Source organism: Ixodes scapularis, unplaced genomic scaffold (assembly GCF_016920785.2).
Source record: "Ixodes scapularis isolate PalLabHiFi unplaced genomic scaffold, ASM1692078v2 PGA_scaffold6__148_contigs__length_123643588, whole genome shotgun sequence".
Taxonomy (NCBI): Eukaryota; Metazoa; Arthropoda; class Arachnida; order Ixodida; family Ixodidae; genus Ixodes; species Ixodes scapularis.
Window position 1 is genome coordinate 14,664,571 of NW_024609881.1, and position 72,089 is coordinate 14,736,659.

The following is a 72,089-nucleotide window of genomic DNA, read 5'->3' on the forward strand; positions in this document are numbered from 1 at the left end:
GACACAAACGGAGGAGGTAACTCCTCAGGAATACTTTCAGCCTTTCCACTCTGGTGAAGAAGGAAGACCAGAAAAGCTGTACTATGGTGTGAATGAAGTAATGGCCGGCCGCGTGTGAGCAAGCCAGAGTGGAAAGGCTGGAGGGGTTGCCGCCATCCATGCGCAACGGTGGCAACGAGACAACGAGCAAGCCGGTTGTCTGGTTGCCGTCGTCATTTATAGATGGCGGTAGCTCTCCAGAGTTTGGTGCCATCATTTGTTTGCTGACGGACACGACACTGGGGAAACTAGCCTTTAACAGCACCGCTGTATAAAGAAGTGCGTCTCTGTGTTTGGGGGTGAGAGGGGGAGTTTTAAAAACATACTGTGTTCTAAAGGTTCCTCTTCCCTGCATCTTTGGCTCAGACCAAAAAACGTGGCCCCCGGAAACTACTTTGTTTGCAAAAACGCTCTTGCCAAAAAGCACGTTTTTGTCGTGCCAGACGCTCGCGCTGTTCCTCACAACGATGCACTAAGGATAATAATACGTGCCTTTCAAATACTAGGCTTTCACTGAGCTTGAACCTCCTGCAGCGTGCCTTTTGCACCGTCGAATTCGATTTTTTCAGCAAGAAGAAAACAGAATGACCACCAGCCTACAGTGTGATGACATCACATGCATACTATGCTAACTAGTCCAGCGTTCTGGTGAAATGTGGTATTCGGAACGCTAGCAATAGGTGTCCTAATTGTAAAGTTGTGCAGTATTTATAGCAGTCTCGCGACGAGATATGGCAGCCTAAAGAAATGTTAGAGCGCATGGCTATTCTAGCATAGTGGTGTAAAGTGAGGGCCCGAAACAAGTGCAGGTAAAACCGAATATAACATTAGCCTCCCGAGGCAGTATTTCGCGAAGTTTCGAGCTCATGCAAGCTGATGAAATGTAATTTTTACTAAGATTTTAAGAATCTTTGTCTGTCCTTCGCGCTATTTATGTAAAATCATGAATTCCATTGCGTGCATCTTTACTTATCTCTTTTTGCAGTATGGTGTTCTGCAAGGGATTATTTGAAAAAAAAATACTAATTATCTCTTTCTTTTTGAACCTTTCGTGTATTTGACTTCCAATTCATCATGTGAGCACAGAGTCCTTTTTAGCGTGCCCTGCAACCCGATGTTTCACACTGCCAATCAGAAAACAGAAAAACACTTTTAAGCATACTCCACAGCTCGCATAGTTTCGAGTATCGTCCTTCTGCGTCGGTCTGAAGCGGTTATGTGAACTTTATAAAGTAAAATTAATTGATCAATATAAATATATATTTATTAACTAACTGAATATTTGACAACATAGAGGGCCGACCACCCTAAAGCAATGCCCCCCAAATTATTTTAAAGGTGTTCTGCCAATATTTTCCGGCGTTTTTATCCTCGACAGGCACGTTGTTAAGTAGTACATACATTTCTGATTTTGAAGATAATTTAATTAACTATGTATTTTGTGTTTCTCACACATATAACTTCTCAAACATAGAAGTCTGTTATTGCCTCTTTTATGTGGTGAACATTACTTTTATGTGTCTGCGGGCTGGACAAAAACAAAGCAAACAGGGGCGCACGGCGAAACTATGACGATTACGTACGCAAACCACCAGAAAGTGTCTAATTAAGTAGCTGCCATGTCGAGTAGAAAGTGAAATACTACTTCGTCCTACTTAACAAAAAAAAAAATCTTGAAGAACGCTTAAGCTTCACCTTTAAAAGTGGAACGCGATAGCGTCAACGGGCCTTGTTTGCATCGCATTCTCATTTGCCGCGCAAGCGTGCCTCGCCTGGCCTATTGAAAAGCGTCTGACTCGCAAGCAAAGGGTCGTGGGCTCGAATCCCGTCTGAAATTCCTAATTTGTTTTTTCTTTAAGGCAAATGAATTATTTTCAAAAGTGAAATCATTTGAGATATGCGGCAAGCTTTAACTCGCATTACATGTCATGTTTTAATCACTCTCATTCCACGCGTGATGTCACGTTTCACGTAAGCCTTTTGGGTTGTTTGAAATTCTTGAGTGAGGGTATGCAGCTCTGACGTCATGAACCTACCGACCAATCAGGATTTTCCAGCCACGCCACCAACATCGGCTTTCCTGCGACATAAGCTCCTTAAAACTATCGTGTTAAAATCATCGATTAACAAGGGTGATGCTCATTTGCAAATTAAATTGTCCGGCATCTTGTCCAGAACAAACCTCAACAGCCAGGCTATGCCAGCTTATTCTGTATAAAAAAAATGTTCACTTGGGCAAGCGCTATTTTGGGCAACATTCGATCTGAGTGCGAAGGTGCGTATATATTAGAATAGGGTGAACAATTGCGATTACTTCTTGCTGCATGATTAGTCGCATGCGTGCGGTGCTGAGTGTAAACAATGTTTGGTTAGAACAACAGGCATTTGGATTGCCGCTCGGTGTTTCTATAAAAATAGACTGAAAGGAATTATCCTAAAAATTTTGTTACATTTTGAAAATTTCATTGCTTTTAGCTCAGTTGGGTCGTCATCATATACATATATATGGTGAAGTGTATTTCGTGAACCTTATTTCATGATATATATGGCCACGAGGAGCGCATTTTATAATTTTATGTGATGTAATTAATTCCTTAGTTCAAGAACACGATTTCACTTTTAGTACTGCGACACAAAGTTGTACCAATCACGGGTATTTTAGACGACCCACAACACTTCGCGACATTTTATACCGTGTAAATAGATCAGCTTGAACTTTATAATTTTACTTCAACACGAAGAAAGGGCAAGAAAATACAGTACAGTTCTAAATTTGAAGCTGATCTATTTACAGGTATCATCGTCATCATCATCATCATTTATTATCCTTGAAGGCCCTTACAGGCATTATAGAAGGGAGTGGTACATTTGTTATTATTTTTCTTAATCGAACACTTCCGCACTCAATTTTAACACAATAGAAGAGGGAACTAGTCGGATAATGAAGAGATGAAAGTGGTTACAGAGGCGGCAAATTTATGTGTCAGTTATGATAACAATGTCATTTGGTAGTATGTTCCAATCGTTTATTGCCAAAGGTAAAGTTGAATTACTCTATGAAGTAGTTGACGAAAAAATGGGCCGCAACTTGCAGGAGTGGTCAAAGCGGGGTAAAATCTGCTACGGGGTTAAAAGCAGAGATTCACGAAGAGACATGTTATGGTGAAAGATTCGGTGAAGGAGAGAGACACTCGGTGAAGGAGAGAGACACCTCAATGAAAGCGTGTGAAGGTTAGCTGCTTCGCGCAGTCCAGATATGCTCGTGAATGGTGAGTAATCAAAAAAAATTAAACGAAGAGCCCTGTTTTGGATTGATTCAACTTTGTTAGATAGGTAAGATTGCCAAGGGCACCACACAGAAGAAGCGAACTCAAGCTTAGACCGAACCAAAGTTGAGTATGCTAATTGTTTTATCTCTGGTGTTGCGGGTTTCAGGTTTCGGCGCAAAGAACCGAGGGTACGGTTTGCGCTAGCTACTATATTACTGATGTGAGACGTCCATGAAAGGTCAGATGTTAAATGAATACCGAGATATTTATATGTACTGCAAACGGTGATGGGGGACTCGTCAAAATGGTAAGAAAAAGGTTGAAGAGCACGACGAGAAAAGGAAAGGGATTTACATTTGTCGAAATTGAGAGTCATCTGCCATTTATTGCACCATTGAATGACTTATGAAATATCTGTTTACAAGGTATGGTGATCGTCGAGCGAGATAATGGGCCTGTAAATTACGCAGTTGTCTGCAAATAACCGAACTGATGAGAAGATGCGCTCATGAATATCATTGATGTAGATTAAAAAGAGTAAGGGCCCGAGTACACTACCCTGAGGGACGCCTGAGGTTACCGGGCACGAGGGTTATTTAGAGTTATTAATGGTGGTGTACTGGGTGCGGCTAGTCAAGAATTCGGATATCCAATTTACGATAGTGGGATGGATCTTATATTCGTTAAGTTTTATATTAAGACGTTTATGAGGGACCCTATTAAACGCTTTAGAAAGGTCGAGAAAAATGGCGTCAGTCTGAATGTTGGTATTAAAACCTGCGTGAATGTCATGAAGAAACGCCGTTAGTTGGGTTTAAAAAGAGTACGCTTTCCGAAAACCATGTTGGTGATTAAAAACTTGGGCGATTCAGAGAGTTTATAAAGCCCTTATGACTTTAGCACTGAACATACGCTTATAAAGCCCCTACGGCATTAAGAGGTGTCTTGATAAGTCTAACCTAATTCGAATGTTTTGGGGTATAGTATTGTACCGGTTTCTTGCAGGGTTCACAGCAGCTACCGTTCGCTGCGGACCATCCTCAGATGCATCAGCCAGGTGCTCTCTCCCTGTCGGACGACAACGAAGGCGTGCAGGTGAGCCTGCGACAATTTCGAGGCCTGGACGTACTTCAGCGAGTGACCACAGTGGATAACTTAGGCAATTCCAAAGACTCGAGCATACAGAATCCCTACGACGTTGATATATTTTAAAATACCATTTGCCTTTTGCTTATAAACCTAAATTGCTTAGACCTCGAAGTTAGGGAAAATATTGGTTCTTCTCCGATTACCGGATGAAAAAATGAAAGCCGTTTACAACTCCCTGTAACGCCGGATTAAAGCACAGCTCTTGAGGAGAAGGATGGAAGGGTACTGAGGGATAGGATGGTAGGGTACTGAGGGATAGGTGACTCCCTGAGGTCACGTGACCTCGGCGGGGGAGGGGTCACGTGAAATCAGGGGGTCACGTGACCTCAGGGGGGTCACGTGACCTCAGCGGAGGGTCACGCGACCTCAGGGGGTAACCCTCATGACCCTCGTGAGGGTAACCCTCGTGACCATCGTGAGGGTAACTCTCATAGCCCTAGTAACCCTTGTGAGGGTAACCCTCGTGACCCTCGTGAGGGTAACCCTCGTAACCCTCATGAGAGTACCCTCGTAGCCCTCGTGTGGGTTACGAGGGTTACTCTCACGTGAGGGTAACTCTTATAACCCTAGTAACCCTTGTGAGGGTAACCCTCGTGACCCTCGTGAGGGTAACTCTCATAACCCTCGTGACCCTCGTGAGGGTAACCCTCGTAACTCTCGTGAGAGTAACCCTCGTAACCCTCGTGAGGGTTACGAGGGTTACGAGGGTTGCTACCCTCACGAGGATCACGAGGGTTACCCTCGTAACCCTCGCGAGAGTAACCCTCGTAACCCTCACGAGGGTTACAAGGGTTACGCGCGGTTACGCCGACGGCGACGGCGACGCCGACGCCGTTCAAGCCGGAAACGGGCGCCTAAGAGCTGCGCTCTAAAAGGAGTTTGTCATCTTCTAAATTATTGACTATATTAGAGTAAAGTACATGTTCCATGAGCTTAGATGATACGCTAGTTAGGGAGATGGGCCGATAGTTTGTAATTAGGTGGCGGTCACCAGATTTGAACACAGGGGTTACGTTTCCAGTTTTCCAATCCCTCGGAATTTCTGAAAGTTTAATTAACTGGGAAAATATGTCACAAAGAAAAGTTGCGGAAATGTGTTTCGTGTTTATTAGAACCTTCGAATTGATTTGGTCATCCCCTGAGCTGGAAGACAGCTTCAAGTTCTCAATTTCTTTCAGGACGCCGGCATAGTCAAAAGTGATGGGCCCCATAGGAGTGTGCAATGACTGGCGTGGGACAGGAATATTACTCAGGTTTTCTTCTGCAAAGACAGAACTAAGTAAGTTATTAAGTGAAAGAGCACTTTGGTGACCATGCCCGCTGTTTTCAGTGAATTGCAAGGGATACGACGTAGAAGGATTAATAATCTTCCAAAATTTCTTTGCCTTGTTAATCGAAATATTGGAGAGGTCCCGAGTAGAAAATTTAGTTTTCGCTTCATTTAGAGCTGTTTTGTATCCCGTTGCACAATCGTGGTATTTGTTCCAGGCTTCCTGTGTGTCGCAACACTTAGCCTGTCTATAAAGCCTCTTCTTTTTGTTGGAGTGCTTATGAATGGTTTTGTTATACCACGGATTGTTGTTATCAGAGATGACACGAGTGAGTGGCATGAAAGACTCAATAAGTTGAATTAGTTTATCTCTGTACAGCGTCCAGTTAGCGTTGACAGATCTTTCCTCAAAACCGTGAGAGAACGTGTCGTGGAAGTGTTCCAGTTGCGAGTTGATAGAGCTATAGTCGGCACCCGCGTAATTCCGAATGAATTTAGTATAGCCCGATTTGTGAGGAGTGGTAAGTGAGAGTGTGAACTCGATAACAAGATGGTCACTAATGCCGGGTAAGTATGAAACATTACTGATAAGGTCTGGCTCTTGCGTTAGGCACAAGTCCAGCACATTGCTGCAGATTTTGGTAGTTCTGGTTGGTTGAGTGATAACGTTGGAAAAATTAAAGTCAAGGCAAAGGTCTACGAAAGCATCGGAAAAAGCACGGCCGGAGGAGGGGGCAGTCCAATCAATGTCTGGGCAATTAAAGTTTCCAAGAACTTGAGCTTATGTACCAATAAGCTCAACTCTTTACTCTTGTACTTAAACACTTTGATTCAGGTAATGTAGGTTTTCTTCTACTCTTGCGTCGAAATTAAATAACGGAATTTCATATTTTTGGCACCTAAAACTAAAGTACATTGCACGGACGATCAAAGAAACTATGTAGTTAATCGTTTCACGGCGTAAATAGTGTATATTGCCAGAACAACGTGGAAAATATATTCTCAATTTAGCGGTTCAAACCGGTTCAAACCGGTTCGAACCTGTTTGAACCGTTATTTTTTGCTCCCCGGAACTGAACCGGAACCGAACCGAAAGCCGTGAACCCGAACCGGAACCGAACCGATAAGAATTTTGGTTCGACACCCTGGTCCTTGCCCTCAAAGCCGGTGCTGACGTTGACGGGCCCAGAAGACGTCGACAACGTGAAGGAAGGCATGAGTCGAGTGTATATTGCCGCGCGCAGGGTCACGGACTTGTAGAAAGTTCTTGGTGGGGCCTGTACGTAGACGATGGACGTCGGTGGCGTTCCGCCTGGCTGCGACGTGGTGCTCATCATCGGCTTCGACAGCTTTTTGTCCTGTCCGGCAGTGGTCCAAGTTCCGGGGGTAGGCCGAGGTTGCGGCGACTTGATCGGGTCTCGGTCCTCTCTTCGTTGGGTCCTCGGAGACTTGGGGTTGGACTTGCACTGCGGGCCCTCGTTGGGGTGCGCTGAACGGACATGCGTACCCCGCACCTCCACCAAAAATGTCACGGGTGGTGACCAAAAAACAATAGATAAACAGGAAGAAATAAACGTTTAATGGGGCAGACTTGTGCCAAAAATAAAAGAGTACAAAAGATAATAACAGAGCGTCGCGGGCGTCGAAGTCGGCGAAACCGCAGGATCGAGCGCTGGGGCGAGGAAGAGGCCGCCCGCGACTCGACAAGGTCGCGGGCGGCCTCTTATCTAGAGCGAGTCACTATCTCGAAGATTCGGCGGAGAAGGTTCGAGCGCAGCGCACTCGGGGCGAGAATGAACAAGCACTTTCTAGAACAACAAAAGCAGGGATGAACGATAGTTATGTCCGCAGCAAGAATGAATGAGAACTTTCTACAAGTCCGTGACCCTGCGCGCGGCAATATGCACTTAGCCCTTGCGATGGCGAGAAAAAAGCTTCAAGCTTCATCCTTTTGTTGTTTTTTTTTTGTTTTTTTTTGCTTAGTTGCAAGGAAAATATGCTTTTTATATTTGAAACTTTTCTGGTTTTGATAAATGCAAAATTTAAGTCCGATTTATTGAGTGTAAGCGGTATTATATACGCGATGTTCCATTGCTTTACAATTGTAATTATACATTATTTTCAATTACATTTTGTATTAAATTTATGGCAGAATAGAGTCACCACCGAGACAAGATACAGGCCACAGAAACTGCGCACTACTTTCAAGTTATCTTCTCCCTTGTATAGCTGTCAGAGGAGCTTCAAACACGCAATTAAGTTGATTTTGGTTTGAGATGAAGGAAGCAGGTCTTTATTTTTTCTAAACAGAGTTCTGAAGCAATTCAATAAATTTGTGTCACTAGAACGGCATCCCTAATTCACCGTTTGCTCAAACGAACACCGCAATTTGCTAAAGTGTCGTTCAATGAAACATAATGGGCGGGGATTCGCTCGCTAAAATGTCGTTCGATCAAGTCAGTGTTTTCTGGTCGTACCCAACTCAACATTCATAACGGCACAAGGTAATGTGTTAATACTTCAAGATTTCGAGTTTCTACCATTTTGACGAAACGAATATAAAAGTACCTGTAATAAATAACTTTACATAGTTACTCGGTATCTGTATCTTAGGTACAATGTACCTAAGATACAGATACCGAGAAATGAAAGTACTCACTTTCATACCAATACTTGTAGAGGCCCGGAAAGGGGGGGGGGGGGGGGGGGGGCGGGGGGTAGACAGCGAGAGAAGCGGTGGCCATCGGTCTCACAAAACAATAGAAGATCACACCACTTTTATGCTCTCTCTCTCTGCCAGCACTCCTTAGATGGCCTAACACACACCCCCCCCCCCCCCCCCTTTATGTTGCCAGTTGACTGTAAAGAGAGTGGACTCGATCAGCCTGCCCAGACAAGGAAACCGAAAGAAGTAACGTCTGTACCCTCAAAGCTGATGCTCTTAGCCTCGCGCCGGGCGCTTTTCAGCCGTGCCTTGGGAGCCTGCTAGAATACAGTAGCGCACATCAAAGACAGAGAATTCGACATCCCCGCGCAAGGCTACATGGTCGATTACGCGAGTTGTGAACCCGCGAACCGACGGGGTACGGACCAGTGCTTGATGTCTGTGCAGGTGGCGCGAGACGTCGAAGAAGTTGAAAGAGGTAAAACGGTGTAAAACACAAACAAAATAAGCACGAAGAGCTTTCCCTTTTCCGGAAAGAGGAGAAAAGCACGGTGGGAGGCGACGGAGAGCACACGGTGTTGTCTTACTTGATTTTTCCCTTTTCTAAATTTCTACATGCCTTGCCCGTTTTTCTAGTGGTTCTAGTTGCCGGTCACAGAAAAAATCGTGTTTTCTTTTCGATTATTACCCCCTTCTTGATGTTTTCTATTTTGTTGAACTTGCTCTCTTTATGCTGCTGAATGTTCTGCTCGTCTTGCTCCAGTTACTGTATTATGTTCATATTTTTAAAAAAGTAACGAGTAATTAAAGTAATCCTTTACCAATATTTTGTAACAAAATTGCATTACAAATTACTTTATAAAAAAGTAAAGTGGCAATCACAATATTGCTTGTAAAAGTAACGGATTACAAGCAATCAGTTACTTGTAATCCGTTACGTTACTGCACGTAGGTCAGCCTAGGAAGACTCGGCGAGGTACGCTGCGTTGAGGGGCAGTGCGGTGCGGTGGAGGAAACCGATACTAACATTTTGGTCGACAAATGTTTTTCATAATGCACCTGAGTCGCCAGTGGCGCCTCGGTTTTGCACATTGTCCATTACCGATGCACCAAGAAATGTGTGGGATTGTAGTTACCCTATTGGAAAACCCCAATATAAACAGCGTATTATGGATATTGGTAAACAATATATTTTTATTGTATTGCAATACAATATAGACAGTGTATTGGAAAACATTACATTTATTGTATTGTATTACAATAAGGATTTGTTATGGGATTCCAATATCCATAATACGCTGAAAATATTGGAATCCAATACCGTATAAACCCTTATTGGATCCCCATGTGTCGTATGGGGATCCAATAAGGGTTTACGATTCCAATATACTCAGCGTATTATGGATATTGGAATCCAATATATTATATCGGCTACCAATAAAACTATATGCGAGTTGGAATATCACGTTCAGCACGACATTTCTTTGCAACGCAGTCTCTTCTTGTGTGTATTTCTGAGTGATAAAAGAAAAAGTGTTGTTGTTGTCAAATTATGAATAAAGAAGCAAAACACTGGGCTTATCCATACCAAATATATTTAACATATTCCTGAACTGGAGGATCTGGAATTTACTGCAAAAGAAAGTTAATTGTTTAGGACCCTCATTCAAAAACTTGCTGTTTGAAAACAGAATGTGAAATCCTCACCTTTTAATGAAAGCAGCTGCTAGCTGTAGCCATATAGAAACTGCAAAATAAAAATTTGTGATTAGTTCGCAACAAGTAGCAATCCTTCACTAAGCCGGATAGATTCAAAATTATGTCTGCGTTTGATTGTGGAAAAATAAGCTTCCATTCCACTGCCACGGATCATTCTGAGCTCCGTCAATTAAATAAACCTATCGGCTCGTCTGGCTTTACAGTTCCTGCTTTGCACCTAACCACGGTGAAAGATACACTCTTTAGGTGAGGACACACCGGGGCTGAACGCGCGGCGCGAGGAATCAAATAGTGTTCGTTCGACGGGCATCCGAAAGACTGCATCATTCGACTGCCACCGTGCCCGCGACTGACAGTGTCACCGGCGGCCAAACGGCGGAACTGTGTGACAGCAAAAAATCATTATCTCGTTGTCATGACACCCCGGTACACCATGGTCTTTCTGCACGTGTGACAACCTCGCTGGAGCTCTGCGCGTGTGGTACATAAGGCGGCACGAGCCGTCTTGAACGTACCCACGGGTCGACGAGTCACCTGCTCGCGTTGCTTGAAACCAAAGTGAGAGAGTGTGAAGGGCGAACTTCATCGGGCCGTGGCCAAGAGCGCGCTGTCCTCACCTGAAGAGTATTATCTTACACCGTGCACCTAATTAAAGTACCTGGAATGCTCACCTTTGAGGAAAAACGAACTGGTGCTTGCTTGCTTGTAGGCCGTGGAAACTGGGACAAACTGGGAGAGAGATTTGCGATTAGTTGCGTTCAAGTAGCAATTACATTGAGTAGCCCCGTAAAGTACACTAAGTCGATAGGATGGAAGCTTGGGCGAGTTGGTGAACCATACTTGGCGGTGACAGCGCAGCAAAATTAATCTCACACCAGACACTCAGGAAGACAAGCACACGCGCTGAACTTACAACTCTTGTGTATTCGACTGCTTCATTTTTCTCTTCAACGTCTGGGTTGACTTTTGTAGAAGAAGTAGCACGAAATACAAAGGAAAATTCTAAAGAGAAGGCAAAAGAACAGTAAAAGAGAAGACAAATGAAGAAACGGAAAAAATATCTAAACGAAACACTTTTCCAAATTGTCCCTCTCCCTAATCGCTATCATTTAGATAGAAATTGGAGCTCTTTGGTCGACAGCGCTATAGAAGGACTACTTACAGACTTGTCCTCCAGCTGTGCTATCCTTTCCGCTTCCATTATTTCTCTAGTCAATGCGTCTCTACTCCTACCTGTTACAGAACAATTTTCAAAATGTGCTATACAGCCACAATCGCGACAATGGATTCCCAAGTGTCCAGCTACGACTCGGTGGGTGTTATAAAAATGCTCTCTTAAACGATCATTCAAACACCTTCCAGTCTAGCGTACATACTCTCTACCACATGAGAGTGGGACAGAATATACGACTCCTTCAGTATAATTTACAAAGCTCTTTTGGTGCTTTTTCAAACAACCAACTTCCCGGTGTGCCGTCATTTACCTTCCTGCACAGGCTTAGAAGCTTATTTGGTGCTGAAAAAGCAACATTAATGTTAATGCAGTTACCTATCTTTTTTAGACCGTGCTAAACTTTATGTATATATGGAACAATGGCCATTTTTTTCTTTTCTGTATTGCGTTTAGGTCGTTCACCCCATCTTATTCTCTTTAATAAATCCTCTGCAACGGCTGTAAGTAATGCACTAGGATATCCTGTTGACTTTAACCTGGCGATTTGAGCATCAAAGCTAACCTTAAAGGGACACTGACACCCCCCAAAAAAATTTTTTAATTTTTTGCCAGGCGCTTCATTATGGTGTCGGAGGACTACCCAATTAATATTTTGCAACACAGTAGCGTATTTTTTTAATAAAGCCAAAAGACGCAACTGCTCGAAACCGAAACCGAAACCCGACGGAGGTCGGAGAGGTGGAGAGAAGAGAGTGAGTGGCGGAAGTCACGTGGCTACACGCGACCGTGTGTTTTTTTTTTTTTTTTTCTCTCCTTCCCGTAGCAGACGACATGCGGCATACCGGAACTGTTCACCGAGCGATTCTTTTGCAGTTATGTATGTTCCGCTCGTTGTTCTGTACTCCAAGATGAGTTGTTTTGTACAGTGAGGAGTTGGAGATGAGTAGTGAGTGCCCGTGGGGAATTTTGATCGGCTCCGAAAAGAATACACCCAAGATGTTGCGTGAAGAGCTGGCTCACATGCCCTGCGTCCGAAACAGAAGTGGCATTGTGCGACAGAGTTTCCGAAAGATCAAAGGGATCGGGACCAATGGCTGGCTGCAATTCCTGTAGACCATTTACGGGCACCTCGCAAAGCGGACGCTACCTGATTTATATGCTCCTTGCATTTTGTGGAAAGTGATTACATTGAGTTCGCAGGTGTCAAAAAGGAAATCCCGTACCATTTAATTCAGCGACGTGTCGTCCACAACATTTGTTTCTTATTTTTTGTTTCTTCAGTGATAATTGTTTAAAAAGAAAAAAAATGTAGACATCAAAAAATAAAAAAAAAAAAATAAAAAGAAAATGGTTTCACGGGGGATCGAACCCGGTCCTACCGCATGTGAAGCGGACGTCTTTCCCACTGAGCTACTGGGGTATACCGAAACTGGGGAATCTCTTTCCTTAGTAATAATTCAGCCGATAAACTGTAAATTGGAAAGTTTGCTGCCGATTTTCCTCTAGCAAAAGCACTCCCGGGTCGAAGTCGGGATGCACCGCGCATTGGCGACATTCTCACGTAGTAAAGAAATCGTACGCGTGCATACTCAACTCGAAGTAGACACGTCGTGCTTGACGTTTGCGCGAGCGATGTCTTCAGCCACGAGAAGGGAGCGACGGCTCGGCGACGTCTTCGTGCAAATCGGCTTGGTGATCGGGCGTGTCGTACGGGATGAATACCAATTCTTTTGATCAGTCCCAAATTTCTCTTTTAAAGGCAGACAAAATTCGCCAGTACCGCGAATGACAGTTCTGAAATAGAGGTCCCACGCCCGTCGTCCGCTGCCATCGCCGTCCATGCGAGTCCCACGATACGCGAAACGACGCACGCACAGATTGCTTCCGGTTGTCTGTGGAACTTTTTTTTTTTTCAATCGACGTATTTGCAACTTTTTAGAAGCAACAAAAAATGGGTTTCATATTTTTTTTCTATTTTTAATATTGAGTGTGTGCCTTCAGTGACCCACGACTTTGATTAAATTTGGTGGTCGCATCGATACCTTAGAAAACGGCCCGTGACCGCGGAAAAGAGAGTGAGCGAGACTCGAACCGGCCAGTTCTTGATCGGCGGTTTTCGGGCGGAAAGAAACCGAATTTCGAGCCGCAAATTCTGTTCTGGGTAGTTGAGCTCTCATATGTCACGTACAACTAAAATCCTCGGCGAGCATAAATACCCTGTCAGTGTCCCTTTAAGGCAAGACACTGGTTCTAAAATCGAGTTTTTTTGTTTATTAATGGATTATAATGCAAATTAGTGTGTATATGTGTTTTGGCTTCCTCTTTTCAAATATACAATTAGTTCTGCAATATCTCAATTACTTTTTGAGTTACGAAGAAACTAATGAAGCCTAATTAGGTCATTTCTTACGACTCATTAAGGAACTTTCTAATACGAATTTTTTTGCATAAGTGATATGGATTTGTAGCTAAAGACCTGTCATGCAAGATGATGCTATTTATATTTTTGTAAAGATAGATCATTGTATAAAACTAGTCTAATTAGGTCAAGTACTCTATTTACAAAGCTTAACGAGGTCACATTATCACTAATAATAAAATTTCGGTCCCATACTGTCATATAAAAATAGCATCACCCCGCAGTTCACTTCTTTCTGAATTCAACGGTATAAAGTTTATAGAAATCCTCGAAGAATAATCTCATGAAAACAACCGTAAGGCTAGGCATGTAGACAAAAAATGCGAAGCTGAGAAAATTGCAGTTGAAGTTTTGACACTCATTGCATAAAATTGAGTAAGATATCCCATGCAATAATGTTCAGCAATATGAAGCATAGTTCTATCTGAACAAATTGAGATGAAAAATTCTGCAATCCGTTCACAAGAACCTTTAGAAATAATATAAAACTGAGAAATAATGTCTGCAATGTAAAATAACGTTATAAAAGAATGAGTAGACTCTATAAGGGACAACGGGAGGAAGCACCAAGGGTTGCACGTTCCGAAAGCAGATTTTGTTTGGCCCTGAAAAGGGCCTTTGTTCATGTAGCACTTGAAAGGGGAGCCCCTCACAGCTGTCCAGGACTGTAGTCCCCAGCTGTTCCAGTTTGGTGTTGCCTGGAGAACCTCTGCTTTGCATTGCTGCTGCTCTGGTGGGCAGTGTTGGCCTTACGCGGATTGTCCTTCTCCATGCTTTGAGAGCTTTCATGTCCACTACAATGAACTGTGTCCCAGCGTCGCGCCACGCGATTCGCGTGCTTCCTTCTGAACCACTAACTGTTCTAAATAAACATAAAAAAGAAACTGCACTTCGTCCACGTGGTAATCAAGGTTATTTTAGTCATTTTCTTTGAATTTTGCATACAAGTAAACCGCGCGCGTGCATACAGTGCGTCTGCCTACGTTCCCATGATTTTTATTCAGGCTTGGGTAATTTGGAGAAAAGTCTAGAGACGATTGCAAGTGGGCAATCTGACCGCCGCCATGTCTCCGTTTGTGCGGGCAAGTGCGTGCAAGTTCAAGCTTGCCAAAGCTACGTTCACGCGCACGCTCCACATGCTCGCACAGATGGGGCACCAGTGAGGCTACATGCTTGCAGTTATCAATAGTGAAGAAAAAACACTGCAATGAACTCCGTAAGTGATGACGTCAGAACATGGCACTGTGTTCTAAACAAACCGTTGCTCCGACCGTTGTTGTGAGTTCTGCAGAAATGCCCTAAAACTTATTTGGAAATACAAATACTGGAATGCATGGCAAAGACGCCTAAAATACTGATACTACAACACATTTATGGAAAGGTATCGCAATACGTAACAGAACCACACTTGCAACATAAAAAAGTGTTTGAAAATAGAAATACCAGAATAAATACATTTTGTCAAAAATATACTTTTGAATGTCCTCATAATCCATTGGACCCGTTGGTGCACCCGCTGGTGTATACGAGGAACAAAAAAAGAACCATAATATAGATTAATTTTGGGATTTTTGTTAACGAACAAACGAGTACTCATTATACTATAGAGTTTTCAAACTTCGCGTTTTGGCGCACGGATAAATAAGTGACTCATTGAAGGATGTAACAAGATAACCCGTTCCTGACACTATCGTGATACCCGGAATGCACCCAAAATAGTATATTGATACAGAAATATGAAATACAGTTGAAACAATGTATCGCGATACAAAAGTGTCTAAAATACAATCGCGATACCTTTTTATAGCGACGCTGCCCATCCCCGGGAACAAATGCAGAGGGGCTCGGTGTGAGGCCAGAAAATATCCGATCAAAAAAGCTAATACGTTTTGCAAGCATTGTGTATTCTCAATGTCTTTATTTATTTGTTTGTGTTGCGGATATTATACGCTAAGGGGCAGAGAAAAAGCCATGGTGCATGAGAGTGCCTCTGCCCTCCGAATTCAGTCAAACAGCTTAAGAATACATACACAGCATAAATAGAAGAGAACAATACAACAGACAGAAAAACTATAACAGCCTTTGCAGCAGCATCAATAATTGAAAGTACACACCCAGTCAAATACACGGAACTATATTTATAACGCAATATTTATTTTTAAGAAAGTATACATGTTTATGAACAGCCCATTTTAAACATATGGTGACACTGTAGATAGACAAAGGGAAGGCAAAAAAAGACTCCAGTTCCTACAAAAAAAAATATTGAACCAAAACTAAAATGCGATATCACTGCAATCAAGAGATCATCTACAGTTTTGTTTTAACCTCGAAAACGGGGTACTGCAATCAATATCGATACCTGGGCGATTTAATACCTTAGTAATATGATAACTTAATGTTTTCATGTTAGCTAACTTAATGTTTAGTTCGGAAGTTTGGAATTCTGCGTTTCGGCTATCTTAATGCTTATGAACTGGAAAGCTCCTTGAAAACCGTGTGAGTATATCTTGTTTTGGTGTATCCGTTGAAATAATTTGAACTGATATATTTAGTGTGAATTTAAAGTATTATATTTATTGAAGAGTGTTGCGGGCGTTCAATTGTGTATATCGTTTGTATAATTTTTCTAAATACGAATGATTTTATTGTGAATGTTAATTAGCTAGTTATAGTTTGACGTAGTTGTTGTACCCCACACTAGTATACCATAACTGATCTAAGAATAAACAAGGGAATAATATAACGTCAATTTTAATAAAATGTCTACACAATTTCGGATTTTATATATTATACCAGAATTTCTAGAAAGGTCAAACTTTAGTTCATTGACATGGCATAGACCACGAAAGTTCTTCACTAAACTAGACGCATAGAATTATTTTTTTGCCCACTTGTTCGAGAATTGTTACTTCAAATTTGATGTTAATAGAGCTTTTCTCTCACTTACTGATTGGCTTCAAGATTATATAATTAGTTTTACATGTATTTAGTTTCAATCAATTTAGTCGTAACCAATTTGATGACATCAGGAGAAAGGCCTTTGCAGCAATTTCTCGGCACTCTTGGTAACTTCCGTTAAAAGATACATTTGTATAATCTGCGTACATTATCAGCTCGAGGCAATCTGACATCGTCGTAATATCATTCACGTAATCTAGAAATAACGAAGGACCTAGATAAGATAATCATGTCATATAACACCTGGGACTGTGGTGGAAGAAATTGGAAGCTTTTTAACAATAGGAACTGGCACAGAAAGGGATGTCTAAAATTCAGCTAGCTGGTTTATTTCTCGACCAGTTCATGTTTACAAACAAACCGGAACGCCCCTAGCGGACGCCACCGGCGCCGCGCAAGCGCGATGGGGGTGTGGGCAAGAAGCTCGCTGTCGCCCATAAAGAAACCATTGGAATGCGATGTTTGCGGCGTTGGTGTGAGTCCCGCTCACAGGAGAAAAGCTCACCGGAGATAAGCTCACCGGGGAAAAGCTCACCGGAGAAAAGCTCACTGCAAATCTGACAGATGCAAAGAAATTTCTCACCGGCCTTTGAGCGGATGCGGAGAAAAGCTCACCGATTTTTTTTTTAACTTAGCGGATTCTGCGTCAAGCGTGGTAATTTAAAACAATTCACATTCGTCGCTTCATTAAAAATATGTCATCTTTTTTGTAATATTTTTGAAGTTCCTTGGGCATATTTACTAATTCTTCAAAAGTTAGTAATCACCAATTTTTTATATTAATGAAGCCGCAAGGGTATAAAATCAGAACATCGTACACCGGTAAAATAGACAACAATTTATTGACAGCTGACAGTGCGCCGTCGGTAGCTCTGTCAAATAAATAAGTTAGTTCTTTACGAACTAATATGAATAGCGGTGTGTGAAGTTTGATCCGTTTCAGCTCCAAATATTGTGAAGTGCCTAATAGATAAGTAGGTGTTTTTTGACGTAAGCAGTGTCGGCTACGCTGTTTTCTTTCTGTTAATTTCACTAACAAAACTTTAGTTGTGAGAATAGCTTCGTCCTGTCGTGTTTGGTGTCTTCACTCCATCGTCGTCCTTTGAGCGTTCTTGATCATCTATAACGTTTACCAACTTGCCCAATTCGCTAACTTACAGAAGACTACTATAGTTCTTATATACGTCACGAGTAACAACGGTGACAGTGTGCAGCTCTGAAGGTCATGAGTGGCTCACCGTAGAAGGGGCACTATCACACAAAAGCAACGACCGGAAACACCAGCACGAACGGCTAGAAAACGTGCATGTCCGTGGAAGAAAGAAGCCTCGGTATCCTACTGACTGTTCTATCCCGTTTTCAAAGGTTAACAGAAGCTTCAAAGAGAATTTCAGGCACTACGTTGTTGCGCATGCACTTTCGGATTTTCGGCATTTACAGTTTTGATTTTTAGGTTGTAGGCAGATATTATTAAGTTTTAGAACCTTCCCCTGTTCTTTAAGTTAATAAAGTTTTCAGTTAGGCTTTCGTTGCTATAGATAGTAAGCCATAGAAAACATACGCTCGCAATTATTAATTTGGGAGCAATATACCTAGGGTTCCGCGTTTTCGGTTTCTATTTTTTTTTAAATTTGGCGTACTTTTACGAAGTTTATTTTTAAATTCAATTTTCGATTTATTTCGGCGTATATTTATGCCAACAAAAGTTTATCGGCTTTTTTCGGTGAATATCAAATAAACACCAACGGACACCGGATCGGATAATCCTTGTAGCTCTGATATTTGTGATAACTCAAAGAATTACGGCACAAATACATGGAAAAAAATCGACACTTTATTTGGCAAATGTGGGCAACTGTAAAACAAACAAGAAAAACACAGAACTACAAGCAAGTCAGATATAAAGCCTAGGCCCAAAAAACATGGAACTTCACCTTCTGTACATACATCAGGATTACGTGATCTTATTATATTACACTCATATGTACTTTCCCAAGCTCTCCTCGTTGATCCGCACTCTTTCTTCCCTGATAATATGACCCCGAGCTTCGAGAATGCCCTCTCAAAGCTAACGCTGGACAGTGGCAGGCTGAGGAGATGAAGCGCTGCCCGAGCCAAAATCAGCTAATCAACTAATTGTGACCGCCAAAAGAGACACGGTGCGACGTTTTGGAGCACAACACAATATGCAGAGCTTGCATCAAGTCAGTCTTCCTTACAACGATTGTAAACATAGAAATAAAAACAGCGCAAACGAACACAAGGACAAGTAGAAGAAGGGACACAGACACAGCGCTACTCACGACTTACTTTCTTTCTCATCTTTTTAAAACATATCAAGATAAGAAAACCAGAAATAAAAAATAAAAGAAGAAGAATCCAGCATATAGGACATCTTCTCTGTCATATGCCCTCTGAGGAATTTTTTACACAAACTTTACATTATATACCATTACAAAAGAAAACCAAATTAAAAAAAGCCAAAAACCACAGCGCGAGCCCTAATGCTCTGTGCGTACCTGTCTTGCACGCGGTCTCTTGGTATGTCGGAACCCTTTTCTGGCTGCATGTAGGCACGCGCCTGTGGTTATAGGATAACTCCCATGGAAGCAGAAAGAAAGTATTAAAGAAACGTGCCCAAACTCCGAAGAAACTCGAACTCTTCACTGTGTAACGTCACTGACTCTGAACTGACGCATAGATCGGGACCGTGTTGTTGAATGTAAAACGCTTCATGAATTTCCCTTGTCATTTTTTTGTGAATGTTTAGCCAACATTTCAATGTCACTTAACCGAGGGGAAGAACCACACCTATCACAATGATTGGCTAGGTGACCCGAAGGTGAAGACCTCAAAGACAGATAATGCTCCCGAGCTCGAACATTAATACATCTGCCCGTCTGCCCAATATACACTTTACCACACGAAAAGGGTATTTTATAAACGACCCCCACAGCACAAGCTACATATTTGATGCGATGGTTTATTCTACACCCTACACGCTGAAGTCCTGCTCTCTCAATGGACGCACACAAACGGGATAGCTTGGAAGGTGCTGAAAAGACTATGGGAACTCCGTATTTAAGATGTCCTATATGCTGGATTCTTCTTCTTTTATTTTTTATTTCTGGTTTTCTTATGTTGATATGTTTTAAAAAGATGAGAAAGAAAGTAAGTCGTGAGTAGCGCTGTGTCTGTGTCCCTTCTTCTACTTGTCCTTGTGTTCGTTTGCGCTGTTTTTATTTCTATGTTTACAATGCATCACCGACTAGCCCACCTCCAAACATTACTGCAGTTCCTTACAACGAGTTTGAAAACACGCTCGTATATGGAGAAGTCCTGGGACATTTCGTATTTCACGTTCCCATCGATAATGCGCACTTTAAACGAAAACGTCGTGATGGCATCCGTGTATCCCATACGTTCGGACACGTTTCGATAGACACTGCTCCACTTTTTCGCCACGGCTCTGCGGTACGACTGGAAGTTCAAAGTGACCTTTACCGGTTGAAGCTATATTTTAGAAAATATATTCGAAGTACTTTTATCAGTTTTTATCAATTTAAATTGATATTGCCGAACCTAAAAACTGACCTTTTTCGGTTAAAACCGAATTTCCGAAAATGGATTCGGCATACTTTTACCGGTTTTTATCGGCTTAAACCGAAAAACTTTTACCGGTTTTTATCGGTTTAAACCGAAAACTCTGAACCCTAAATAGACCCAATAAGCTTGAAAAAAAAACATTACAAAAAGGACATTTTCTTTTTTACAAAGCTGACAAATTTAATTGATAATAAATTGATATATGTTACGCATGATTTAACAGCCTCCATATAAAAAGAAGAAAAAATCGGTGAGCTTTTCTCTGCATATGCTCAATGGCCGGTGAGCCTTTCTCCGCATTTGCCGGTTTTGTGGTGAGCTTATCTCCGGTGAGCTTTTCTCCGGTGAGCTTTTCTACGGGATCCGCGAGTCCCCCTGCCCTTTTTTTGCGTTCGAATTGGTGATTCTACGTCTTCCTGGCGACGTCTGACTACTTGAGCGGCGTCAGCGAAATTACCGAGGCTCGTTACACCACAAAATTTCACGTGAATACTCTGACATCTAGCGATTCATTCCATGTGGACGCCGCACTACGTACGCTAAAGACTGATTCGCATGATGCGATGTCGCTCGCAGTTTTCTGTCGCCACGCCGCTCGGGCTGCAAAAGCGTGAACCGTAGCTGAGAGGGTCGACGTCGATACTGAAAATCGCAAGCAGAATCGGACCAAGTGAATTAGAGATAACGAGTCGGTGATGGTCGCTGGCAACAATGATCAACATCTCCTTGTATCTACTGTTTACATGGTGTCCGCTTACCAACCTTCAAACTTAAGTCTTTTGAGGCCTGCACTTACTTCTTATTGTGAATACCGGGCCAACATTTGGTCTACGGGCCGGCGTCTTCTAAGAGAGCAGACGACAAGCAGAAACGTTTGAAAAAGCAGACGGCAGTTCGAACGATCAGGCGGCCGTTTGAACTTGAAGACGCACTGAAAGTAGTCTGAAGGTGGTCTGCACAACTTGACGGTATTCTGGCGTTCATGTTGGAACAAAATAAATAAATCCGATGTCCACAAGTATCCGTGAATTCAGCCCAAAGTGCTTCCCGCCCAAGCAATCCTTGTCCTACGGCGTCTGCTTTTCCCTTTTCACGGCACATATCCAGATTCCCGGACGAACCGAGCACGTGAAAACTGACCTTCAAACCTTTCTCGACACTTTTGGTACGGCCCCAGTCGCGGCGTTTTGACGAGAAGGCAAGTTTTTGTCTGGTTCCTTTCAAAACAACCCAGGAATACACATCTGGCATGGGGGTCTTCTGCCACTTCTGCCCACAGCTCAAACCGGAAGCGTGACCTACGCGCCACCACCGCGCCGTGACGTCACAGAGTTCAGTTCGTGTATAGACCTTTTCCGCTTACTCTCGCCCCCGACCGCCAAGTAGGCATATCCGATATGGGCGACGAAATAGATGATATAGGGGAGACAAAACGAGAATGGCTGATGATTGCGCTTATCTCCTAAATGCATTGTATTGGCGTGGCGACGACAAAACAATGTTTTCGCCCGCACTGAATGTGACGATATTTCAAGATGGCGGCTTCCTTGTGAAAAAGGTCTATATATACCCAGAAAGCCCCTCCCAACCACACTCTACGCAGAAATCTCCTTTGTTGAAAACAGTTCCAAATGGAGAGAACATACATGGCACACAAAGAGATCAAGTGCACGCGCAGACAAAAGAGGCCCTTGCCTGTAGGACACCTCGGGACATGGCAGTGACCTTGATAAAATTGTCGACGGCAGCACACATAAAACGAGGAGACTAGAGGGCATTGCAGTGACCTTGAAAAAAAGTGCCTTACTATCCTAAACAGTAGACCCAAAAACCACACGTGCCTTCCAAAAAAAAAATATAAACGAGAGAAGAACTATTTTGGGGAAACACATCTTGGTGATCTCTAAACCGCGGCAACGGACCCTAACAGCATATTGTCTCCCGTATGACCCTTTTTTTTTTCTTTGATTTCCCTTTTCTCGCGAATCGATGAGTTCGTTTATAGTCTGAGAAACGTTTTGGCGTTGCTTCCAAGTGGCATTGATGCTTGGCTTATGCAGTTTCCCATTGCTTTTATTATCGTTTCCTTAACGACCCTCTTGATATCATCTCGCTCTTTATGGAGAACTTCCGTTTCTGACAAGTGCGCAGTACAAGTGTTGCGTTCCTCAACGTGCGTTGCAATTTCTGAGTTCGGCGCTTTCGTGTTTACATTTCTCTTGTGCTCTAATAACCTATCGTTGAGACATATCGAGGTTTGTCCCACGTACTTGAACCCGCATGCTAACGGAATTTCATATACTACACATTCTTTGCACGGAACCAAAAGGGCCCGATGGGCCTTCTGACAGCATCTGTGGTTTGACAGAAATGGCGTCCACCTGCTAATTTTGAAATCTGAGGAGAACACTACATCTACTCCGAACTTTTTGGCGCAAGCCTTTAAGCTGTGGGAAATGCCGTTGAAATATGAGATTACTGCTATCTTTTTCGTGTTTTTTTTTTTTTTTTCCTGATGCTCATTTTTAACTTTTATTTCTAACTGCCTTTTGATGAATTCCTCTTCATATTGTCACGGATGACAAATGAAAAGGCGATGATAACTGAAGAAACGAAACGTTTAATCAGGCGAACTTGTGCCCAAAAATAAAAAGGAACCGGAAGATAACAGCAGAGCGTCGCGGGCGTTGATGTCGGCGAAACCGCAGGATCGAGCGCTGAGGCGACACTGACTCCGCTCGCCTTGCAGAAATCCTTATGTATCCTCGGGGGTTTCTTGATCGTTCGGCGTAGAACTTTTGGTGCGTAGAACATTCGGAACTCGACCAGACGAGAATGTTGTCGAACTTACTAGAAGGCCAAGTTGAAAGAATAAATAAAATGACAGTCCGCTAACTGGAATCGAACCTATACCTTCCGCGTGACAGTCAAGCTCGGTAACCACTCGGCCACGCACGCGCTTGCTCGCCAACGTGCGTGGCATTACTCACCCCCCCCCCCCCCTTTAAAAGCACATCGTCGCGATGCGACGTGCCGGAAAACAAAAACAGCAAAACAAAAACAATAATGGCAAACTACATGGACTTGTGCAACACAATCCTATCGAGCGTATTACAAAACACGGTTCAGAGTCCTATCGATCGTAGTACGGCTTGAGGCGCACGACGTGTACGACTTCCGGTCGCGGAGGGCGGCGTGATGACGTCCGTGTTCCGTCGGGCATCACCTCGTAGTTCAGATCCCTGAGTCGACGAAGCACTTTGTACGGTCCAAAGTAGCGCTTCAGGAGTTTCTCGCGAAGACCCCGGTGGCGAATCGGTGTCCAGACCCACACCCTGTCTCCGGGCTGGAAGTGGACATCCCGAAGATGAAGGTTGTAGCGGCCAGTGTCGATACGGTTGTTGGACTTGAATTCGGAGTCTGTTGAGCTGATAGACTCTTCTGCGCGTTGGGCAACCACCTGGGCGTCGTCGCTTTCGTCGACAGCCGGTTCGTGGGGTAACATCGCGTCCAGCATTGTCGTCACTTTGCACCCATGAACCAATTGAAAGTGTGTAACCCCGGTGGTCTCTTGCACGGTCGTGTTGTAGGCAAAGGTAACGTACGGCAACACCTCGTCCCATGTCTTGTGCTCCACGTCGACATACATGGAAATCATGTCGGCGATGTTCTTGTTGAGTCCTTCCGTCAGGTCGTTGGTCTGCGGGTGGTACGCCGTTGTGCGACGATGGCTGGTGTGGTTGAGATGAAGAACTTCTCGTGTCAGCTGGGCCATGAACGAGGATACACGGTCTGAGATCAGGACTTCGGGAGCGCCGTGCCGGTGGACGATGGATTCAATGAACAACTTGGCGACTTCCACAGCAGTTACGGAAGGAAGGGCTTTCGTTTCGGCGTACCGCGTGAGATACTCTGCGGCGACGATGATCCAGCAATTTCCCGACGTCGACGGCGGAAAAGGGTCAAGTAGATCCATTCCGATCTGCTAAAAGGGTGCTGTTGGCGGAGGAATTACCTGCAAGAGTCCGGCCTGCCTCGTCAGAGGTTTCTTTCGTCGCTGGCAGTCATGGCATGATCGTGTGCATAGGTGGACGGTTTTGGGTAGCTTCGGTCAGTAATACTTTTCATGAAAACGGGCCAGTGTCCGGCTGCAACCCAAGTTTCCGGACGTCGGCTCGTCGTGGCAGGCTTGAAAGATCTCATCCCGAAGGTCGGTCAGGATTACCAGCAGTCACGGCGAGTTGTTCCCGAAGTTCTGTTTGTAGAGTACACCTTGTGTAATGGCGAGGGTCGGCAGGACTCGTGAAAAAACACGTGGCATGGCACTCCCACGCCCTTCCAGGTGCTCTATTAGTGCGCGCAGCTCAGGATCGTCTCGTTGACGTCGGGCCATGTCGTTAATGTTAACTGCGCCCAGGAAACACTCGTCGTCATCGTCGTCGCTGCTGCCGCAAGGTGTTTCGACGGGAGTTCTGGACACGCAGTCAGCGTCGCTGTGCTTCCGGCCTGACCTGTAGACCACGGTCATGTTGAAGTCTTGTAGTCGGAGACTCCATCCCGCGAGGCGTCCTGACGGGTCCTTGAGGTTTGCAAGCCAGCAGAGCGAGTGGTGGTTCGTGACTACGCGGAACGGGCTCCCGTATAAGTACGGACGAAACTTCGTGATTGCCCAGACAACCGCAAGGCATTCTTTCTCAGTCGTGGAGTAATTTCTCTCCGCCTTGGCCAATGTCCGACTAGCGTAGGCGATGACTCGCTCGGTTCCTTCTTGTACTTGAACCAGTACCGCGCCAAGTCGCGCGTTACTTGCGTCCGTGTAAATCTCGGTTTCCGCATCCTAGTCGAACTGTCCAAGAACAGGAGGAATGTGGAGTCGTCGCTTCAGCTCGTCGAATGCCTGCTGCTGCTCCTCGGCCCATTCAAACTTCTTGGCGTCATTCGTGAGGTTTGTGAGCGGTGCGGATATCCTTGCGAAATTTCGAACGAAGCGCCGATAGTAGGCACATAACCCAAGGAACCTTCGCACGGCTCTCTTGTCTCTTGGCGCTGGAAATGCTGCGACGGCGCGAGTCTCCTTGGGTCTGGGTGAATGCCTTCGTTATTAACCACGTGACCTAGAAGCTTCAGTTCGTCATAGGCGAACCGACATTTTGACGGCTTGAGGGTGAGTCCAGTGGTCCGTATGGCTTGGAGAACAGCTCGGGGTCGTCGCATGTGCTCGTCGAAGTAGCCGGAAAACAATACGACGGCGTCGAGGTAGACGAGACAGCTCTGCTACTTCAGTCCTGCCAGTACGGTGTCCATGACACGCTGGAAAGTTGCTGATACCGTCTATAGTCCGAAGGGCATCACCTTAAACTCGTACAGTCCATCCGGTGTGACGAAGGCTGTTTTCTCTCGGTCCCGTTCGTCGACTTCGATCTGCCAGTAGCCGCTGTTCAGGTCCATCGATGAAAAGTATCGAGAATGGCGCAGCCGGTCTAACGTGTTGTCGATACGGGGGAGTGGATAGACGTCTTTCTTCGTCACTCCGTTCAGCTGCCGGTAGTCCACGCAGAGCCTAAGCGTCCCGTCTTTCTTCTTAACCAGTACGACAGGAGAGGCCCAAGGACTGCTTGAAGGTTGAATAATGTCGTCGTTTATCATCTCTTGAACTTGCTCCTGGATCACCTGCCTTTTCTAACGAAGACTCTGTATGGCAATCAATGCACAGGGCGCGCGTCGTCCTCGGTAACGATGCGGTGCTTCGCAACGGCGGTTTGGCGCACCTTCGACGACGTCGCAAAGCAGTCGCAGTATTCGGCAAGGGGGTTAATCAGCCGGCGTCGTTTCGGGCCCGGAAGCTTAGGGTCAATGTCGAGCTGCACTTACGACGTACTGTCTTGCTGAGGTGGCGAGGATTTGTCAGTAATGGTGGCGATTTCGGCGGAGTTTCGGAGTTCCTCGACGTGCCCAACGGCTACACCTTTCGTGAGGTGTTGCGCTTCGCTTCGGAAGTTCGTCATAAGGACCACAGTGCGGCCATCCTGAAGTTCAGCTACCCGTCTTGCGACGCCTATTCCTCTCCCTAGAAGCAACTGGAGGCTCCCCTCGAGCAGAACTTCGCCGCAGAAAGCTTTGGTGATCCCGACAGGCACGAAAACACTCGACCGCCCGCGGCGGTAAGTTCACGTGACTTGCGAGGACTCGGACCGCGGATGACGTCGCGCTGGGTTCCTCCAGTGGTGAAACAGGTTTTCGTAGAGTTATCCGGTTTGCTCCGAGGTCGATGACGGTGCCATACTCGCAGAAAAAGTTCATTCCGAGATTAACGCCCCTCGAACAGTCTTGCAGAACGGCGAACTTGGCAGAACACGTCTCACCATAGATCTCGACGGGAGCAGTGCATTTCCCGACTGGTGTAATGAGGTGTCCTCCGGCGGTTCTTGTTTGTGGTCCATCCCACGGCGTCATGACTTTTCGAAGGCGGCGGGAGAGCCTCCCACTCAAGACTGAGTAGTCTGCTCCGGTGCGCACGAGTGCCGACGCGTCGAGGCCGTCGATAACAAGGCTTAGGTTCTTGGACACCGAAGCAGGAGCGTCGTTGTGATGTGTATCGTCGGGAGAGTAGAAGCGCTCAGACGTTTTTGGAGGCTCTTTACGTCGGTCGTCTTCGGCAACTCCACCTGCAGGGGTTGCCGCGCCTAGTTTCCCCGGCGAGGAGCGAGGGGCGACAGGCTTTCACATCGGGGTCAGTGCATCGGCGAAGCTAGAAGTCGTGGCGACGGCGACCGGAACACTCGGCGGGACGCAGGCTCGGGGGACTGATGTTGTCGCAGGTACTCGTCGATCTCCCAAGGGCGTTCACCATAACGGGGGCATGGGTCATTCGGGTGGAACCCGCGCAGCCCGAGTCGTCGGTATGGGCATCAGCGGTACACATGGTCAGCTTCCCCGTAGTGGTAACACAGCGGTCGTCGGTCGGCCGTCCTCCAGACATCTGTCTGCCTCGGCGCCCGTTGGTCTGGGCGAACGTGTGCCTGCTCTTCCTGTCTTCGGTGGTACTGCGGCGCTGGGGCGTCACTTCGGGGTGGTACCGTGGCTTGGCGGGGAGCTTGCGGCGGGTGTCGGGCCATGGCGGCGTAGCTCAACGTCGGTTCGTCCGTTGCAACTTTGGTGACGGGAACCTCTGGTCGGAGCACCCCATGCACTTTTTCTCGGACAGCCTCGGCGATGGAAAGGGTTGGCGGACGACCGGCGGTTGGCAGCAACCTTCGCAGTTCCTCCCGGACGACCTCCCGGATAATTTGCCGGATGTCCGGCGTACCCGGAGTGTTTTCGCCGTTAAGCAGCGTTGGTGCAGCGACGCCTGGATGTCGATGCTAGTGGGAAGCGCGCGCCTGAAGCGCGCGCTCGATTTTGGTTGCCTCAGTGATGAAACTTTCAACGGTGGTAGGCGGGCTCCGCACAAGGCCACCGATGATGTTTTCCTTCACGACGCGCATCAAAACCCGCAGCTTTTTTTCTTCGGGAGCGTTTGGGTCGGCGCGATTCATCAGGTGGAGAACGTCTTCGACGAAGCTTGTAACGCTCTCCTACGGCATTTGGGTTCTCGCTCGCAGGAGTTCTTCGGCACACTGTCGTCGCTGCTGGTTAACAAAGGTGCGTCTCAGCTCGGCCTGGAAATCTTCCCACGACGAAATCGACGCTTCGTGGTTATCGAACCAGGTGCGTGTCGTGCCTTCCAAATAAAAGTAGAGGTTCTGAAGGCACTGCTCCGGTGTCCATCTGTTATGGCGGGCCACTCGTTCGTAATGTTGCAGCCAATCTTCAACGTCGTCGTGGACCTCCCCGTGGAAAGGCGTCGGAGTCCGGGGTGCGACGGGAAGGTATACGACGGCGACGGCGGAAGGGTTCTGCGACGACTGGTTGACCATCGTCGGCCTCGTTGGCTGTTTGGCCTTGGGTGGCAGAAGTCCGTATTCCGGGGGTAGACCTTGGGTGCGGCGACTTGAGTCCTCGGGAGGCTGGGTTCGGTTTTGTACTGCGGGAACTCGGAGGGCTGCGCTGCACGGACATGCGGTACCCCGCACCCCCACCAAAATGTCACGGATGACAAATGATGAGGCGATGATAACTGAAGAAACTAAACGTTTAATGAGGCGAACTTGTGCCCAAAAATAAAAAGGAACCAGAAGACAAAAGCAGAGCGTCGCGGGCGTCGATGTCGGCGAAACCGCAGAATCGAGCGCTGGGCGAGAAGGACTCCGCTCGCCTTGCGGAGTCCCTTATGTACATCCTCGTCGTTTTCTGGATCGTTCGGCGTAGAACGTTCGGTGCGTAGAACATTCAAGACTCGACCAGACGAGAATGTTTTCGAACTTACTAGAAGGCCAAGTTGAAAGAATAAATAAAATGACAGTCCGCTAACTAGAATCAAACCTACACCTGCGTGACAGTCAAGCCCTGTAACCACTCGGCCACGCACGCGCTTGCTCGCCAACGCGCGTGGCAATATCCTGCAGATTCCAGCCTCCAGCACTGTTTGTTGACCGGATTACCCATAAAATGAGTGCACGATGTACGCAATGCGTTCGTTACTAAGGACGTCACTATCCCTGCTTTAACCGATTTGGCGTGGCAACTCTTCCTACTTAGCACAGGTTTGGTTGCGGCTTTTTTCCCGTACTCACAAGAAAGACCCAAGCAGCACAAGAAAGTGAATTTCGATCGGCCGACGGTTGGCCAGTGTCTGGACAGCTTGGCCACTTTAAGTGCTTGGCCACCGGAGACATAAACAAGGCCGGCAAGAGTCCGGTCACAAACTAGTTGTTTTTAGCTTGTCCGCCGGAGACATAAACACTGCCGGCAAGCGCCTGGCCAGAAGTGCTGATTTTCAGCCTGGCCGCCGGAGACATAAACACGGCCGGCAAGTGTTTGGCCAGGAGTGCTGATTTTCAGCGCGGCCGCCGGGGACATAAACACGGCCGGCAAGTGTTTGGCCAGCAGTGCTAATTTTCAGCGCGGCCGCCGGGGACATAAACACGGCCGGCAAGTGTTTGGCCAGAAGTGCTGATTTTCAGTTTGGCCGCCGGAGACATAAACACGGCCGGCGAGTGTTTGGCCAGCACTGCTGATTTTCAGCTTGGCTACCGGAGACATAAACACGGCCGGCAAGTGTTTGGCCAGCAGTGCTGATTTTCAGCTTGGCCGCCGGAAACATAAACACGGCCGGCAAGTGTTTGGCCAGCAGTGCTGATTTTCAGCTTGGCTACCGGAGACATAAACACGGCCGGCAAGTGTTTGGCCGGCAGTGCTGATTTTCAGCTTGGCTACCGGAGACATAAACACGGCCGGCAAGTGTTTGGCCAGCAGTGCTGATTTTCAGCTTGGCCGCCGGAAACATAAACACGGCCGGCGAGTGTTTGGCCAGAAGTGCTGATTTTCAACTTGGCCGCCGGGGACATAAACACGGCCGGCAAGTGTTTGGCCAAAAGTGCTGATTTTCAGTTTCGCCGCAGGGACACCCATAACCTAAACTTTCATCGCGTTGGCGAAACTTTGGCATAACGACGGGCAGCGAGAGAAGCATCATGAGCGAGTGGTTGGCAGGATATTATTGCGTGCATCGCGCGAACACTGTTAGCGCAAGCAAACGATCACCGTTTTATTTAGTTTTTTTTTTTTTGTTAGACTATACTTCGTTTCAGCTTCCGTCCGAGCGCAGCCAAAGGCTGAGGGACGGTTCGCAACTTCGGGAAGAGCATTCCTACGCACCACAAAGTAGTCCGCCAATGTATTTTTTATATATAACTGTTTTGTGCGTAAACATTACACAATATTCCAGATGTGTACTGCTAAGAATGATTTGCAACTAAAGAAATTAAATATATGAAGTTTATGTTTTCAAAAATATATGTAATTGCATATGGTTTGGTGAAAACACGTACATCCGCTGGCAACACTCCTGCAGCGCTCGGTTTTTCTGTGTGATTTCGTCCCGTAATGGTCGAGTGGTGTGTTTCTTTGCTTTACTCACCGAGTCGCTTCAAAACGTCCTTTCGCAAAGGCACGTTTGGGCGTCAAGCGCGAGAGGTCGTGATGAATGCCTACTTTCAAAAATTCAAAGTCGGCAGGAGACTCCGGTCGCGTCGTACCGCGAATGCGTTGTAAACAAGAAAGCGGCCGGCCCGCTACAATTCACTGATACGCGGCGAAATCAGGGCACCCCTTTACCTGCCTATCACATTGAACGCCGAGAAGCTGGTGGAAAGAACCGCGTCTCCAGCCCTGGTATATCCAGAAAATACAACGAAACATCAACGGCCGGGTCATCGGGCACCTTGCAATGTGTACTTACATCTCGAAACTATGTCGAAATGGTGGAAAGCTCGGACACGAACGCCAGCGGCCAGCCTACGTACTGACATCCCCTGTGACTAAGTTTCAGAACTTGAAAGGGCACTTTTTAAATTTGTAGCAGACGATACCGTTGATACAGCCGTAGCAGACGAAATACTCGGCAAGCGCGGGCGGCGCGGACTACCAGCGGCGCAGCGGAGTGATACAAAAGTGCAGCCAAGATCGCGTGACCGATTGCCGGCGTGTGATTGGCTCCGGCCACACGTAGCTCTGGCTGCGCTCGGACGGAAGCTGAAACGAAGTATAGCACTGTCGTGCGATATGTTCATTTGGAACATTACCAGAAGTGGAAAGATATTGTGCCCGTCGTTGTTCTATGAAAATGAAATACGAAAACAGCGCCCACGTCATTTTCGCGCTAACAATACCGCTGTGTCGCTGCGCGGCACTTTTAGCGCGAATACCACATCCGCAATTTTTCGGTTAGTGCTCCACATATTTACTTCCCAACTGCACTCGAAGAAAAAAAAGTTGTAGTCGGGTGCATCGGGCGCACATGCTCCCCTTTCCTGGAAGACGCGCCCTCCGTTACCCAGCCAATGTATACTTGTACACCGACCATAAGCCTCCTCCTCTACCTTAAAAACCTATAGGTGTATCAATGCACTCAACTTAGTAAACTGCCACGCTAGCCACGCTTCCCAATCAGCTTGTGCTTGAATCGGATAAGATTGAATATTTCAGGCTTTGTGTTTTGGAAGAGCTTAAACAAGACGTCTCTCATTTATTGATTAAACTTAAGCTAGTCTCAGTAATGTTTTATATAGGTGCTAGGATACTGATTTCCTGAGCCAACGAAAGCTAACAGCTTCGGTTAAAACCGCAACGGAAACGTTCAAAATTGAACCACAGGTAAAAGAAAAAGAAAATGAACATCTCGACCTAGATGTGCAGAACGCTGGTTTTATTGTTAACAACGTGGTTGTTGGCGGGTGGTGGGCAACGCCGTGACGCTATTGACGCTATCGTGGCGATTGACGCCAGTGATGCTCGGCCGTACTACACAGTAAATTTGTTTACACCTTTAAGGGTGTAAACGGGTTGTTGTAGCAAGTTACATCCTCGGCTACACCCTTTTAACACCCTAAAAACTAGGAATACAACATCATAACTTTACCGAAAAGGGTGCTGTTTCGTGTTACACCCTACATTTAGTGAAGAATGTGAGAAGGGTGTAGAAGAGGGTGCTAAATAAATAATGTGAAATGGTTTTGGAAAGCTTATATATGGCTCTATCCATAATGTACATGTAAGATTTCTGCTTGAAAAGCAACAGTTGTTAGCAGTCTAGTTTTTTATAATGTCAGTTGTAATTCATGCAAATAGCTGATAATAAAGTGCCTCTTTTGCATAAAATTTTTATCTTATATCATTTTCTTACAAATCACTTCATGCTCAGAAATTGCAAAGTAGGGTGAAATGCTCTATACTAGCATTTTTTACAAATATTTATTGATGGAAGTGTACAGTAAAAAAATCAGTTAGTCGCGAGTTTATATCTGGCAACATGAAATCAAAATATAGTGAAAATGTGTGACAAATATTCATGACATGCTGCTAGAACCTGTCACATGACCATGTCAACCTGAGTAAAATATTCATTTGAGAATATGGTGACATGCAAAATACTCACACACATAAAGAGGCAAATCCCATAATAAATCAGTCCGAGACATCCCATACAAAAATGGTCTATGGCCGTCTATGGGAAATTCAATGGCAGGCTATCATCCCCTGTAGCTTTGCATGGTCGGCCTTAGAAATTTATAGATACAGCTACAGCCAGCTATTCGCAACTCCAGCGCGCCGCTCGCCCTCCCGCGGACGAACGGAGAACCAGAGGAGCGGGGACGGCGGCGGCGGCGGCGTGGAAACGGTGGCACGGACTGTCGGCCTTGATGCGTGAAGCCGTTTGAACGGAAAAAGTGAGCGCGTTAAAAAAGCAATTATTGAGCTCCGCCTTGCAACAGCCTTGCACGAAGGGCCGGGAAGTCTAATTTCATTAGGGACTTTTCGCGTATCGCATACGCTGCGGATTTCTGGTCTTGTGCATGGACAATCTGTATTCAACCTAATGGAAAACGCTCCTGCCAGTAATTAAGAACTCAATAGTACGGTCTGCGGAAAGTCTATTCTTTGCCATAAGTAGGAGAAAACTCGTCGCGCAACGGGTATGTCGAGCAATACAAATCGGGAATGGGTTCGCGTTTTAAGGCCGTTACAAGGAACATGACCATTTATTATAAGCACTTAAAAAAGACAGAATACCCGTACTTTATTTCAGGTGATTATAAAGCAAATAAAGAAATGCTCGAAGCATTTTAGGCGGGTCTGTGTTAGTCAGCCGTTTGTGACGAGAACTTAGAACGCGCAGTTTTGACCAGAGGGACCGCAATGTTGCAAATAACACGGTACAAAACTTTGCGGTATATTAAAATATGTATTTTTATAGAGCAATAAATAAAACCCCTAAACACGCCGGTTATGTTAATAGGCAGTTTTTGCAGAGCGTGCGATACCCCTTAAGTTGGACGTACAGAGTGCACTGACGTTCAACCGGCGCAACCAACTTTCACGAGCCGCTTGATAGCCGAGTTGTGCAACTTATTAAAATAGCTTGAGTAAGCGTAAATGACCGTAAAAATAATAATAGTAATAAATAATAATAATAATAATTGGGGTTTTCTTGGCCCTACTGCAAAACCTCGTTTTTTTTAGGCACCCTTTGATGCGTACTTTTAGCTGTTTAATATCTTATAATGCGCCGTCATCAAGCCTTTCGTAGAAGTTGGGGCCGTCAGTTTGACGTCAGTGGGCTGCACGGCGAACTGAAGTTTTGGAGTGTCGTATATGTGACAAAGAGTTAAGGACTACAACTTTTTTTTTTTTTTTTTAAGAGTGATGAGCACGGCAACGCTCCTGGCGCGCACTGAAATTTGTGCTTGAAAGGCGCAGCGCGAGCTCGCGGTTGTAATGCTACACCGCACGGTAGCCTGCGGTAACAAACTTTCTATCAATAACCATAGAGCAGTTTGATTTCGTGTTGCATTACACTAAAACCTAGACGGCGAGCAGCGAGTTGTGACGCTGTGACGCGAAGACACCAATAGTGTGAACGCTGCTCCTCCGAAGCTTGACGGTCACCGTTCGCGGCTCTCTTTTTAGAGAACTAATGGCCAGGCAAAGCCGCAAACATCTTCATCACCCTCAAAAATATTCTGCCACAAACAGTAACATGGCCGGTGCCTAAAACGCGCTGGCCCACCACAAACTTTCGCAATTTGAGGTTTCTGCAACTTTTAAATATACGCATGCTCGTTTTCCTAACGGGCATCAGCATCTCCGCCACCTGTGATATGATCGCTCCCTAGCCGCTTCGCGTTTGTAGACAAATAAACCATTTTTAGCGTGCTGAACAGCGTCAGCGCGAGCAGGCGCACGGGATATCCTGGAGAATCTATCCCCGTCTCTTCCGCCATCTTGAAACTACCGCCCCGCCACCTATAGGGCGTTGGAGTTGCGAATAGAAAAGTTTAGGGCCCTGTGTCTAAAGACTCAGGGCTATGTTTCAATAACAACAACAACAACAACGATAATAATAGTAATAATAATAATAATAATAATAATAATAAGTTAGTGTTTTAACAGTGTCCAGGGACATCCAATTGTTCTTCTTGCGGGCGCAGTGCAATAGAACTCACAAACAGACGCTTGTGCGCTCGCAGTCGCACTCATATACGCGCGCACGCACGTACACAAGCATGCACACGCGCAAACCCACGCCCGCGCGCAGACGCACACGCACGCACAACCAGAGACGCACACACGCATGCACGCGGACGCATCCACACGCGCGCGCACAAACACGCACGCGCCATACGCGCACACACACGCAAACAATTACGACGAAGGAAACGTTGCTTAAGTTAGTTTCGGTTTCGTTTTACACAAAAAAGAAACAACCTAAAGTTTAAACAAAACTTAAGATTTACTCAATTTTTGTAATGTTTTACATTATTATTCTAAAGACAATCTTATTATTACTAATATAATAATAATTTGCTTAGCATCGTACTAAAACAATTGCAATATATAAAAAGGAAAAGAGACTCTTGAAGACTGCGCAAGGCAATCGCTATTGCAATCAGCTTCCGTTGGGCTCGGTTGAATAGTCGTTGCAGTTAAGAGGTTTCGGAAATCTCCTTTTTTTTACGTTTTAGCCGTTTTAGTGGGTATTTTAGATATCTTCCTTACGAATACCGTGTTCAAGAATAGCAATCGACGACTGAGAGCTGGGAGACGCTGCGTCTTGCCAACGCCCGTAAGTTCAGAACCGCCCATGCACGACTCATGCAAACGCCGGTAAGCAACTTTCTTTTGTTTCTGCGAAGTGGGCTGCTGTTTCAAACTTTGTCGTGTACCGTGTGCTTGCTAAGCTATGCTTGATTCTAACTATGCATCTGCCCTGTGTTATTTCATTATTTGAAAAGAGCGTAACCTCTTCAAAACCTGCGGCTCGCTCCGCAGTGTGAGAAAGATTCCCGTGCGGCGGAACCGTGGGCATGTTCTGGGCGCCGTCGTGCGGCGCTCGTCCGACGACGCTTGTGCGGAGCGTTCAGGTGCCGTCTGACGGCAGTTCAAGCATTCAGTCGCCGTCCCAAAGTGTTAATCACAGGTCATGCTAGTTCTGACGTCTTGTCCTAACAGCCGCTCGCCACCGATTTGTTTCTTAAAGCGGGAGCGAGAAAAACGTTACAAGAGCAAACATGCGGCATGATTTTTTGCATAAGCTAATGCTTGTGACGTAGACACGCGCGGTCTCTTCGTCATATTTTCGAGGGTAAAAGCGCTGAAAACAATAGACAAACAACGCCCTGTGTTGTTTGTTTCTTTTGCTTGTCCGTTGTTTTTAGAGCTTTTACCCTCGGAAATTAGGTCTCTTCGCGTTTCACCGAACCGGCACACCTTTTACGTTTACGATTGTGTGATGCAAACAATAAAAGAGTTTAGATGTCACGTTTTTTAGTAGTGGCGAAAGCCCTTACAAAAATCAGAACAGCTAGAAAAAGCAAAAACATGAAAAAAGGCGGAAAAAATTAACTAATGTCAAACCTGAATATTTGATGGAGTTCTAAGACTACCACCGTACCAACTCGCCCGGTTATTCTTCCTGTCAAAGAATAATAGCCCATAGTAATAAACAAATAAATGCCAACTATTAATTGGTTACAAAGTCGTAATTAGTGCAGTGCAGCCCTACGCTTCTCTACTCTTTTGATGATATCAGGTAGTGTGTAAACGTATAGGGCAGTTTATAGCAACCATTTATGCCCGACCTATTATATTGAGTTTTTTCTTTATATAAAAGTTATATGAAAAAAATTGCTCTTCCTAAATTAAGCCGTACCACTGTATGTACAATAGCGTGTAACTTTTATGTATGTTCTCAGCAAAAGAAAAGGATGCATTAAAAAAAGGCCAATCATTTTGTTTCTTCTCTGTTAGAGCTTCTTTCACGTACATGCAAAATGTGGGTGTCTACGTCTAAAAGAGTGGAATTGACATTTCCAGCAGGGCTGGAAAGCCTGACTCAGTTTGGATAGCAGCTTGAAACCCATGGGAACCTGGTGAACTGAACCACAAGAGTGAGAGTGACACCCGCCTTGCACTTCCTGACCGAGGCACCATGAGGAAGGGGCAGCTGCCCTAAAGTGAATGCAATAGCAGGTGGGTCGTTCCAGTAAACCCAAATACAGATGATACCAAGCAGAAAATTATTAATAAATGTGTTATTACAAAAATGGAATGTGAATGGCACGGACAAGAAGGAAGAGATCAACACAGCGCTGTGTTGTGTTCATATCCTCCGTTCCCATATTCTTCATGATTTCTTTTCAATAATTGGCTACTAACTAGTCCAATCATCAGCACTAGTCAATAAAAGTATGCTGCTATTTATTAGTATGAATCAACACCGTGCTTGCAGTTGAATCCTAGTCATTTATTAATAAACAAAAAAGAGGGTGCAAGCTAGCTAAGCAGGCTAAACACATAATTTATTAAAGACGGATTCTCTGAAAAATGACACAAACGCAGAGAAGTATTAAACACAGCTGAATATTAATGGGCAAAAAATGAATAGGCGACCCAAAAAAGAAAACGTAGGGGAAGACATGAAGTCAGTCTTTACAATTTCTCTTCTGCTTGCCACCGCTTTACAAAGGAAATTCCTTCCTGGGCCTTACAGCGTTTTACTGTTCACAACCCCTTACATACCCAAGGACAGTAAACATAAAAAAGCAACCTACTAACATTTGGGTAAATGTGATTGAACAAGCAACAGGGAATGCCTTGAGCTTTCAACCTAGGAAATAAAAAATATGCACAACATTAATATTTAAAAAAACAGACGGACGCATCACACCTGTTTCGAACAAAAATATAGGCCAAGAAACTTCTTCCACTCGATGGCAAAACACAGGGAAGACACTAATAGATTTCTAGGTTTCATCATTGTTAGTGATTCTTTCAGTATACACTTGTGGTCACTCTCTTTCGTCAAAATTATTTCATCATCATCATTCATTAATTCATCATCACAGTTGTGTTCTTTAAAGGGGTACGGAAACAAAAATTTAAATATTCAAATTTCGTTCGGAAGTAAGTCAAGGATGACGGATAATAACCGCAAATGATAATCGCACGTTTGTATTTTGAACGATTGGCTATATTTTTCGTTCAAAACGGTGCACTCGAGCAAGCGCTCGAAGAGAAGCGAACGGAGAGCGCAATGCGTCATGGAATATCCGGCGCAAACAAAAACAGAAAGAAAAGATTTTCCGCGTTCGTGGAGTAGCAAGGCAGGCGTGGTTATGAGCTTTGCCCTTGGTGGCGTTGTCAGCGTTGTGGTGGTGTCAATAGCATCAGCGCGTTACAACCGAGCCGTTCGAAGTACGTGTGGCGTTACGAGCGTGTGGCTGGCACACGTGGGCTGGCCCAAGGAGCACGTAGCTTTCTCGACACTGTCAGCTTAGAGCTGAACGGGTTGGGGAAAGCAACTTTTGTTCGAGTTTTGAGCGACGGGCTAATCTTCTAGGTGGAGAGTGGCTGTTTCCGGTTGCACGAACGAGGCTCCGAGAATGAGGGGAGTGCTTCTTTTCCGTCTTCTTGTACCGTTTGGTACGATGCAATGCGCGATTTGTGAGTTGAGCCTGGAGGAAAGCTAAGAAAGAAAATGTTGAAATGCCTAAGGGCGGCGCTGCTCCGAAGGGATCTGCTACGTCACGACTACGTAGCAGTTTCCACAACGTTGCTAGACTACCTCCCAAATAGGCTCCGCATGCATCCACCAGGGGCACATTGAAAGATCGTTTATTTACTTTAAAATTAGTTTTCTTGTGCTTTTCAACGGAAGACTGGTGATTTTGAGGTTAGGGTGCAACATGCAACACATTCAAGCTAGAAAATGAGCGCTGAAATTTCGTTTCCCTACCCCTAGGGGTAGGTAAATTTCGTTTCCCTACCCAAGGGGTAGGGAAACGAAATTTCAGCGCTCATTTTCTAGCTTTAATGTGTTGCATGTTGCACCCTAACCTCAAAATCACCAGTCTTCCGTTGAAAAGCACAAGAAAACTAATTTTAAAGTAAATAAACGATCTTTCAATGTGCCCCTGGTGGATGCATGCGGAGCCTATTTGGGAGGTAGTCTAGCAACGTTGTGGAAACTGCTACGTAGTCGTGACGTAGCAGATCCCTTCGGAGCAGCGCCGCCCTTAGGCATTTCAACGTTTTCCTTCTTAGCTTTCCTCCTGAACTCACAAATCGCGCATTGTACCAAACGGTCCAAGAAGACGGAAAGGAAGGACTCCCTTCTTTCTCGGAGCCTCGTTCGTGCAACCGGAAACAGCCATCTCCCTCCTAGAAGATTAGCCCGTCGCTCAAAACTCGAACAAAAGTTGCTTTCCCCACCCCGTTCAGCCCTAAGCTGACAGTGTTGTGGAAGCTACGTGCTCCTTGGGCCAGCCCACGTGTGCCAGCCACACGCTCGTAACGCCACACGTACTTCGAACGGCTCGGTTGTAACGCGCTGATGCTATTGACACCACCACAACGCTGACAACGCCACCAAGGGCAAAGCTCATAACCACGCTTGCCTTGCTACTCCACGAACGCGGGAAATCTTTTCTTTCTGTTTTTGTTTGCGCCGGACATCCCATGACGCATCGCGCTCTCCGCTCGCTTCTCTTCGAGCGGTGGCTCGAGTGCACCGTTTGGAACGAAAAATATCGCCAATCGTTCAAAATACAAACGTACGATTATGATTTACGGTTATTATGCGTCATGCTTCACTCATTTCCGAACGAAATTTGAATATTTCAATTTATGTTTCCGTACCCCTTTAAGGCCACACAATTATTACATTAGATCACGTGTTTTGACACAACTGAATACATATCGTTATTTTTCTGCAACATTTATACTAAGTTCAATCGGTCCTTAACGCATGGTTTTGTCGCGTGAAGTGTTCTATGAGTCGAACGAGAATTTCTAGCGGTCCTTGGGACATGTCGTGCTGTAGACTTATGTGTTACTGGCTTTTCTTTGTTACTTTGTGGGATATGGCAAGCGGTATTGAAATTATTGCAGGTCCCAGCTGCACCAAGCGAGTAGACTCACCGTCCAAGACCGCAAGCCGCTGTCTTCAAGCCGCGCAGAGTGTTCTATGAGGGGAGCAATCATGTTTGGCAGTCATGGGTACATGCAGTGCTGGGGGTTTATGTAAAACTGGCCTTGTCCGTTTGAACCAGTTTTACTTCAGAAAAAAGTGGACCTTTATAGTACGATGGTACTCGGCTGCATGCACATGCACCCGGTATTTATTATATTTATATATACATAAATACAAAGCTTTCTATTTTGATTCAAACAAAGTAAAAAAAATGGCGTGAGTGTTACTTGGATGTGGACTTCAATGTGTGTTTGTGGGGCTCAGAGGACATTACATAAGGGGAAAACCCTTAGCAGTATGTTATTCAAAACTAATTAACCAACATTTTTAATAATGGTTTTATGGGGTATGTTTCAATTCTTGTTTCAAAGGCAGTGAATATTAAAGACTAACACAATTGACACAATTTGCGAATGGCAACAAGTTTCGAAATATTCAGGGATAAACATCTGCCTTTTCGTCGCCCAATTCCAAAATCTTGCGCTCAGAAGGCCTCAGGATGTCGTGCGGACCTGGTTGCTTCGGACGCACCTTCACTATCCTGGAAGTTTGACGCCGATGCTTCCGCCAAGGACACACTGTCGAGATAGTGACGACGTACCCGGTATGACTAGGGGACTCTACTGCCCATTATTAACGGCACGAAATCTTGAGCTCAAGCTGAGCACGGTTTTTGCATCCGACATTAAAAACGCAAAAGTTGGACAATGAATACCTTCAAGCCGCTTGGCGTTTTGTGAATGGTTTAAATAGGGATCGCCTTTAATATTGACTGGCTTTTAACACTGCAGTTGCAACATGGTCCATAAAGCCATGAATTGCAAAGCTAACAGATTTTGGTCAATTAGTCAACGTACTGTGACAGTTATCCCTTTACTAATGTCCGCCGAGTCCCACGAACACGCAGTGAAGACATCGACGGAACTCTCACGGCCTTTTTTTAAAAATTTGTTAGCTTTCAAATAGAACGCCGTGCAGAGTGTATACACGTAAAATGACTTGTAGAATGTAATCATGCATATAATTGTTACAAAACTTTGCTTTTCACATAATTAAGTATTGCATTTGTCATTGCAACCTTCCAAACATAAGCAAAGCATCCAGTTTGGTACTCAAAGTGTATTCTATTCGGCAATAAATCAACGGATTGCTACTTGGTCCGCCTTTGGCTTCATTGTGAAAATAATAGGCATGTGCGAATCATAGATTTTGGCTTAAAATAGATAATATTTTGAGCTTATTAACTTTTCAGTTCAATGTCACATAGTTTCTGCACCTCTCTCCAAGCCCGCGAATTCTGGGTCCGTTTACATAAAGTCATCCAGCAGCCGCAGGTTACCTTTTGGGCCACCGAGATTGCTCTTCTCTTGACGCAGACAGCTCATTGTAGATTTTGTCAGACCACTTTTGTCTGTCACGGATTCGAGGGGTGCATTGAGGTGCAAACGCAACAATGTATCATAGATAGCTGTAGAAATATATTATCACGAGCACCTTTTAATGTGTAATCACCCCCTCCACCGTTGAAAACCGCAGCCGTCAACCTCGACACGCTGCATGCTGGATTTTTGCTGCACCGGTTGGTGTTTGGACGGGGGAGTTCATATGGCCGGCGACTGTACTTAAAATGTAGCTCTTGAAAATTAATTTCTACAGCTACGTGCGAAACATTTTTATGTTGGCTGTTTTCTGTAACCTTTGTCTTTGGGTTTTTCAGTGTAGAGGAGGAGGCAAAAAAATTAATATTGGCCAAGGGACAAATATTAGCATGTACCGTTATGGTCAGTCGGCAGCTCTCTACGGGTCATAAATGCAGGGTGACGAGGTGAGAAGGGTGCGTCTGTGGCAAACATAGATTGTAGCACCTAAGCTCCCCGCCTTCTGTCGGTGTTTGTCCCTTTTTTTTTGCAACTTGACTTCCCTTGGCTATGTTCGCTGATACCGAAAAGAACCCATTATCGCACCCAATGAACGCTGGCGACCGATGACACCGCCTGACAAAACGTGTCTGCCCAAACGTCCCTGCTTTTTGCCTTCTTCTTTTAGACATATTGTTTCTCATCTGTGCATTTGTTGGTGGCCTCTTACCCATACAATAACCTCAAATGTACACAGGAAGACTGCTGTCAGCAGAAAGAAAACCGGCCGCTGTAGAAGTTAAAAGTGAGAGCAAAGCAAAAAATCACTCATTGCCAAAATAAACCAGTGATGCGTCGGATTTTTCAGTGGCTTTTTTTTTATATCTCCAAGCCTGTCAGCTCATTTCTAACAATAAATGTAACAAGATACATAGGTCTAGCAGCGTATCATAATACGTCGCAAAAGTATTTCACTACTGAAAAACAAATAGATTTCGGAAATGCATTTCGGTACAGAAATAGAGATACTCACAAGTGCCCCTAAGATTACATCGCAATGCTTGCATGTTGTGATGTTGCCCCGATTGTAATTCTTCATTCGTTTTACATTGCTGCAGACGCCGGTTACTTGTTCCAACATAAGCACTGTATGCCTGTGTGGAGGCTGATGCTCATGGCCCTAACTGCAGTGAATAATAGCAGTTGACAAGAGCAAACATGTTTTAACCTTCTACATTAAAATATGTTTTGCTTTATCCTTTTACCTAACGCAGGACGAGAACACCCCACCGGCACCATGTGTCCTCTACAACAAGGAAGAGCTGGACGATGCAGACTTTCTTCACCTTGTTGAGGATCGTGAGCGCTTGTTCTCCGTTTTTAATGCAGAAGAGGGGCTGTGCATGTTGTTGGCAGCATATTGGCTTTTCAGCATTCAGTATGAATGCAAGGCCTCCAACACACTGGTTGCTCTGGAGAGGATTTTCCTTGGCTTGAGCGACACCAATCCAAGGACAGTCGTAATTAAATTTTTGAACATGCAGAAAGGTATGTGGTTGAAGAGATGTTTTGTGAGCCATTTTAAAAGTGTATAATCCACTTTTCTCGCCAGTATTATCAGGTTAATTTTTATTTTGCTTCCAGAATGAATGATAGAAGGTTTTATGGAGGCATGTTTTCTTTTTATTTATTTAAATGTCGGGCACTTTCTGTGATAACTAATGCTGACCTCCTGTAGACGAGGTGCTTAGAATTTAGCTGTACGAGTTCCTTATCCATAGTCGTCTTCAAGAACTTTATAATTTTCTTTGTACGTGAGCAAGAGGATAGCGTCTTCTATGAAACGTTTGCTTTTTTGCCCTAGAGTGCAAGTTCATTCTGTAATATTTTTCATTACATGTTTGCAGATAGCATTCTTTATTTCATGGAATGGCATACATTGTATTTTCCATTTCTCAAGGTTCAATAAATGTTCAATTTAACACATTCTAATTGATGTCATAATGAAATACTGCTGTGGTTCAGTCAAGGGCTAAACCACCCCCCTCTACCCTGCTTTCAATGAGTAAACATATGCGCGTAGGAGACAAGTGATAAGCGAAGCGTGTTGCCTGCAATCCTCTGAGACAAACAAAACATGTCACTTGATCTCCAAACAGGAAAGCTTTACATGCTTCGTTTGTGGCAGACCATGATGTTCACAATGGTTCAGCCGTGCAGTGCGATGCTTGGGGCCACTGCTTGCTCACTTAGAGTTCGAGAAAGGGGGGTGCCGTAACACTTCCCAAGTGCCCACGGGGTTATGATGTGGCTTGCAAGGAGCTCTTTTGTATTACTTCTTCATGAAGTGAGTTGTGTTTAGTGTGACTCGTTATTTCTTTATCACGTGCCTCGTATGTGGTGATGTGGCAATCCCTCTAAGTGAAAAAGTTTAAATGTGTTCAGTAAACATGATAAGCTATAAATCATATAATAATAATATAAGAATATGCAATAGCATATATGATTTTCGTACAATTTACAAGTTCTGATATGTGTATTGGACGCATTCCAATGAAATATATACTGGGGTCTCTACTTCATTTCACCCTTCGTCCGAGCGCGGCGGACGCTACCAGCCAATCCAGCGTCGAGAGAGCGTCATGTGACCTTGAACTCCACATAACCAAATCGTCGCATGATACTCTCCCGGCGCCAGATTGGCTGGGGTGGCCCAGCATCCACTGGGCCAGCCCAGCAGGTGCCCATTTCATGCCAAGCACCCTTCACCAAGGGTGTTAGCAAGCACCCTTTGTGAAGGGTGCTTGCCTGAACGCCATGAGGGTGTTAGCCCAGAGACAAACTGATTTACACCCTTAAGTGTGTAAAAACCTTTACTGTGTACTCAAGGCTTCTCTTTCCCATTAGTGCCAGTAAGCGTGTGTGAAGTGAAAAATATTGTAACTGAACAGTAGAGAGTTTTAGTAGATCGCTCCCATGACTCCGATAACGATACCCGATACTCCGCCACCGCCTCCCTTGCGCATGCATGGTATCGTTATCGGGACTATCGGAGGTATCGGAACGATCTAATAAAACTCTTTATTGTTGCACTGTCCCTTCACCTAAAGTTACTTCTTTTTATTTTTTTTTACTGCTGCACTACCGGGGGATCTTAATGGTGGGACAACATACCATCCCTGAACCTACGACGACTGGAATGGTGGTCGCAACCAGCGTCGTAAGACTTAGTACTCAAAAAGTCCAATACATATTGAGCAGCCTTGCAGCAGCTTCGCGTGTCATTACTATGTAAGAGTTTCTGGGGTTGAGTTATAAAGCATGACCTCCCGAAACTCTTGACAGTCTTCTGAGGAACACTGAGGCAGTCTGTGATAAATTATGTATTAAGTGCAGTGATGTGATTGCTGCGCCAATTGCGCCAAACTGCGCCAAGGGGCTAACCCTGCTACATCCTGCTACATTTCGCCGAAATATGGGTAATCTGCGCCAAGCCTGCGCCAAAGGAGCAATTTCGGTCGCCTTTCAAAACCGAAACTAAACTGAGTACGGGTCCATATCACGTGAGCGAATGACATTTTAGCGAACAGCGACATTTGAGCGAATCGACGTAATAGCGAATAACCGGGGCGCGCGTTAACCCATCCGCCGTGCTGCGCTTTACGCCGCTTCGCGGCGACAGTCTGCGGCGGCTCATTACAAAAATGTGAACCCATTTGGCCCACCCGAAAACGCCGCTTCGCGGCGTCCGACTATTCGCTAAAGTGTCATTCGGTGAAACGTGGGCGTTCGCTAACACGTCAGTCGATCAAGTGAGTGCCTCCCACTGAGTACCGTAATTGAGCATGCGTGAGCTAGGGGGCGCAAGCGACCGCCCGACAAAAAGTATGCTGCATCAATCGTCCATCCGGTCTCGCATGGCTTTTCCCGTCGTTCCTCATTTCGCGCTCTCGTGGGTCTCGTCTCGTATCCTCTTGAAAATATTTTAACGATAGATGCAAGCGTATTTGGACGCCCCGACGCTAGCTTGCCGGGTACCAGCCATGCCGTCATGTTGTAAAACGAAACCACGTTTTTGCGCATTGGGAGTTACTTGTGATCTGAAGCACTCGCTTCTGAAAGAAACGGCCGTGGCAAAACTATTTTTGGTCCCTGCCTACCAGTCACCGTGGTTATGATGTCGGGTGTTCCCGTCCACACATTGCTGCAGATATGGCGCTTTCTAAAATGAAACGTAAGGACCGCTGCAGGGTAATCAGCAATCCTGTCCTTGTTTAAATTAAACGTTACTACAAAAATCCCTCCAGCTCAAAGTCTCTTGTGTCGAAGTACTGTTTACCTAGGTTTCTCTAGGTGGGATTTCTTTTGAGAGGGACCCCGGTACGTGAAAAGTCTGTCGCAAAAGAAAGTTTAAGACAAATTAGCTAAAGCAAAAAAAAAAAAAGGCAATGTCTGCACGCTGAACCCGCACAGCGCGCTTGTTTATCTTGAGTTCAGTTGTTGCACAAAGCGTTCCAAGAACTTTTTGACCCTGACTCGCGATGTCTTGCATTGATGCGCTCAGGTTTTTTTTTTCTTTGATTAGCTTTATTGTCCTTGTTTTGTTTGCGCTTTTTAACCTTTTAAATTAGCTTGTGCCTCGCACATTGGCCTGGCAAGCACGCGCCGCTGGACTGTTTTTCTTTTTTTTTTTTTTTTGATGCTGGATTGTTACATTTTGCATACAATTTTGGGGATGGCGACGGAGCGGAGTGGCAGAGTTTCGGTTTCGATCGAACAGCCGTCTCCGCTCGCATAACGAAGCGCGTGCAACTGCAAGCTGCCGAAGTTGCCCTCACGTGCATGCGAACATGATTGCACGACAGAGGTACCAGCCGGGACGCTTGCAATCCATTGCTTTACATTTGCTCGCTTCTGACAAAAATCTGGCATGTCGGGAACCAGTAAAACGGTGGGAGACGTTTTGGAATTGCTCGGCAACGCCTACAGCACTGTGACTTGTGGGATGACTCAACGTCTCTTTGGAGACATTGAAAGTGGACATTCATTACTTGCCGAAAGCTAAGCGAGGCTTGCAGCAGCCTTGCAGAAAGTTTCAACAAGCAAAAGAAAAAGCACCCACCAGTCGTACTGCACCTTTTTCATGTGTACAGTTTCGTATTGTATTGCAGTAGTTACGTGTTTCATCAGTTGGATACTGCTTCAATTTATTATATTATATAACTAATGTAGTTTATGCTTTCATATTTACTGCTAAGCTGGTCATTTTCAAATAAATTTAATATGTGCAATTTGGTTCTTATTTATCTATAGCGGGTACATATATATATGTCACTTAACTGAAGCATTGCAAAATATGTTGTGTCATTGGCATCTCAGTTAAGAACTTGAAAGACTCCCAGGTCGTCTAACTTGACCATTATTTGGTTATTGTGTCGAGCAAAGTGCCCTTCCTTTGTCCAGCACTTAAAACAAATATTTTGTTTTTATAAAAAAAATCGGCTCCAAAAACCACTTTTTGCTGCTCCGAAACACTGTTTTGGCTGCTCCAAAAGCCACTTTTGCTGCTCCAAAACACTGTTTTGGCTGCTCCAAAAGGTGCTCCAAAACGGCTTAGGCCAATCACATCACTGTAAGTGTATAACTACAGCCACTTTTGGCCAGTGACTGGCCGGAAGTCAGTGGCCAGTGGCTGGCCGAAAGTGACTGCCAAAGGTGAATGGCAAGTCACTGGCCTAAAGTGAATGGCCAGTCACTGGCCAAAGGTGAATGACCAGCCTCTGACCTAAAGTGAATGACCAGCCACTGGACAAAGGTGAATGGCCAGTCACTGGCCTAAAGTGAATGACCAGTCAATGGCCTAAAGTGAATGGCCAGCGACTGGCATAAAGTGAATGGCAAGTCACCAGACGAGGACGAAAACACTTCTATTGCCGAGCACTTTGGCCAAGCTTGGGCCATCGAAAATCTGGTTGGTCATAGTACACTTGCCAGCGATGGCCCATTCACAACGTGCTGCTTGGGGAGCTTGTTCGACATGATTGCGTTAATCAAGAAACTGATCAAGGACCTTATTTTCAGGTTGTTCGGTTGTGAACTTAGGCTCCGGAACTGCTGTTCTTACAATTGATTCCAAACACTGAGCACACTTCTCTTGAAAAGCGCAAATAAAATGGTCATCAACGTACCTTTTTGCCAAGCACCCATTCAAGTTATTTTCGTTAAGGGTTTCAGTTACGCACTTATCTAAGGTGTTCGGATACGTATGTGCCAAAATTGCTGCCACGGAAGAGCCAATGCATACTGCAGCTCTATGAACATATTTCCGACCATTATATTCAACAACTTTCGACTGAAGATATAAATCAATAAGAGAAAGGAAACTGTCGACAGCGATCCCTGTCCTGGAAAATTTATTAGGTTCAGCTCTTTCACTTGCTTAACCCCTTGCATCAAGCGAACGTTTTCCAGCGAATAGTATAAATCGTTAATTTTCATTCACATTACTGTACACTGTCTTCGATGAAAGTCTTTTAGGTCATCAATTAGTGCCTCAGAATTTCTTAGTGAAAGACTCTCTTCTAGCTGAATTACATTCAAATCGTTTTGTACTAATTTTTAGACGTTGCACTGCCACGTTCCGAGTTCGTTGATTACCATGCGAAGGGGCATATCGGGTTTATGATCTTTCAAAAATCATTTTTTCTTAGTGATCTTGTTTCGTTCATTACTTGTTTTGCCAACGAATTCATCTCATCTTCCTTCAGGATTGCAAAAACATTCTTCTTAATATTCCTAATGCCCCCTTTCCATTCAGCAAAAAGTGCGTTGAGGACTTCATCCGACTTTGAAACATTGCCTCAAGTGCACCAAACAAACCACTTTTGTCAATCTGCAGCAATCGTAGCGATCCCCTTTCTAGTTCCTTCACGGCAGCGTTTATGACCCGAAAATCTCTTTTTTCAGTTCGACAACTATCATTCATTTGCTTGTCCATTTTATCAAATGCACAATCCACGAACGCAGCTCTTTCTTTATGACCCGTCACTTTTGACATTGCCTGAGTTGCGGAAACCCCATCCAACCTTGAAGGCTTCACATTCCCACAAAACTTTGGACAATTTTTAAGTGTTTGTCCCGTTTTTTTTTTAGAAATGGACACCTCACATGGATTTGCCACGCGCGTTAGTGTCTCATATGAGGAATTGTTTAGGTTCAACACCAGAAAAAACAAAGAAAAAAGATAGCAGTAATCCCATATTTCCACAGCATTCCATAGAGCTTAAAGGCTTGCGTTAGAAAGTTTGGAGTAGACGTAGTGTTCTCCTCAGATTTCAAAATGAGCAGGTGGACGCTTTTTTGTCAAACCACAAATGCTGTCAGAAGGCCCATCGGGAACCTTCGGTTACGTGCAAAGAAAGTGTACTATATGAAATTCTGTCAATATGCGGGTTCAATTACATGGGACAAACCTCGAGATGCCTCCACGATAGGTTATTAGAACACAAGAAAGATGTAAACACAAAAGCGCCGAACTCAGAAATTGCAAAGCCCATCGAGGAATGCAACAATTGTACTGCGCACTGGTCAGAAATGGAAGCTCTACATAAACAGCGTGATGATATCAATAGTGTCGTTAAAGACACGATAACAATACAGTGGGAAACTGCATAAGCCTAGCACCAATGCAACTTGGAAGCCACTCCAAAACGTTTCTGAAGCTATAAACGAACACATTGATTCGCGAGAAAAGGAAAGTGAAAGGAAAAAAGAAAAAGAGGATTAGGGTGACAATATGCAGTTAGGGTCTGTCGCCGCGGTTTATTGCCTATAGGTCATTGATGGTGTATTCGCACGAGAGGTCTTTATCCCCGGAGGAAACCGAATACGTCATAGAGCTGAGAGAAGGAAAGGGCACGAGAAGGAGGAGGCAGTGGAGAAAATCCAAGCGAGCATTCGCACGACGGAGTCGTATGTAGTTGGGTCACCGGAGTCTTCCTTTTCGCAAACCTGTTGGCGACTTTCGGGGGCTTATTGAACAAAAAGCGGGGGAAAAAATAATAAAGAAAAGACACCCCACACTTGAAGCCTGCTGGCGACTTTCAGAAGCTCATCCAACAAAAACGCAGAGGAGAAATAATAAAGGAAAGGCACCCCATCCTTTAAAGCTATTCATCATTATCCCTCCCCAAAAGCAGGGGGACACAAGAGGGAACCCGACCGCTCCGACGGATACCGACGGAACGGTGGATATTTTGTAGGCCTGCCACAGATTCTCCTCCGGTCTCCGCGAGCACGCCGCGAGCTCGGGGGATCAGCGGACATCTGTGACGCGGAGCACGTGATCTCAAAACTCGATGACGTTTCTTCTTCTCTTTGGCAAGAAACTCCGTCGTGCGAATACACCATAAGGTGTGTTTCCCCAAAATAATTCATCTCTCGTTTTCTTTGAAGGTTGAAGGAAGGTGTGGTTTTGATGCTACTCTCTAGGATAGTTCGGCACTTGTCTTTCAAGGTCACTGCGATGCCCTCTAGTGTCCGTTTTATGTGTGCTGTCGTCCACAATTTTATCAAGGTCACTGCCATGTCCCGAGCTGTCCTACAGATAAGGGCCTTTCTTGTCTGCGCGTGCTCTTGATTTCTTTGTGTGTCATGTTTGTTCTCTCCATTTGGAAATGTTTTCAACAAAGGAGATGTCCACGTAGAGTATGGTTGGGAAGTGCTTCGTGTGTATATTTAAGATGTTCGAGAAATAAACCAGTTAGCTGAGTTTGAGACATCCCTTTCTGTGTCTGTTCCTTCTACTAAAAAGTTGACAATTTCTTCCGCCACGGCCTCAGGCGTTATATGACATGATCAGCTATCACCAGCTCGCCTGCACACTCACTGTCTTTTCACTAACATAGATCTCTAAAGGACGCCTTGCTGTATCTTTATTTTATTAGGGATTAATGTAGAGGGCGCAACCCTCGCGTACGTGATTGCCGCAGGCAACCCTGTGTCACCGCGGGGGCGGCTTCGTGTGTTATTTTCGACGGAATAAAAGTCACTTGTTGTTCTGGCACGAGAGAGCTCGCATGAACCTTCTTCTGGCCCGGCACGGCCTCCACATGGTGTCAGAAGTGCCAAACGTTATGCCTAACGACGCAGGCCTTGCCTCCGCATGAATCGTCTCCGCTGTAACTGCGTATCTCGCTGGCCCGTCGCCCGGCTTTCGACCGCCGTGTTCCTGCTCGCTGCCGTCCTGCTCGCTGCCATGCCTGACGACGAAGGAAACGGCGCCAAGCCTTCATGGCAAGGTCTTTCACTGCATCAGCCCGACCGCTTCGACTTCGAGAACGCCGGTTCCTGGCCGACGTGGCTAAGCCTTTTCGAGGACTACGCCCTCGCTTCCGGTCTTCGACAGGCGTCGGGAGAAGTTCAGGTCCGCACACTTCTTTATTGCATGGGGCCGGAAGCTCGTCCTCTTCTTGCGACGTTCGGCCTCGGCGACGCTCCTACGGACTACAACGTGGTCGTAGAGAAGTTTACGGCCCATTTCGTTCACCCACTCAACGAGGTGTACGAGTCGGCGCAGCTTCACCGGCGAGTCCAGCAGCCGGGGGAAACGGTGGGCAGCTACTATGCGGAACTCTGCAAGCTCTGCAAGAGATGCAACTACCCGTCACCCGAGGTCGTGGAACGCCTTGTCCGCGACCGCTTCATCGTAGGCTTACGCGACGCTCGCCTCGCCGACCAGCTCTGCCGCAACCCCAAGTTAACCCTCAAAGAAACATGGGTTCAGGCGAGACAAGCAGAAGACGCCCAAAAGCAGAGAGACCAGCTCGCAGGCCACGACACGCAGTCTCGACCGGTGAGCCTCGACGCTGCCAAGTCTCGGCAGCCACAAGCGGGACGCGTCAAGTACAGCTCAGCACGCGACAAGCGCACCTCAAGCTCTAGCTCGTGCGGCTACTGCGGCCGCGCTTCACACGCTCGCTCGGAATGCCCCGCCCGCAACTCGTTGTGCAACCACTGCAAGAAAAAAGGCCATTTCGCGGACGTCTGCCGTTCCCGGAAGAAACGGTCGACCCAGGTGGCAGAGCTGGGTTTGTACGCCGTTCGCAAATCCGACCAAGGCAAGTTCGTAAAAGTAACTGTCAACGACTACACGGAAGTGTTCAAGGTTGACTCGGGAGCAGAAGTTTCAGCCGTCTCGAACACCTTCCCCAACCTGCCGCCGTCCCTCGACAAGGTGGACGACACTCTCTTCGGGCAAGGGCAGCAGCCACTCAACGTTCTTGGGTCCTTCATGGCCACTTTGCTGTGGAGGGGCAAGTCAACCCAGCAAAGACTATATGTGGTAAAATCCCTCTCCGTGCCTCTTTTGGGCTTTCCAGCCATTCAGGCACTTCAAGTCGTGAAATTCGTCGATGGCGTCTCATAGAAAGAAAAGGACCCTCCTACCGTCAAAGTCTCTTCTCAGACTTGTGACAAGCTGTTTAATGGCCTCGGATCTCTCTCTGAAGAATACAAGATCCGCCTCCAGCCAGACGCTGTTCCATTTTCTCTTAGCGTGGCAAGGCGCATCCCCATTTCGTTGCGGGAAGTCGTCCGCAAGGAACTGCAGAAGATGGAACAAGAAGGCGTCATTCGCCGAGTTGACACGCCAACACCATGGTGCGCCGGACTGGTGGTCGTCCCCAAAGCCACCGGGGGCCACAGGCTGTGCGTGGACCTTACGAAGTTAAACCGGGTGGTCCTGCGAGAACGCCACATCCTTCCCACTGTCAACCAGGTCCTGGGCCTGCTGGGAGACGCAACGGTGTTCTCCAAGTTGGACGCTAAATCAGGCTTCTACCAGGTGAAGTTGGCGGAAGAATCTCAAGAACTCACCACATTAATCACACCTTTCGGACGCTACTGCTTTTGTCGGATGCCCTTCGGCATCACCTCTGCGCCCGAATTTTTCCAGAAGCAGATGTCCAGGATTTTGGAAGGCCTGGAAGGCACTGTGTGCATGATAGACGACATACTCGTCTTCGGACGCACTCTCGAAGAACACGACTCCCGCCTGCAGCAAGTCCTGATGCGACTATCCCGCGCAGGCATCACTTTGAACGAGAAGAAGTGCTGCTTCCGCCAGAGCGAGGTTTTCTTCCTGGGGGTGATGGTATCTGCAAGGGGCATCCGTCCTGACCCAAGCAAGCTCCAAGCGATCAAGGAGATGAGTGCGCCAACTGACATTGCAGGTGCAAGACGCCTCCTTGGCATGGTGAACCACCTCGGGCGTTTCCTTCGGCACGTTTCGGACGTTGCAGCTCCTATCCGAGCGCTCCTCAGCAAGAATGCTGCGTGGAACTGGTCCCACGAACAAGAAACAGCATTCACCAAGCTCAAGCTGATGCTCGTCTCGGACCGCTGTATGGCGAAGTATCATCCGGCGTACCCAACAGTCGTCTCAGCGGATGCCAGTTCATTTGGCTTGGGGGCAGTCCTTCTACAAACTCAGCCTTCCGGCGAAAGAAGACCGGTTGCTTTTGCGTCGAGGTCCCTTACAGCGACTGAATTACGTTATAGCCAAACGGAGAAGGAAGCCCTGGCAGCTGCATGGGCTATTCAACTTTTCGACGAGTTCCTCCGTGGGTTGGTCTTCGACGTAGAGACGGATCACCTGCCTCTGGTCTCACTGTTTGGCAAGATGGACCTGGACGTGGTACCTCCACGTATCCAGCGCCTTCGACTGAAGGTGATGCGGTACCAGTTCACAATGTCATATGTCCCTGGGAAGCTTCTCGCAACAGCGGATACCCTGTCTCGTATGCCAACGGAACCTGCCGATTCGTCTCGTCCTGTTGACACAATCGAAGTGTTTGCTGCGGAGGTCCTTCAGACCTCATCAGAAGCAGCATCTCTACAGCTGGAGGACCTTCGAACTGCTCAAGTAAGCGACGGGGAGTGTCGCACACTCGCGTCGATGTGCCACAACGGGTTCCCTCCGAAGTCAAAGTTACCGCTTCACCTGACGAAGTATGCAAGCGTGTTGGACGAACTTTCGGTTTGTGATGGTTTACTCCTGAAAGGCACTCGCATTGTGGTACCAGCAGTGCAACGTGCGACAGCGCTGACTTTGATTCACGAAGGTCACCAAGGCATTAACAGATGCAAGGCTCGGGCCCGGGAAATAGTATGGTGGCCAAGTATCAACGCTGATATAGCAGCACTCGTGGCACAATGTGAACAGTGCACGTCGTACCGAGACAATCCAGCAGAGCCACTTCGGAGCACGTAGCTTCCAAGTCTACCTTGGGACTTTCTGGGCGCTGACTTGTTTCACCTGAACCGACAGACTTACCTCCTCGTGGTCGACTACTATTCCAGTTATCCGGAAGTGGTCTCGCTCAACTCTGCAACAGCTGGGCATGTCATCCAAGTGCTCAAGAGCATTTTCGCTCGTCACGGCATCCCCTCCACTCTGCGTTCAGACAACGGACCACCTTTCCAGTCCCACGAGTTCGCTCGGTTCATGGCATCGTACGGAATCGTACACCAGACAAGCAGCCCCAACTTCCCACAGTCCAATGGGGAGGCAGAGCGCATGGTGCGCACGGTGAAGAACCTGCTACGCAAGGCGCACGATCCGTGCCTGGCTTTGCTCAACTACCGAGATACCCCCGGACCCTCAGGTTTCAGTCCGGCTCAATTGTTGATGGGGCGCCGACTCCGCACCAGACTTCCCAAGGAGGGGAGACTGTTGGTACCAAGTAGCAAGCCACAGGAGGAGGTGGCCACCAAGGCCGCGAAGCTCAAACGTCGGCAAGTCACCGACTTTGATCGCCGCCATCGGGCTAGAAGCCTCTCGCCGCTGGAAGACGGTACCCGCGTCTGTGTTCGTCCGGAACGGGTAAAGGCTACTGTCCTCAGTCCAGCGCAACGTCCCAGGTCGTACGTGGTGGAAACAGATGAGGGAGCAATCTGGCAACGCAACCGGAGAAACTTGGTGCCTTTCAGGACAGGCAGTGAAGACCCAACTGCGAGAGATGAGGCTCAAGGTCTGGCTCCTTCTCAAGAACCGGCGGCACCTGCAGCGCAGGAGCGGGCTTCCCCTCGGCAACCACCTGCACCTTCATCTCAAGGACCGGCTCTTCCTCAAGGACCGGTTCCTCTTCAAGAGTTGGTGGCACCTGCGGCTCAAGGATCGGCTCAACCTCAGCAGCCACCTTCGCCTACGAGCCACAACCTCCGGCGCAACGAACCTGACTTGGATACCTCGCCTGTACAAAGAACCAGGTGTGGCCGACGGGTGGTGCGTCCCAGGAAGTTGGACCTTTAGTGTGATTCTGAGGGGGGAGATGTAGAGGGCGCAACCCTCGCGTACGTGATTGCCGCAGGCAACCCTGTGCCACCGCGGGGGCGGCTTCGTGTGTTATTTTCGACGGAATAAAAGTCACTTGTTGTTCTGGCATGAAAGAGCTCGCATGAACCTTCTTCTGGCCCGGCATGGCCTCCACAATTAAGTGGTTAGTTGAAACGTACTGATAACGATTTAATAAATAATGTGTAATTAGTTTTAGCACTGCACCTTTTATATAATAATCCCCTAGTTAATTGAGAGCAGCTCTTTGGCGCCCGTTTCCGGATTGAGCGGCGTCGCTGTCGGCGTCGGCGCAACCGCGCGCTTTGCCTTATGGAACATTTCCCTGCGAGAATTAGCGGGGAAATTTTTTCCCTAAATTTAGCGGGTTCAGCTTGCCCGCTAAATTAGCGTGAAAATGGACGTCACGTGACTTCCACGCCAAGTAAGCTTCCCCGCTATATTTTGGCGGGGAAAATGACGTCACGACTTCGTGTCACGTCCCTCATGAGCAAATTTAGCGGCAGAAGGCAAGGATCAGGAAAGGAGAAGGAATAGAAAATTAGGGGTGGTGAAGGAAGGGCATTCTTTCCCCTCCGTACCCTCCCCTCCTCTTCCTCAAGAGCTGCGCTCTAGCTTCACCTTACAGAAATTTGTAAACGTCTTTTATTTTTAAGTAAGATGTTATGTCGAACAGTGTGGAACGCTAAAAACAAGCTAAGTGTGAGCAACTTACTTGTAATATTTTATACAATTTTGTCTTTAATATCGAAACGTGTGCTTGCGCCGTAGATATACGCTTCTGAAAACCGCATTGCCCATTAATATTTATAGTATCCTTCTAAAACATGAACATGTAATTGATTATGCATTCATAAATTTTAGTGAGGATGCAAATAATATAAACTGGTCTGTGGATTTTTCCTCCCTCCTCCCCTCTACACAGGAATAACTTGTGCCAATTTTAGCTCGTCAGAAAATTTACCAGTTTCCAGCGTTATATCTATAATGTAAGATAGAATTCGACTCAGCAGAGGCGCTACATATTCAATTGTGAGTGCCTTTGTTTCGTCATCACCAGCAGAAACTGTTACAAGTGTAAACTGAACTCGCTTCGCACCGGCCAACGTTCGTCGGCGGCAAGTAGCGGAAGCATGACACACGTAGTACGGTTCCAACACAACACTAACCGAGGGAGCCGGGTGGCCCCGTGTTGAATATAGAGCGCCGCACTTCCAGACATCGTCACACTAGGCCACCAGGGGACCTTGTGGTGCTACATGCTGGCCAGGAATATAACAGTCCTCCCCTCTAAGGTACAAAGACGAGCTACAGCTAAGGGGAGTACCGCTGCACGGCCCTCCTAGTCCTTGTGCTACGGCGCAGCTGGGGTGGACTGATGCTTGTAGGATGAGGAGTTACCTCAGTACTTGCGAGACTGTCGCTTGCACCCACACTTGTTTCGCCTGGCTCGAACAGAGCGCCGGGAGCACCAGCAGATTGACTTTTATTTAATGCTTGCGGTTCCAACTGAACTGCAGCACCAACAGGTTGACACGTCTCTGCCTCGGCCGTAGCTGCTGTAGTGGCGTCGGTCGGTCTGGAATGCAGGTGATCACCGTGCCGATGCCATAGTGTGCCATCTTCAAGGCGGACTTGGGCTGAAGACTAACTTGTGGCGCCGACGACTCGAGCAGGCACCCAGGGCATACCCTGGCGGAAGTTCCTGGCGAACACGTTCTCCTCAGGGTTGAGTGGCGGTCTCTGTCGGCAGCCTTTATCAGTATCCCTACTGAAAAATCCGGCAAAAACGTCCCGTGACACTCGGTGGAAACGGGTTAATTTCCACTCATTTTCACCAGAAACCAGCTTAGTTTACCAGTCTTTGGTGGAAATATTACCGCCCGCCACTTCCAGTAGCCAGATTTCACTCAACCTTTTACCGGAGCCACATGCGGTTAAAATCCGGCAAAAGCTTCCCGTGACATTCGGCGAAAACGGGTTAATTTCCACGCATTTTCACCAGAAACCAGCATAGCCACTTTCGCTGGAAGTTATACCAAATCCACTTTCGATTACCCGCCGCTGGAATCCTACCCGAAGCCACTCTCTTTTGCCGGACACCTAACAACACTGGAAGCCGACGCAAGGGGAACGGCTAAAGTCAAGGAAGCCAAGACGAGCAGGGGGAATGTGTTTGTAATGGCAGCCGCCAATGCAGTGGCATTCTCGTGAGTGCGTGTTTTAGCTCGAAACGACGTTGCGATTCTGCGAGAAGTGGGTGCAGCGAACTCTTGACGATACAAAAAGGTGAGCAGCGATCACCGACTTTGGCAGCGGCAGCGGCGATAGTAGCACGCTGACGGCTTACTCTTGCCTGTGCTACTTTCAGTTTCTACGATCGCCGGGTGCCGGGACTGCTATCGGAAAGCTGAAATCTTCGATTTCGGACCTGCACCGATAACTCAACGTGGCAAGTCATCGCACGGTACGGACCATTCAACGTCATTGCCACGTGCCACGTCGAACATCTTGAAGGCTGCGGCAGCGCCGCCCCAAGTCTGCTGTAAAACAGCTGCTCAAAGACGCCAGGCGCCACTTTGGCAGCGGCAGCGGTGATAATAGCACGCTGACGGCTAACTCTTGCCTGTGGTACTTTCAGTTTAGTTTTGTATTTTTTTTTTTGTTTTTGTGGGTGATTTCCGCCGCTGCTGCTGCTGCTGCCAAATACCAGCTTGTCTTGAATTGTTGCCTGCGACTAATATATCCGACAACAAAGCTGATGGTTGTTTCGGTTCTGGTATAGCCTCCCGCGACAATGGAAATGTTCTATCTTGCTCGGAATGTGGCGATTCTTTTCACTTGGGCGACTGTTCTGGTGTAGCTGAAACGACCTTTAAGTCAAAAGGCGAGAGTTACAAAAAGGCCTGGCGGTGCCCTGCTTGCAAACCGGGGAGGACAAAAGGGAGCCAGCCAGTCAAACTCGATGTAGCAAGCTTGCTTATAGATATCAACCGCAGACTAGACAGCCTAATACCCCTAAAAGCGACCGTAGACAGCATTGAAAAAAAAAATTCAATAAGTCTCTGACAAGTACGATGACGTCCTAAAAAACCAGGCTCAGCATGATAAAGAAATCAAGGAACTGAGTAAGCGTATGGAAGCTGTGAAAAAAGTGAGTGAGGCTAACGAAATCGACCGATTGAGGCAAGAAGTGAACAATCTTGAGTGGCAAAGCAGGAATTTAAATCTGGAGGTTCACGGCATCACCAGAGCGGAGAACGAGAACTTGCTTGACAAGATAAATCAGGTAGCGTCCAGACTGCAACTTCCACCGCTATCGGAGAGTGATATTGTTGCCCTTCACAGATTACCCGCGAAGCCCGAAAATGTGCCTGGTGTAATTGTCCGGTTCACCAGGCAAGCCACGGGGGAGCAGTGGTTCAATAACAGGAAAAAATTGTTGGGAACAGAGCCTAAAGTTTTTATCGTGGAAAACATGACGAAGCAAAACAGAGCGCTCTTTTTGGCGGCAAAAGAGTGGGCCAAAAGGACTGGTTTTCGTTATGTCTGGCATCGAAACCGAAGCGTTCTAGTACGAAAACAAGATCCCGAACGTGCTATTGTCGTAAGAAGCGAAGACGATCTGTTGAGGCTAGAATAAGTAGTGCTGTCTTTCTTTTCCAATTGTTTTTAAACTAGTTTCTTTTTTGTTTTTATGGAAACTACAACTCCATTACTTCCGAATGAACTAAAGCGCAAACTTGATCTAGAATGCAATTCTCATTTAAAGTGTTTCTGTTTAAATAAGCAGTCAGCAGTGAATAAAACTACTGACCTTGAATTACTTTTCGATCAGTTCGGTGCTCTCTTTGATATAGTCATGTTTACTGAGACCTGGTATACTGATAATTCAGATGTTTTCCGCTTACCCTCATATGACACGTATGTTTTAAATCGCACTTCAAAACGCGGGGGAGGATTGGCTGTTCTAGTTAAAGACTGTATCGATTGTAATCTTTTGAGTGACTATTCATTTATCACGAAATATGTCGAGGTACTGTGTCTACAAAATAATCGGGATATTTTTGCTGTTTTCCACCGCCCACGAGATGGTAATGTTTCTGCCTTTTTTTAATTTTTTTTTAATTGTTTTGGAGTATGTAAATGAAAATCAATATAACGTTATTTGCGGCGGTGATTTCAATATCGACATGTTTTCGGATAGTGTCTCGCAAAGAGAAATGGAGTCTTATTAGTATGAATGGGTGTGTCAATACAATTACAAACCCCAGATCGTCACCCTCGGGAAATCTGGCTGTGCATTGTGACAGGTGTGGGTGTGTCCCGAAGTTTGACAACACCATTATATTGGCTCGAAACCGAAACAAAATGACAAGGGAGATATCTGAAGCTGCTTTCATATCTGAGTGCGTTGAAGGAACGTGTGTCAGCGCTCCATCTATAGCCCTGTTTGGTGCTGAGGTGGCGTTTTTGAAATCTTTCTTAAAGTAGATAGTGAACAGACGAACATTGATTGGGTGATGTCGCATTTCTGAAGTACATGTCGCGATTTCACGGTGTATATATATGTGTGTTTCCTGAGAATAAAATTATGTTGCAAGCAGCGCTCTGTGTTGTACGTTTCTTTTACTTGTCTGTTGTTTTTAGCGCTTTGACCCTCACAAACATGAATCACCAACTAGCCCAAGTGCATACGCTTCTACTGTTCATTTCTTCTACATGGGGCTCTTTTCACTGTTCGCCGTGTTATCAACCAGACATCTACTTCATCAATGCCATCGCAATCACAGAGGTAAAGGCACGACACTGCGCTTACTCCATCAGGACGGGATGCTACCCTGGGGAGGTATTGAACCTCTTCCAAGTACCACCATCCATGGGACACGCAAAAAGGATTACCAAGATTTTGCGCGCTGAAACCTGGAGACAAGCTCGACTCTTCCAAGAAAACCTTAAGGTATGGTGCTACTTTGTTCAAAAAAAAGGGAGGGTGGCTGAGTGGAAGTTCAAAGAGTGTCGAAGCCAGGCTACTCAAAACACGGAATTTCTATGGCGACAACTACTTCTGTCGTTACCGAAGCCGTCTAGGGGAGCAAAGACGGGCGTATGTGATGTGATAATTGTGGGTGACACCAACGTACCAGAAGAGGTTGTTAAGATTCTGGAAAAAGGACCCAAATTTGCATGTGAGACAAGCCTCAAGCCTCCGGAAATGTTAGCGCTAGTCAGAAATGTGGGAGATAGAGCGCAACAAGATCAAAGGGAACGATGCATTTTGGATGGGGTTGACACCCTCCCTCGGAGAAGGGCTGCTCCAAAGGGTCCTAACGTGGGAAAGGTTTATCTTTCTGCATGGAAGAACGCCTCAAATTGGTGTTGGCAGATAAAGAGGGGGGGGGGGGGTTCGTCCTTGTACCCGGAGGTGATTTTTTGGTTAGGGGAAACCAGGCTTTGGAGAATACTTTTAAGGAGGTGAAGAACGTTTCACTTACAAAGATTAAAGACAAGGCTATTGAAATGATTCAAAACCTAGGTCTTGATAGATTGAAAGCGTCGGTCGTACGTGCTAAAGGTCTTCACCTGAGTATCTTTTTCTCAGTTAAAACACACAAGGAGGCTATGCCCCTTAGGGCGATAGTCACGCAGAGGGGGTCGTGGCAATCACAGGTGTCGTCGTACCTTCAACGACACCTGTCGCAGCTTCATTTACGTGATCCTTTTAGGGTCTGTAATTCCGAGAGTGTGGTGGAAATCCTTAAAGATTCAAATCGCGGTACTTGTGACGCGGTTTCTTTCGACGTCGAAGTCCTTTTTTATTCTATCCCACATGAGGCACTTTTTGAGGCGGTTAGAGAAGCTATTGAAGCGTTTGGTGTTTTAAAGTTTCAAAATGAGTGTGGCGTGTATCAGGAGGGGTTTTTAGAATTGTTACGCTTCTATCTGAGCTCCACCTACGTTGTTCATGAAGGAGTAAAGCTCATACAGAAGCAGGGTGTGTGCATTGAGACGAGCGTGGCGCCCGTGCTGAGCGACCTGTTTTTAGCGAAGTGTGACAGAGATATTGAAAGGTGGTTAGATAAAGAAGTTATTCGTGTTTTTAGATATGTAGACGATTACCTGGTGTTTTTTCGTTCGAAGAAGGGTTCTGAAAGGAAAGGCTTCATTTCTGATATGTTAGGGGTGTTTAGGGACAATGCATCAGGACTCAGTTTCACCAGTGAAAGTCCCGCGGATGATAGCTTACAGTTTTTAGATCTTAAAATTTTATTTAGGAATTCACATGTCTGTTGGTTTTATTGCCCTAGGGCTCAAAAGAGGGTGTTACAATTTGATTCTAATCACTCAAAAGTAATTAAGAGGGGCATTGCCTCTACATGCCTGAGAGCTGCCTTGACGAAGTCTTGCCCACATAAGATAAAAGACAGCTTTAGTTTGCAGATATTAAAGCTAGAGGAAGGAGGCTTTCCACCTACGCTTCTTGTGGGGGTGGCAGAGGCCCTGATAAAGAAACTACGGGGAGGATGTGGTGTTGTAGGAGAGAAGCCGAGGTGTAGACCAGTTGTAATACCTTATGTTCATAAGGTGAGCCACAGTATAAAGAAAGTGGGGAAAAAACATGGGGTTCCCGTTTTACTCTCAGCTCCTCAAAAACTGGGCAGATTGTGTGGAAAAGTGGGACATGGGGAGACACGCGTCGGTGTCTGTCAAAAGAAGCATAAGAACAGGTATGTGGAGTGTAGCGAGGGCGTGGTGTACAAGATTCATTTATCATGTGGCAAAGTATACATAGGCCAATCGGGACGTTGTATAAACGATAGGCTCAGGGAGCATGCAATGTCAGTTCGATCGTCACCCTCGGGAAATCTGGCTGTGCACTGTGACAGGTGTGGGTGTGTCCCAAAGTTTGACACCACCATTATCTTGGCTCGAAACCGAAACAAAATGACAAGGGAGATATCCGAAGCTTTTTTCATATCTGAGTGCGTTGAAGGAACGTGTGTCAGCGCTCCATCTATAGCCCTGTTTGGTGCTGAGGTGGCGTTTTTGAATTTTTTCTTAAAGTAGATAGTGAACAGAAGAACACTGATTGGGTGATGTCGCATTTCTGAAGTACATGTCGCGATTTCACGGTGTATATATATGTGTGTTTCCTGAGAATGAACTTTAGTTGCAAGTAGCGCTCTGTGTTGTTCGTTCCTTTTACTTGTCCATTGTTTTTAGCGCGTTTACCCTCACAACCACAAGAGTCACTTTACACTCCACAGCTGTTTTAAACTTGTTTATTACAAACTTTCATACAGATCAAATTAAGAGCGGAGTACTTAGTTGTAACCTGAGTGACCATCTTCCAATATTTTTATGCGTTAAAGTTCATGTGTCTCGAAAGACGGTACACTCTTAGAAAAAACGGTCAGTATAGTCCTCCCTAAAGGGAGGAACGCTCCTGACACATATGTTTCTTCAGAAAGGGAGAAACTTTCGTCCCTTAAGCAGGGGAGCAAAAGTTCCTCCATGGACTGCATCTCATTATGGCGGCCACGAATCGAGCAAATCGAGCTCGATAAGGCTTAACGAGAACACTAAGTCTATTGTACGAAGCGAGAAGAGCAGCAAATAAAAACGTAACACGAGCTTTCCGTGAACTGTATTATTTCCGAAGTTTCTTTACCCCTGCAGGTAAACAAACTTACGTTTCGAAAGCATGCAGTCACTCAGTCTTCTCATCGTCAGCACTGCGATGTTCAACGGAGACAACCGGCACCCAGTTCGCGCACTTTATGTCTTACTTTTGCTAGTCCTCAAGCCACAATTCCTTCGTCAACCGTTGCGTCAACCGCACATCACAGAGGAGTGAAAATCATTCGCCCGCAAAACCTAAAGCCGCTCTCAAAAAAAAAAAAAGCAAATCCGAAGCAACCTCTTGGCTTACCTCAGCACGGTAACACGAAATTTTGGCGTAGCCGCGTAGCGTAAAAGGATGTTAAATCGCTTGCGACCAGATGGCAGGGTCAAGCAGAGTAATCGCAAGTAGCTAGGCTAGGTGGCGCTAGGTACCACCCAATTCATGTTTTACAAAAAAATATCTTTATTTTCTTGCGTCACAATTGCGTTTTCTTTTCTTCGGGAATCTCTAACACATGTAGACGCGCCACCAACCGCTGCACGTTACGCACACTACAAGCATCAGGTGAACATATATGGAGCACATACACAGGCATCGCACATACAAACATCAATACAACAGCACACTACCCCGATCACTACTCCCGTGCTCTGCGTTTCCGTCTTTATACTGGTCGTTTTGAACGTACGGAATTTTTCAGTGACTCCCTAAGCAATAAAAAATATTCCAAACACGTTCATTTTTTTCCAGCAATGTCATACATCTGAGACTATTTTTAATGGCTCAGGGGATGAATCTCTTATTAAAAAGAAAACGCTCGGTCATGCCGTAATCACTTGAAAGCCAATAAATCGAGCCGCTCCAATGTGGTTCCAAGCCATGAGTTTGTTTTCCCGCACGGCCCTTCGTAGCCAGTATTTATATTGCAGTGTTTGTTTTTCTATTTGTGCTGTTCGCGCACGGCTGCAATTGCCGTCTTGAATTAATCTTTGTAGAGCGGATATTCACTCAGCTGGAAGTGATGCTTCACGGGCAGAGAAATCGCTTTTCGATCAACTTGAATGCAGTCAAAGCCGCGACTTGCGGCAACTGTTAAATGTACGGAGCTACGCCGTTGCGAGCTCGAAAACTTCTAGCACTCATCCCAGCGCGCCACTTGCGAGGGCAGTTTCTACAGGAACCGTAACATACTTAAACAGTAAAATAAAGGATAGCGGTTTTTTTTTCGATTTCACCAGTTTTTTTTATGCTAAACTTCCATTGTGAATATGCGTACTTCCCGTCATAATTTCGTACTGTTCAGTCTTTTCCCCAGAGCGCAAACGCTCTCGTGGACCGACAGTCACAGTGGCCACTGTACGATAGGAGCTTACCGTTCAGACCAGCGTTCCAACATAACTATTCACACGTTGATCGACTGCACCTAATCCCTCAATTGGTTTTAAACTCTTTAATGTAAATCGGAATGTCATCCTGCGACACCCCGCCCCCTCCGATCACGGCCCGACCGGCGGCATCAATGCCCGACAGTTTACGTCATCTCATCTTGTTACACCACTGATAGGCGAACACACGGTCACATCGGCGATAATTCCAGTCTTCTGTTCACAACCCACAACACTGCCATCACGATGTCGCTGACACGCAGATATACAGAACCACGTTGACGATGTTGCTGACACGCAGAAATACAGAATCACGTTGAACGCCGGTTGGCACACGGCACGGGACAACAGAACCGAACTCAGCACGGAAGGCACCCAGGCAGCCGGCAGGAAAACCTGCCTGCCTTGGACACAGTTCCCGCGATTTCCATAACGTCGAAAACGTCGACACAGTTCCTCGTGGCTTCGCTGCTGTAGTTCCGCGTGTGTCCCGCAAATCGGAGACGACCGTCTTACCCAGTATATGTAGCGCTGCTGGCACTGCTCCGGAACTTCGCTGTTTCTAGCGGCTTCGTTAGCTCGTTTGATAAAATTAGTGGTAAAAACGTCAATGCAACCGAAATGTTCTGCACGTTTGGACTAGAAGACGGAATTACAGGCGGCCTTCGCTGCCGCTGAAGCTCACTCAACTCAACATTAATTTATTAAACAACGTGCGCGATGTGCTCGAAAAACGAAACCGAAAGAAGATGAGTCGGAAAGGCGAAAGCTTTCTCCGGTCTGCCTGGAGAAGGAGGAAAACGTCTCGGTGAATAATAAGGACTTTAATTTTCCTTTTATCGGTCTGGGTTTGTTTATGTGTGTTTTAGAAAAAAAAATTAAAGAAAAAAATCTTTAAAAAGAAAAAAAAAAAACGCTTTTCTGGGGATCGAATCTTTGACCACTTGGTCAGTAGCGCGATGGTTTACCCCTGTGCCAACTGAACAAGGAGGAACTCGCCCTCCTCCTTTCATCTGAACTGCCGTTCCTCCCTTCCCTGGGCAACTTGTCGGCAACAAGGAGGAACAGTCGCTGTTGCTACCTTTCTCCTCCTTTTTTTCTTAGAGTGTAGAGAATCAACCAGTTGTTTTCCAAAATGTAGATATAAACAGCCTCGGGGCCTTTAGACGGGACATCGCATGTACCACTTGGAATACAATTCTTTTCGAAGATACTGCCGATGGTGCTTATAACGTATTTCTTGAGCAAATTCTTAAACTATATAAGCATGACTTCCCATATAAAATTAAGAATATATGAAAAAAGATCCGTAAACCGTAGGTAACCTTCGATTTAGTTCGCAAAATTCGTAAGAAAGACTTACTTTATAAACGCTTCCTTAAAACACGTGACCCCGATGCACTCAAAACATTCAAAACCTATCGTAATTGCTTAACTAAAAAGCTAAGAAATGCAAAAAAAAAGGTTACTATTCCTCTTTTTTTTTTTTTTCTTCCGCGAATGGACGCACTGATGTACTGTGGAAACGCATAGGTTCTTTGGTGAAAGGTGCTCCTTCGTCAACTGCCGTTGAAACGCTAGTGCATAACGGAGTTACATTAACCGGCGAACAGCTTTCCAATCTGTTTAACGACCATTTTGTAAATGGTCGTTAAACGGATTGTCCATACCGATGGTACCGACGCTTGGAGATACTTGTGCCATAGAAACTGTAGCTCAATTTTTTTAGAACCAACTACTGCCTCAGAAATAATGAACGTGAGTCTGCGCTTAAAAAATAGTAGTATATAGCTGCGACGCTGATGGTATGCAGATACGTCCAATTAAGTATGTTGTTGATATAAGTGCCCCCGTTTTGAATCATATTTTTAATCTCTCCTTAGCGTCTAGTGTATTTCTAAGAAGGATGCAAGTAGCGAAAGTAACCGTTATGTACAAAAAAGGTGATAAAAATGAGTTCGGGAACTACAGGCCCATTTCTATACTGCCCGTTTTTTCTAAAGCGTTAGAAAAAAATAATTCATCGCCGTTTGGTAGACTTTTTAAATAAACATCACCTTGTTACTTCCTCGCAGTTTGGTTTTAGAAATAATTGCTCAACTGAAACAGCCTTACTTAGTCAAAAAGAATTTATATTTAAAAACTTTGAAAAGAAAAACTTGATTCTCGGGGTGTTTTTAGACTTTACCAAGGCGTTCGATTGTATTAGTCATAAGGTCCTCTTTAAAAAGCTTAAAGTTTGCGGTATCCGTGAGCAGGCGCTATTACTTCTGCAATATTATCTAGAGCATCGACAGCAATGTGTATCTATCAATGGTAATTCCTCCATTATTAAGCCTATTACGTCAGGCGTTCCACTAGGGCCATTCCTTTTTAACATGTATATAAATTATATAATTAACGTCAATAAGGAGGCAAAATGTTTAACGTATGCTGATGATGCAAGCATATTTTTTTCCTCCGAAACCGCTGATGAGCTAATCGATATGGCTAACTTAACTTTGTCTAGAATTAAATCTTGGGGTGATAGCAACTCGTTGACAGTAAACAGTAGTAAAACAAAAAGCCGTTATTTTTCGTCCAACAAATAAACCTGTGGCGGTGTCTAAGCTTCTCCGTTTTAATTCATCTCGAATTTAAATAGTCAGTTATTTTTAAAAAAACTCGGAGTATTTTTTAGTGAAAATATGTCCTGGGATAGCCATATAAACTATATTATTCCAAAACTAGCTCGCGTGGTAGGGATTGTTAATCGCTACCGTTACATATTGCTAACAAATGTGGAACTCTTGATCTAAAACTCTGTTTTACTCCCACTTAGCCTACTGCTACCTCGTTTGGGGTACATCAACGTTAACAAATATTGAAAAAATGTTCATACTACAAAAGAAAATACTGAAAGGTATAGGTAATGTACCTTTTGATTTTCACACTGCTGAATTATTTAAAACCTATAGGATAATTGATGTTCACAAATTGTATTCATATAGACTTTGTACCAGTTTTAAGAGTGAAAGAATAAAGGGCCACATGCTTCTTACAAAATCTTGCATTGTTGGAGGAAAATTTACCAGTGTATTCTACTCGTTACGCGGAGAAGTGGAAGATGGTCACACAGCGAACGAACTATGGCTGTCAAATGCTTCAATTTACTCTTCCAAATTTGTTAAATACATTGTGCAGTAGTAATGTTTCCCTTGAAAACTTGACTTTCAAAGACTTGCGTGGAAATTTTTGTACATGATGCATTATTTTCATAAAACGTTGTTTGTTTTGTTCTCTTTTTCTGTTAAAAATACCTTCAGCTGCTACTGAATGTGATTTTCACCTTTGTTTCTTGATGCTTGCCGTTGACCACTGTAAGGGGACCGAGGACCAGTCAAGCTGCATATCGCAGCTTTTTTTATCGGGCTCCCCCATCAAGTTTGATGGAAATAAAAATAATATTATTATTATTATTATTATTATTATTATTATTATTATTATTATTATTATTATTATTATCATTATTATTATTATTATTATCATCATCATCATCAAGAAGTCCCCAGGAACTGTCGCTCCTTTGACTGCTCTAAAAGTTTCTACTCGTAATCACTTCAAATCGAGACATCCGGCGCCAACGAGCGGTCTGTGGCGTGGATGGTCCCCCCGCGTCGTCACTGGCACCGCCTTTGACCAAGATTGGGTCCCCAACGTCTCTTCTCGACAGCAACGTACCAGGTAGGCCTAAGTGCCTTCGCGTCTTCGCCTGGCTCGGTTTCTGGAACGCCCGTCGTGCGCGAGCTTGCCTGGCACGACGATTTTCACGGTGAGCGACGTATCTCGTGGCAGCCTGCCCAATACATCAGGGCGCCGCACGTGACACGGGTGTGCAGCACAGAGCAGAGAAAGCTTACCAACGGCGGACAAGCCATCCGAGACGCAAGTCAAGCCCCCTGTGATCCCGGGCACGTTCATTGCTCCTTACAAGGCCTCCACCGCCTCGATCGGCTGTCGGCTTCCAGTCAAGCCTCCACAACATTACCCGGCCGACCTGTTTTCACGCTGCCTGCTCTACGCATTTCTTCTTGAATGAGCTCCAGTACTCAGATCGACTAAAGGGACAAGACATGGGGACGAGAAATACGGAAACCTTTTCCAAGACGCCGGGCAGGGTCATTGTGGCCCTTACGACATCTACAGTTCTCACCCATTGAATCTCTGTGTCGTACAGATTCACGGGTGGGACACGACGCTCCAATCCAACACGAGACAGCCACATGAACTGAGCGCGGAGTTACAGTGGCGAATTGTTTTCGCGTGCTAAGCACTGCACAGGACATAGGTGAGATTAGAGTTCACTTTCCTTTCAATTTTGCCCTGCTTCGCCATAAACAGTCGATTGCGACTTTTCAATTGTCATAGTTCTGATATAGTTTCATAGCTATTGTACTCAACATAATGAATTGTATCAAATGTGTTCGCGCTCTGCCGGCTGACGGAAGGTTTTTGACATGTGCATCTTGTCGGAATGGTTACCACCTTGGTAAACCCTGCTCCGGTGTAGCGGATGGGACTTTTGCGGGAATGGGCGCTGCTAGACGAGAAACATGGAAATGTCCCACTTGCAGGACCGGCGAGATCCGTACAGGCGAGATCCGAACAGTCTCAGGGACTGCTGGTAACTGCTCACTAGAGGATTCCGGCAACGCCGACGTGAGCAGACAGGAGCTTGTAGATTGCGCTGCTGTTACCAGTCAGCTGGCTTCGATCAGCGCTACGCTTAACCAGCTTCTTTCGTTGAAGGCTAGTGTTGATACCCTTCTGCCCCTTCCATCTAAAGTGGATCAGTTGCTGGCTCTAAGACCAGCCGTCGATGAACTGCGCAGCACGGTCGAAGGATTACAAATGACCGTTGACTCTTTTAGCCTAAAATACGATTCCGTGCTCGCTATGGCAATGACCAATAAGGAAGCTGTGAAGGATTTACAACAGGAGGTTATAACACTTTCACGATTATTAACGTAAATGTTAGAAGTTTGCGTAGGCACTGGGACGAGTTCCGTGCTCTAATAAGTAACTTAAACGGATCTATAGATGCTTTCGTTCTAACTGAAATTGTTATTTCATCTTTGCAAAGCAATCAATATATTTTAAATGGTTATAGGGAGTTCTTTCACACCCGTGACCATTGTAGAGGCGGTGGTATTGCAATATACATTAAAGATAAGGGGTTACCGTTGAGTCAGAACGTAAATTTGGCTCATGCTGAATCACTAGCTGTTCACATTTCTCTGCCTGGCTTCTCCATATTCTTGCTCGCGGTCTACAGGCCTCCTCCAGAAAACGTTTCGCTTTTTCTTACTGAACTAGATGTCGTGCTAGACAAGTTTCGCTCGGAAGGACAATTTTGCATGGTAGGCGATTTAAACATTGATACTCTTAAACCAAATAAATCGATAGTCTGCGATTATTTGACACTGCTGTCAGAATATGGCATTGAAAATACTATCACCTTACCCACTAGAGAAGAACTGCTGGCTGGACGGTTAGTAACTTCCTGCATTGATCATATAAATATTCGGGCCCCTGATATATTAGTAAAATCTGCCGTAATTACTCAAAAACTATCCGACCATTACTTCACAGGCTGTCGTCTAGATGTACCAGTAGGTGAAGAGCAGATATCAAGGCGCGATTCTTCGTATGTCTCAATTATAGATACAATTACATTTGATGCTTTGGTCTCTGCCTTTGACTGGAGTGAATTTCTAATGACCGTCGAACCCCACCAAGTTCACAGTTCCTTTGCTGCGATATTTCAATCATTTTATAGTACCTCAAGAAAAAATATCAAATTCAAGCAACGATCTGATAAGCCTTGGTTTAATACTGACATCATGACTGCAATCAAGGAAAAAGATGTGTCGTGGCTACGTTGCCGTCATGCCCCAAAAAACGTGGAACTAAGAACACAGTTTCGAAGCGCTCGAAACAAAGCCAATGCGATCATTAGGTCTGCTAAACGACGCTACTTTCAGAAAAAGTTTTATGAATTCCGATCGAATGCACGCGAAACATGGAAGCTGATTAACTTTTTTAGAGGACACGGAACGAAAAAATCTCTCATTGACTTTCTTCAACAACACTTTGGTTCCGATCTTCAATCTGTTGTCAACGACTTCAACAAGCTTTTCGCTACTACATCCGGCATTGCAAGAAATGACAACTTTATAGCTTTGAACTCGAGTTTTATTAATGGTATGTCTAAGTCTGCGTTTCTTCCTCTTCTCAATAAGGACACACTGCGATCAATTTTGTTTTCTTTAAAATGCAATAAGTCTCCTGGTATTGATGGCATTCGTATTATTGACCTCCGCCGCAACATTAGTCATATTCAATACATGCTTCTTACCATAGTTAATGAGATTCTTGATTCTGGTGTAATTCCCAATGACTTAAAGACCGCTCTTGTTAAACCAATTTTTAAAGGAAAAATCCGGAAAAAAAAGAATGTTATCGCCCAATCTCCATCTTGCCTTGCATTGGCGAAATTTTAGAAAAGCATCTCTATATCGTCATGTCCGGCTTTATTGAAAAGTCAAACCTGCTCTCTCCAAACCAATATGGTTTTGTCACTGGGAAGGGCACCCAACCTCTGCTTGAATATTTTTCTGACCTTTTGCATCGGGCTTTTGAACAAATTTTATATTCATGTGCTATTTTTTTAGATGCTGCAAAGGCCTTCGACACGGTTAGTCACAAAGTACTACTTTTTAAACTGCACAACTACGGCTTCCGTGGACCATTTTTTTTCTTATTTCAAAATTTCTTTCTTGATCGTACTCAAGTTGTATCTATGGGAAACTTTAAAAGTGATCGGGTCAGGTTAAAAGCTGGTGTGCCACAAGGGTCAATTTTGTCACCTTTGTTATTTAATCTTTTTGTTAATGACATCTCAACCAAGCTTACTAGTTGCAAAATTTACCAATATGCGGATGATACCTTACTTGTTTCTAGTCACGTCAATTACCACCAAGCTGTACGCGCGCTGCAACACGACGCCACGAGAGTAATGGATTGGTTCTTTGAGATTTTTATCACTGTTAACGCATCTAAAACTAGACTTGTGTGCTTCAGGAATCCGTTAAAGAAAGTGAATTTGGACGAATTTCTTGTTTTGCACAGATCCAACTGCCAAGATTGTACGTGTGCCCCCCTAAAATACGTTGAGACCGTAAAGTACTTAGGCATATTTTTTTATTCAGATTTATCATGGACAACGCATTTATCGTATGTATCTGGAAAGCTTCGATCCGTCAGCTGCTTACTTTATAACAATAAGATATTTATGACATTTGCCGTAAGAAAATCAATTACATATGCTCTTGCTTATAGCATACTCAGATATGGAATCACATTATTTGGTAACTGCGCAGAAACTTGGAAAACAAAAATTGACAGAATTCTTAAAAGTTTGTTAAAAAGCGTTGGGTATCATTTCGATCTTCCATTAGATGCAGATATCTTCGAGGCTTTACAGTTGCCGAACTTTCGTTCACTCCATCTTCAATGTGTTGTGATCTCTCATTTTTGGTGTAATGATTTCAAGAATCCCCTTGTGTCTAGCAGGGATTTGCGTAGCTCAGAGCGTTTCATAACCCCCCGGTGTTATACGAGATATGGTAAACGAGTTCGTACCTACTATGTGCCATATATATTTAATAGACTCCCTGATTCCTTTTTTAAAGCTACCACTAAGAGAAAATTTAAAAAATTGTTGAACAATTTCTCAGTGTAATTCTGTTGTAGAGTTCTGTTCATTACTGCTCGTTGTGTGTGTGTTTTTTTATTTTTCCACTGTTATTTTGACCGATTATTTGACTGAAATTACTGTCAGCTTTTTGCTCCCTATGTGTTCCTAGGACTTCTCTGCAATTTGTGTCATTTGACTTGTTGGGTTCTGTCCCTCAAGCCTCCACTGGCTTCGACAGACCCGTTACTTTATTTTGTATTGAAGATATGCGAAATAAAATTATTATTATTATTATTATTATTATTATTATTATTATTATTATTATTATTGACGGTGGAAAAATTTAACACCTTTTTTGCTGCGTCATCCAAGCAAACACTCAGTGGGAGCATGCCGGAATTAACCTTGAAGGGTCAGAATTGTGCGTCCGCTTTTCTCTATGAGATTGATGAAGAGGGTCTGCGTTCTGCCGTGTTCAGTATTAAGTGGACCAGATCACCAGGCGCTGACGGAATTACCGTTGGGTTTCTACAAAGGAACTTTGATTCGTTAAAACATGTGCTGCTTTATATGCTCAACGGTTTCATTCAAACAGGTTCGATTCCCGAAGCGTTGAAATTGGCTATTGTTAGACCGATTTTCAAGGGGGGTCAATCAAAAGCAATAGAAAACTACCGCCCCATATCCATTTTGCCTGTTCTAGAACTCTTGTTGGAAAAGCATCTGTTTGTGGTAATGAATAGTTTTCTGGACCACCACCCCATAATGTCAGCCTCGCAGTACGGTTTCGTGCCTGGAAAGGGCACGCAATTGTTACTAGATGACGTCGCCGATTTTTTGAACTCCGCGTTTGATGACAATATGTTTTCCTGTGCGCTGTTCCTAGACGTTGCAAAAGCCTTCGACACCGTCAACCATGATATATTGCTGCGTAAATTGTTTAAGATCGGGTTTCGCGGGCCTTTTTTTGCAATTCTGGCAAATTATTTATCAAATCGATCACAACAAGTTCAAGTGGGCAATGAAACGAGCTCCGTTTATTATCTACGAGCGGGGGTTCTTCAAGGCTCTGTGTTATCCCCGCTGCTGTTTAATATTTATGTCAACGACCTTATCTCTGTCATTTCGGGTTGTACATGTTATCAATATGCCGACGACACTCTGCTGATTTCCAGACATGTGAATTTCGACAGTGCATGTAGTAATTTGCAAACTAATGCCAGTAGA